Genomic DNA, 72,089 nt, shown 5'->3' on the forward strand with positions numbered 1-72,089 from the left:
ATGGTAGTTGGCACAAAAGGAAGGAATCACCTACCTGAAAGTAAATGGGTCAACAGAATGTGCCATAGGCTTCTCTGCAGGCCTCCCACAACTCTTTCTGCTTCCCACTTGAATTCTTAGTGCTTCTTTGCTGTTTGTAAACACAGCATTATCCAACAGGGCACGTTTGACCCGTGAACAGGGGCGAAAATGTTAGAAAATGCCGTCTCTCCGTGTCTGTCATTTGTTAGCGACAAGCTAGCATGCAAACTGTGATGAGAGGTGTACATTTTCCACAATCAGCCATCTATATAGTCAATGTTTTATATTTTATAAGCAAAAATGTCTATATGCTGATTGGTCTTAAGCAGCGTTGTCCAATCTTCAGCTTTTCGTTCCAATCTAGCAGGAGCCACACCCGATTCCAATTGTTGGATCCGCTGATCTTGACTTTCAATAGACTAAAGTGTGGCTTCTACTTGGTTAGAATGACAACCTGCAAAGACACTGGCCCAATCTGGAGAAGACTGGACAACCCTTATCTAATGCAAATAAAGACCGAGGTCAGTGCCACTTTGTGAGTTCTGAATCCGTCATGCCGACTCGACGTCACTCGATGAACAGGGAAGGAACTGGTAGATGAGAAGACTTCCCACTGTTGACGAATGGCGATTTCAAGTTGAGGGTGCGTTTGCTTTGCGTTTTCCCGCTTGGAGGTGGGGAATTACAAGTCGCAACCTCTTCTCAAGCGCATCATTACTCTTGTCTTCTTGATGAAGGAAAGAGCCAGGCTTCCACATTCAGTGGAAAAGCAGAGACTGCCCGTGATTTTGCAAGCAGCTGTTGTCTGCCTTGCTACAAAAGCTCAATGGAAGGGAAACCGCTCCCAGCCTTTTTCGGGCGTAGACCTCTTGCTGATAGGTGAACTTGGCGACCAGTACTTTATGGAAAATTTTCCAGTCACGCACAGAGTCTTATTGAGCAACGAAAGAGCCAGGCTTCCATTTTCTGTGGAAAACCAGAGACTCCCTTTCATTTTGTAAGCAAATGTTAACTGCTTTGCTACGAAAGCACAAAAGAAGGAAATCTGCTCTGTCCAAGGTGTCGCTTTGCGGCTGTTCCTGGAGGACCTGATCCTACAGTGATGAGTGTTAGGCAAACGTGATAACCACCACACTACAGAAACCATGACAGAGCGGCGCTTCGGCTCTTGCCTATGGTCTGCTGATGAGAAGAGCACATACTTAAACTTTTGTTCAGCAGAGTTGAATTGCCTAGCATGGCACTGGTGGTATAGAGGTGAGCATAGCTGCCTTCCAAGTAGTTGACCTGCGTTTGATTCCTGGCCAATGCACGGATTGTAACTCGGAGCTTCTGGAGCTACTTTATGGTAGTTGGCACAAAAGGAAGGAATCACCTACCTGAAAGTAAATGGGTCAACAGAATGTGCCATAGGCTTCTCTGCAGGCCTCCCACAACTCTTTCTGCTTCCCACTTGAATTCTTAGTGCTTCTTTGCTGTTTGTAAACACAGCATTATCCAACAGGGCACGTTTGACCTGTGAACAGGGGCGAAAATGTTAGAAAATGCCGTCTCTCCGTGTCTGTCTTTTGTTAGCGACAAGCTAGCATGCAAACTGTGATGAGAGGTGTACATTTTCCGCAATCAGCCATCTATTTAGTCAATGTTTTATATGTAATAAGCAAAAATGTCTATATGCTGATTGGTCTTAAGCAGCGTTGTCCAATCTTCAGCTTTTCGTTCCAATCTAGCAGGAGCCACACCCGATTCCAATTGTTGGATCCGCTGATCTTGACTTTCAATAGACTAAAGTGTGGCTTCTACTTGGTTAGAATGACAACCTGCAAAGACACTGGCCCAATCTGGAGAAGACTGGACAACCCTTATCTAATGCAAATAAAGACCGAGGTCAGTGCCACTTTGTGAGTTCTGAATCCGTCATGCCGACTCGACGTCACTCGATGAACAGGGAAGGAACTGGTAGATGAGAAGACTTCCCACTGTTGACGAATGGCGATTTCAAGTTGAGGGTGCGTTTGCTTTGCGTTTTCCCGCTTGGAGGTGGGGAATTACAAGTCGCAACCTCTTCTCAAGCGCATCATTACTCTTGTCTTCTTGATGAAGGAAAGAGCCAGGCTTCCACATTCAGTGGAAAAGCAGAGACTGCCCGTGATTTTGCAAGCAGCTGTTGTCTGCCTTGCTACAAAAGCTCAATGGAAGGGAAACCGCTCCCAGCCTTTTTCGGGCGTAGACCTCTTGCTGATAGGTGAACTTGGCGACCAGTACTTTATGGAAAATTTTCCAGTCACGCACAGAGTCTTATTGAGCAACGAAAGAGCCAGGCTTCCATTTTCTGTGGAAAACCAGAGACTTCCTTTCATTTTGTAAGCAAATGTTAACTGCTTTGCTACGAAAGCACAAAAGAAGGAAATCTGCTCTGTCCAAGGTGTCGCTTTGCGGCTGTTCCTGGAGGACCTGATCCTACAGTGATGAGTGTTAGGCAAACGTGATAACCACCACACTACAGAAACCATGACAGAGCGGCGCTTCGGCTCTTGCCTATGGTCTGCTGATGAGAAGAGCACATACTTAAACTTTTGTTCAGCAGAGTTGAATTGCCTAGCATGGCACTGGTGTATAGAGGTGAGCATAGCTGCCTTCCAAGTAGTTGACCTGCGTTTGATTCCTGGCCAATGCACGGATTGTAACTCGGAGCTTCTGGAGCTACTTTATGGTAGTTGGCACAAAAGGAAGGAATCACCTACCTGAAAGTAAATGGGTCAACAGAATGTGCCATAGGCTTCTCTGCAGGCCTCCCACAACTCTTTCTGCTTCCCACTTGAATTCTTAGTGCTTCTTTGCTGTTTGTAAAGACAGCATTATCCAACAGGGCACGTTTGACCCGTGAACAGGGGCGAAAATGTTAGAAAATGCCGTCTCTCCGTGTCTGTCTTTTGTTAGCGACAAGCTAGCATGCAAACTGTGATGAGAGGTGTACATTTTCCACAATCAGCCATCTATATAGTCAATGTTTTATATTTAATAAGCAAATATGTCTATATGCTGATTGGTCTTAAGCAGCGTTGTCCAATCTTCAGCTTTTCGTTCCAATCTAGCAGGAGGCACACCTGATTCCAATTGTTGGATCCGCTGATCTTGGCTTTCAATAGACTAAAGTGTGGCTTCTGCTTGGTTAGAATGACAACCTGCAACCACACTGGCCCATTCTGGAGAAGACTGGACAACCCTTATCTAAAGCAAATAAAGACCGAGGTCAGTGCCACTTTGTGAGTTCTGAATCCGTCATGCCGACTCGACGTCACTCGGTGAACAGGGAAGGAACTGGTAGATGAGAAGACTTCCCACTGTTGATGAATGGCGATTTCAAGTTGAGGGTGCGTTTGCATTGCGTTTTCCGGCTTGGAGGTGGGGAATTACAAGTCGCAACCTCGTGTCAAGCGCATCAGTACTCTTGTCTTCTTGATGAAGGAAAGAGCCAGGCTTCCACATTCAGTGGAAAAGCAGAGACTGCCCGTGATATTGCAAGCAGCTGTTATCTGCCTTGCTACAAAAGCTCAATGGAAGGGAAACCGCTCCCAGCCTTTTTCGGGCGTAGACCTCTTGCTGATAGGTGAACTTGGCGACCAGTACTTTATGGAAAATTTTCCAGTCACGCACAGAGTCTTATTGAGCAACGAAAGAGCCAGGCTTCCATTTTCTGTGGAAAACCAGAGACTCCCTTTCATTTTGTAAGCAAATGTTAACTGCTTTGCTACAAAAGCACAAAAGAAGGAAATCTGCTGTTGTGGATAAAAAATGTCATAAAATAAACATAAGGGAGAAGAAGGAAAAACGGGCACCTAGACACATAGAAGCGGGATTAGGCGGACATTGACAGATTGGAATTACGAGCAATTTAAGAGCAGTAATAGTAAAAAAAAAGTCAAAAAGAAGTGTACGAGCTGAGGAGTGCTAAAAACACACACACACACACTCGTGCAGTCAAGGGCGGGCAAGTAGACACAACATACATAAACACACACTCTCTCTTCCTCATACACACACATGAATAACTTTAATAATATCTTATAGTAATAGAGAAACTCTATAAAAAACAGAATAGTAGGATATGCAGGACAGTAGAACTGTAATGATATTAAGAAGTTGGAAGTACAGTAAACCGCTTTTCAAGTAGTATAAATATATATAAACTAAGAAATATAGTGCAAATATGAAAATAAATTATAAACGAGAAATACAGGAAAAAAAGGAAAATATAACTTACTCATGATTCAGATGGTGAAGATTCTCGTCTCGCAAGGAAAGCCTTAATTTTTAGAGAACCATGAAGAAAGCCAGTTATAAGGGTGGCTGCCCCCCCCCTCGAGATAACGATAAGACCAAGGTCCCTCCCGGTTGTTTAGTCGTCTTGCTTACGTCATTTTTTTAACCTAGGGAATTGAGAATCCTGGTTTTTGACAACCTAGGTAAATGAGAATCCTGGTTTTTGACAACCTAGGTAAATGAGAATCCTGGTTTTTGACAACCTAGGTAACTAGAAACTCTGGGTTTTTGTTTCCTGGGTTGTTGGAAATGCCTGGGTTCTGATTTTATGTGTAAATTAAAATCCCTGGTTTCAATTCTATGGGTACGTTAAATAGGCCTTTTCTGGAAACCTATGGGTTATCTAGTGTGTAAATACAGTATAAATACTGGAGCTTAAGCTCAGGATATGGGGATCACTTCTGAGAATTCTCATCGGTGTGGATCTCGTGTGGTGGAATGAAACAATAAAGCTGGACCCTTGCTTCTTCTCACTCACGGCTGGTGTATTTTTTCTATCTCCAACTGGTCTCAGAGGTAGATGTGAGTATTGGCTTCTAAGTTGAATTTTAAATGTTTTTGGGTAATAGGCTAAATTCGAACCAACATTTGGCACCCCAGATGGGACTGGGCTAAGATCTATATGTCTGGAATCTCTTCCGTGGGACTTCGCTCTCTAAGCAACAGACAGGCCGTATAGGAAAAGGCATTGCAGACGCCTGTTATGTCAAAGCTCTGTTTTAGTGGTCTGTTGTTACGATTGAGAAGCCCCGGGGTGGGAAGAAAGACTAAGTGGGTCTCCAAAAGAACCTGGAGTGAGTGAGAAGAGGTAAGAGAAGTGTAGATTGTAGAATGTACTTTTTATAATTGTAATAAAGAAATGGTATATGTGTTGTGTGAGTGAAATTCCTGCAATACCGCTGGAGGAAGGGAAAAAAGGTAGAAAAAAGAGTAGAGAAATAGAGAAGTACTCCAGGGCTGGATAGAAAGCAGGTGGAAAATGAGGCCTCAGACCCCAGATACCGGCTACTAGACTAGACTAGCAGTCTAGTGGCGGCTGCATTGGTGGGGACCCCTAATACCGCTGGAAAAGGATTAGATAAAAGATAGATAGATTAGATTCCAGGGCTGGATAGAGAGGGGAATAAATCCTGGGCCCAGGTCCGGGTCGTGCAATACAGCATGCCCGGTGTATGAATGGAATATGTACTAACAAATGTGTGTGCTTAAAATATATGTGCTTAGAATATGAGTGTGGTGTGAGAGCGTGTAAGTTTTGGAGACAGGGAAAAAGTATTTATTAGTGCTCTGAACAAGAGCTCCATACATTAGACGCTTGATAAGATTTAGGGAAAAAGAAAAAAGGGAAAAAAAGAAAAAAGGGAGAATAATAATAATAATTTTTTTTGAAAAAGTTGTATTTAATTTATGTGACTGTAAGCTTCATACATACGGAGCTGGTGTGAAGGCGTTTTATATTCTGAGACCACAATGGTGTGTATGTAATAACTAAATATGTGTAAGAGAGTGTGTGACACAATGTGTATATGAGTGTGCCGATGTTGTTGATAGAAAGGGGTGTATGTGTGTGTTCCTATCTGTTCTTATCTGCGCAAGCAGGCCTGTCTTCTGTGTGGAAAGGAAAAAAGGAAAAGAAGAAAAATGTGTGTGTGTGCGCACTTCAGATTGAGCTGACTAATATAGAACAGTGTGAGATTTTTGTTTTTAAATTTGTTTTAATGTTTTGAATCTGATATGGACTTTCTGTGAGTCGGGTGTGACTGTGTGTATTATAACTTTATTGGTATCAATAACTGCTGTTTTAAAAACTGGAGGAGCATGCAAGAATTGTAAACAAAAAAAAATTAAAAAAAAAACATTTCTTTTTTTCTTTTTTTTAAAAATATTTTAGGCATCTGTCAGACTGCCCATTGGGTGAATAAGAACTTCCAGACCAGTAATATATAACAAAATTGTTGAGAAATCAGGGAGTCAGTCCATTGGGACCTTTTCATTTATATTCCATAAATTATGAAGGTGTTGTTCAGTTAAATGACGAATAATAATACAATTTAATTTTTGTTTAATTACCCAAAATTGGGTAATGTTGAATAGGTAAATATTATGTCTAAGAATATTGTAAACATGTAAGAATTGTCTGTTGTGTGAGGCTGTGTGAATTACCTAAAGTTAAACTTAAAACTTATGAGTAATTGAATCATTTAACTTAATTAATTAATCATCATAAGTAAATTGAATGTATGTACTCTGAGTGTATGTGAGTCCCTAGGGAGGCTGGCTGGGCCAAGTACGGACGGAAGGGAAAAGCGGGCATAAATCGGTACGAGATAGGCTAAGCAGGCGGGAACAACGGACAAGGTAGGAGGAAAACATTTGGCTGTGAGGCATAACTTAGTGGATTTAGGGGGTGTGTGCGACCGACTCTAAGGGCTGAGAGGTGTGAGACACGACCAGAGTTATGGCTGAATGTAAGAAAAAGATGAGCCCGATAGAGAGGGTGATAAGCAAACACTGTACAGATGAGAAGGACATTAGACATTATTGTAAAAAATGGAGTGAGAAGACAAGTGGTGAGTGGAAATGGCCCGAGGAAGGTACTTTTGATGAACAGCTATGCCAGATAATGAAAGAGAGATTAGTTGTATGGAATGAACAGAAAAAAGGCTTGAGAGTGAGGGAGAAATGTGTGAAGACAGAGAAGATAGTGGACTGGTTTGTGGAGGCAGGGAAAGAAGAGAAGGAGAAGGATAGGCGGCAGAGAGAACGAGCAGAGGCGGTGATACGGAAGAAAGAAGAAAGGGAAGCAAGCCTAGGAAAAAAGATAAAAGAAGCCATTCAGGAGGAATTGGCCGAGGCCCCGCCCTCATATAATCCTCAGTACCGCCCTCCAGTGAGACCTGTCGGAAGTGCCCCACCCGCCGGGCTCTACATGATGCAAGACCTGGAAGACAGAGAAGATGAATGGAAGGAAACTAAGGTGGACATAAAGGGAACATTCACCGGATACCAAAGAATGAGGCATCGCATGCGGGAGGATGGAGAACGTATCAAAATGGAAGAAGGAGCTGCCGGATACGAGGATAGAACCCCGGTCGAGAGCGAAAGCCCACGGCTGGACCTCCCACAGGTAGGCAACAAGGAGAGGGACAGGGAACTACAGGAGTATATGAAAAACTGGACCCGCACTCCGGGGTGGCCGGAGCACAGGGAGATTCCCCCCAGCACTAGCACCCCGAGGCCAGGGTCACGGCCGATGGTGCACAAGCAAAAAGACAAGGAACTGGAGGAAATACAGGAGCAGGAGGGGCATGGGACCATGGGCAATCAAGAAAGTTGTCGGAGCGAGAGAGGGCACGAGGGTGGAAACGGAGCACGAGGGGCTCCACATACCAAAAGAGGAGGAAAAAGTGAGCCGAGAGACAATGTGGGGCGGATGGTCCGTATAGAGGGGGATGTGGTGCTCTCCCCATATGCTGTCGAGGAGGATAAGGAATTGGAGGGCAGGATTCGACGGCTAGAGGACGGGATATCATACGGAGTGGGTAAAATGGATGAATTGAAAAATCTCGCAGGTCAAGCGTTCCAAATGGCGACTGCTGTGAAGAATAAGTATGCGCACAAGCCGCGTTTGGGAGAGTCAAAATCACAAAGGTCGAGAAGAGCACTGAACCAGTCAGCAGGAAAACATGTGAAAAGCCTGAGTAAGGCCTCAAAAGTCCTAATATATCACCAGCAGAAGAAGAAGCAAGTAAGTTCAGACATGGAACTGGACGACCAAGTGGGGACTGAGAGCGAGGGGACTGAAACAGACAACGAAGGAAAAGTTGAACAAGAAGTCAATGAGGAGGAGGACTTGGACGATTTGAAGCTTAGAGGAGCTAGAACACTACGGAACAGGGAAAGCCTGACGCCCCCAGTGAGATTCGAACCTGGTGTCACAGCGTGCTTGGCACATGCCCGCTCCCAGTCGGAGCCCAGCCTTACTCAGATGCCCCTCATGGTTAAAGGAAAAGCCCTACATTATGCACCCTGGAGTTTCATGGACCTAACAGGCCTGATCCAACGATTACCCAACATGTGTGAAGGGGGGCAGAAATGGATTACACAGTTTGAGGAAAAAACATCAGGACAGCACCTGGCGATAGGCGATATCAAAGCCATTCTCTGCCAAACAGTGGGCAAGGGACGGGCTGAAGAAATTTTCGATGGGGCAGAACACAGGGATTTGATAGATGACCCCAAGGCTGATGCCATCCCGTTTGGCCTATACCGACAAGAAATATGGGATGCTGTGAGGAGTATGTATCCGGCTAAGATGGACCCTGGGAAGCTTGAAAATATAAAACTGAAAGACGAAGAAAACGTGATAACCTTCATACAAAAGTTTCAAGATAAATGGAGGGATGAAACGGGTGCCAAATGGGACGATTCAGTGGCAAGTGTGGGACTGTTCAAACTGCTATTGAAGAAGGCTCTCCCTGGCGAGGTACAGAAGAAGTTAGAGGAAGTGGTGGGGCTCAACGCAATGGAATGGGCTTCATTTCTGGCACATGTGACCCATCACGTGGAGCAACACAGGAAGCTGAAAAAAGAAGCTAAAGATGCTATTGAAACCCTAATGAGCCAACTCTATAAAGCACAGCTCGGCGAACTGACCAGGACTAAACAGGAAGAGAAGGAACGGAGGAGGGAGCACATTAAACAAGCGGCAGTGATGGTGCCCCATCCACAAGCGTCAGCCCCAGCACAGGCTGACCCTATGCTGTTGGCCAATGGATACCAGGCCCACCCACAACAGCAAGTCCCACACATAACTGCTATGCTGCACCCCGACCAGATGGATTACATATATCATATGAGGGCCCCCATGCACCCGGGAATGCCACCTGCCTGGAGGAGGGGACGAGGATACGGACGGGGTCGAGTTTTGCCAAGGCCAGATATGGCAACTGAAGGGTGTTGGGGATGCGGTGATCCTAGCCACTTCAGGAGAAATTGTCCACGTGTCCCACGACCAACTTGGGGAGACCGCGTGGATAGGGCTGAAAGAAGAGGTCTTGGACCGAGAGCACCGGAGAGCTATGGAATGCCACCTCGGTGTCAACCGCTACCCCCAGTACCCCAAGGTGGCCCCATGTATGGCCCCTATGGGGAGCCGGGACCCAGCCAGAGTTGAGGAGGCCGAGAGAAGCCCGGGGGGGAGCTCATGCAGTGCCTCACCACACTGCATCCAGAACAAGAGCCAACTGTTACAGTGACGATCGGAAACACCTTGCAAGCGCCTTTTATGATCGACACTGGAGCTACATATTCAAGTATAGGGAAAGAAGGTTCACAGCTCCCCCTCACCTGTAAGGCTATTCAAACTATGGGCTTCTCAGGAAAAATACAGACCTTACGATTCACCGAGCCTCAAGAACTATCTCTGGATGGTGTGACAATACAAGCACCCCTGTTATATTCGCCAGGAGCGCCTGTTAACCTACTGGGACGTGATGCTCTGTGTAAGTTGGGAGCTCAGATACAGTGCGAAGCGACTGGGATTTGGGTGACGTTCCCCAAATCAATATCCACACAATTCCTACTGTTGCACGAGCCACCTAGCACCGCCCGTAATGTGAGGATGGTATACTGGCTAGAGATGTCCGATCCAGCTAACTCGGAACTCTGGCACAGATACGCAGAATGGAAACCATGGTTACAGTACATGCGGCCCGAGTGCACCGAAGTGGAGGCCCCTTTATATTGCACTATTAAAAATGATGACGGTGGACGAGACCAGGAATATGCTCAGCTTTGGGAGGACATGGAACAGGGACAAGTAATGGACATTAAAACCATGGAAATAATAAGCGGCCCACAGGGAGTGGCGGCTATTATAAAGCTCCCAGATAGAATCGCTAACTGTTATCAGCTGGAAGGGACAGCGCCCCATGTCACACTCATGGTCACCAAAGGCCTGGAACGGGAAGAGGTAGAGCCAATGATAGGGCAGGCAAAAGAAGTACAAGAGTGGAAGCCAACTACCAATCCATCCTTGCACAAGTCGCCTGATGGAAAGTTTGTGCGAATCTCAGTAAAAGCAATTGATACCACCGTGGCCACTAGTGTCTGCATATGCACGAACACGGACCGGAGTGGTTTACAAATGGCAGTTAAGGCAGCAAAAGATCAGGACAATGAGGAAATACTGAAAACTATTCCAGAACAGCTATGGACAAAACATCCGGCCGACGTAGGGTTGGTTAAATCCGCCGACCTAGCTCAAATTAAGGTAAAAGAGAATGCAAGGTTGCCCTACCAGAAACAGTATCCGTTGTCAGTGCAAGCTAGAGAAGGCATACGGCCCACAATACACGGATTGGTAGAGGCTGGAGTTCTAATCTCCACGCGAAGTCAGTGCAATACCCCCATTTTTCCAGTTAGAAAACCTGACTCAGAGAAGTGGAGGCTAGTACATGATTTGCGTGCTATTAACCAAATTGTGATACCGGAAACACCAGTAGTGCCAGACCCACACACCCTATTGTCGAACATTCCAGAAGGGACCAAATGGTATACTGTCATAGATTTATGCTCAGCATTTTTTAGCGTGCCACTGCACCCAGACTCACAGCATTTGTTTGCTTTCACGTACGAAGGGCAGCAGTACACATACACTAGACTTCCGCAGGGATACTGTGAAAGCCCATCCATATTTAATCAGGTACTGGCTCAAGACCTCTCAGCCCTGGAGTGCCGTAGCACCATCTTGCAATATGTCGACGACCTTTTGATTTGTAGTGCGTCCAAAGAGCAATGCCAGCACGACTCTCTAAAGGTTCTAAGAATGTTGGCCGAAAATGGCCACAAAGTAAGTAAAGAAAAGTTGCAATTTTGTAGACAAAAGGTGGAATACCTAGGTCGTGTGTTAGAGGGAGAAAGCCGTACTATAGCACCAAAGCATGTAGAGGCCATACGCAAGGCCCCACAGCCAACCACCGTGCGACAGATGTTGGCATTTCTAGGAATGGCGGGGTTCAGTCGTCCATGGATATGTGAGTTCGCGCTAAGGGTCCAACCATTACGGGATATGATTAAGGCAGCAGACCAATCACAGCCAAATGCCCCCCTCGTCTGGACTCCTGAAGCTCTAGCTGCACTCGCAGATATTAAAATGGCCTTAATGACCGCTCCTGCATTGGCTAACCCAGATTATAGCAAACCTTTTCACCTCTATGTATCCGAAAGAAAGGGGTACGCATCGGCCGTCCTAACTCAGCAGCAACAAGGGATGGGGAAACAGGCCATCTCCTATTACAGCACGGCTCTTGATAACGTGGAAAAAGGGATGCCCCCCTGTTATCGGTCTTTGGCAGCGGCCGCATTTGCATATCAGAAAGCGTCCTCAATCACCATGGGGCACCCAGTTACATTATATACGACCCATGCACTGCATGCGCTCCTAACGAGTCAGACCTTTGTGATAACGAACTCCCGTCGAACAGGATATGACTCCATTCTGTCAGCCCCGGAGCTCACCATAGAACGGTGCACCACGGTGAATCCGGCCGATAAACTGGTAACCCCGATAGATGGTGTACCCCATGAGTGCGTAGCGGTATCAGAGATATTTTTGAAAGCGCGTTCAGATTTGGATAACTGCCCTATTGATAATGCTAAGCATACGTATTTTGTGGACGGTTCCTGTTATCGTACTGATACGGGCAATAAGGCTGGGTTGGCAGTAGTAGAAGCACGACGAAACCCGGCGACGTTTGAGGTAGTGATGAGTGTTCCGCTCCCCCAACCCTGCTCGGCCCAGCTAGCTGAACTACGGGCGTTGACAGCTGCATGTAATTTGGGCCGTAATGAGAGTTGCAATATATATACGGACTCAGCCTATGCTCATGGAGTCTGCCATGTGTTTGGACCAATCTGGGCTCAAAGGGGATTCCAGCGGGCAGATGGGACCGCCGTGACCCACGGGGAGGCGATTTCAGATTTACTATATGCTATGACATTGCCCGCAAAATTAGCTGTAGTGAAATGCAGGGCACATAGGACCGATGACTCCTTTATCACTAAAGGGAACTCACTGGCGGATGAGGCAGCTAAGAAAGCTGCCGTAGGGCCGGGGCAGATGATGGCCCTAACTCAGCCTGGGGAAAGTCCGATGCGGCATCCGCAGGTAGACAATGTGGCCCACTTGGTGGAGCTGCAGAACACCGCAGGTGTGGCTGAAGTATCGGCGTGGATAAAACGGGGGGCGAGAAAAGAGGCGGGTACTGGATTGTGGCGCAGCATAGAAGGATTGTGTATAGCCCCAGCCAGTTACCTCCCGCTCTTGATCAAAGAAGCCCATGGCTTGGATCATGCCCATAGAACCGAAACTATCCGAAAAATCCGTCAGGAATGGTGGTCCCCATTTCTGGCCAGTATGGTGGACTATGCGTTGAATAGATGTGAAGTGTGTATCAAGAACAATGTGCGAAAGAACTTCACTGCTCCTTTAGGACATATTCCCCCGCCGACAGGGCCATTCCGGCATATAATGATGGATTATGTAGACATGGGAGCAGACAACCGGAAAGAAGGAAAGCGCTACATTCTAGTAGTAGTAGACCGCTTCAGCAGGTGGGTGGAGGCAGCTGCAACTTCCAAGGAAGATGCAAGGACCGCGGCTAAATTTTTATGTCGCGAAGTCATTCCCCGGTTCGGTATTCCAGATTTTCTGAGTTCGGACAACGGTACCCACTTTGTGAATAACGTCATTGACAATGTGGCATCTGCCTTGGGGATAGATCATAAGCTAGGATGTGTGTATCATCCTCAATCCCAGGGCATGGTAGAACGAGTGAACGGTACCCTAGTTAATAAACTGGCAAAAATATGCGAGAGCTCTCGCCTGAACTGGGTACAGGCCTTACCACTGGCCTTGATGAAGATGCGTTCTCAGACCAATCATATGACGCACTTGACTCCTCATGAAATGCTTACTGGGCGCCCAATGCCTATGGCATTCACCCGAGGTCCATACACAGGGCCGTCTTTGGCACAATTGGAGGACGAAATGCAGGATTATGTGCGAACCCTCACCAAAATCCATAGACATTTGTATTCACAGGTTCGTGAGGCAGTCCATGGAGAGAGCGAGGTACGGGAGGACGTGCGCCTAGTGGCACCGGGGGACCAGGTATACATTCGTGTTTTCAAGAGAAAGAGCCCCCTTGCGGGACGTCGGGAAGGACCATTCACCGTGGTCGCTGCAACCCCCACGGCTGTGAAAGTAGAGGGGAGGAATTACTGGTATCACTTGAACCACTGCAGCAGCGCCGAACCAGGTAAGGGACCGCTACTGCAAGACACTACCGACGAACAACCATCGACCTCAAGACTAGACAGTACAAGGAAGCCCACTGGGGCAGTGGTGTTCACTGATAGTGACAGTGATTCGGGTGCATCCCTGAGCCCTGCCTACGGCACTCGAGCCCAGAATAAGCGGCGAGCTGTGGAAAAACTCGATAGACTGTCTCAGTCTGATGCCAGTAGCCTCACCGTTCTCACGCCCCAAATAGAAGTGACGGGTGTAGTTATCTGCCCACAGGAAGTTGTAACCCCAGCAACGGAGGATTTTCTGTCTACATTCGCCACTCTCTGTCAGGACCTTGACGACACCGCTTTGCCTCTGAGCTTAATCAACTCAGATACGCTACAGTCTCTAGCAGCACAGTTGAACTTACCCGAGCTTACTCCTGAACGTCAGTCTCCGCATGAATCCTTGCGCACTCCCCTACCCCCGGTTCCGGAGGGGACCGGTGGAACAAGCTCCACAGAATAGTAGCACGTATGTGGGTAAACTGATTTTTACAGCAGGGCTAATAGTACTCTTTTTCTTTTTCTACGACCCAATGTTTAAAAGAAATTCCCTGGATTCCTATCATACATTACGCCCACTAGCGACTGCTACTTCCCGCACAGCCCTCTATCCTCATATTAGGCGTGTTCGATCCTGGACGGCCCCTGGCTCCACTATAGGTTCCCGTAGCTCGATGTGCACGTTAGCTCTCCTTAGACTCGCCCATGAAGAGTCCCTGATTGGGAGAAGTCCCTATTTGGCCTCATTCACTTTCTCCCCAGCTCGGTCTGTGGAGATTCGCGTAGGACATCTTAGAATTACTGGTAGGGCACGGACGAGTAGGTGCTCCTTCGAGCTGCCCACGATTGGCCCCCTGTGGCTACCGTTCCTTTGCTTGGCTACGGCATGTTCTTACCATGATAGTACAGGGTCACCCTTCGCATCCCGGGCTCTCCACCCCCTCCTCATTGCCCCCGATGTCAACTCCGCTCGCACATAAATTAATGAAATTACAATATTATTCAATCTCTACCGCTAACACTTCGCTCACAGAGGAGCAGAGTAACATGTACATGGCATGGATGGTCCACACTGCTCGATCTGTGACGGATCGCTCGTGTCTCGTATGTCATGATCGTAGCCTCACCCCCCATTTTATGCTGCCTATGGGGAACCTCACAGAATGTCTCACCAACCCCTATTCTGTTGATTTTTTGTGTCCTACTGTGTGCCTCCTTGGGGCCCTTTCGGCTGATTTTGGCCCATCGTGGATGCACAATGCAAGCTCCTCATGCTTGTTTCACCCTGTAACCACCCAAGTGTCGACTTTTGTCCGCGTCCAACCGTCTCTGCCCTCGTTCTTTCCCATCTGCCTCTGCTCCTCTGTTGGCGTATATCCTGTGGGAAATATGTCTGCCCGACGTAATGTCTCCCTGTTCGCTAATGATTTGCAAATTGAAACCCCCTCTGTTTGTGATTCACCCCCATGCACCCCCAATGTGGTAATTCCCCTACCTGATCTTAGTGGTGGTACTGTTCCCCTTGCGGATGTGTTCTGGTTTTGCGGGGGCCAACGTGTACGCCAGACCTTGCCTGCGGAGTGGCAGGGATGCTGCGCCCCGGTTAGGTTGGATGGTAAGACCCGTGTTTTGTTGGTGGCTGACCGACCGTCATCCGGCCGGTCCCGTTCACGCCGCGACGTGGCCCAATGGACTCAGTATGTCCGTGACGCTGATGCAGCGAACTATTCTGACTGGGCTGCTGATGAGACCGTCCATCTTGACTTTGGGGGTACCCCCGTTGGCGTTCCTGCTCGCTACAGAGCCATGGAGGCCGTTGGCAGTGGTGTAGCGTCTATTTTGCTCCCGGCCGTGCAGATCAACCGCAACGTGGCATGGATTAATTACATGTGGTACAACGAGCAACGCTTCATTAACTACTCGTTGAGTGCTCTCGGACTGGTCCGTGATCAGCTCCATGCCACTTCCCTCATGGCTGCTCAGAACCGTTTTGTCCTGGACCAGATGCGGGCCCCGGAGGAAGGTGTCTGTACAATGATTGGTCCCGAGTGCTGTGCTGCAATCCCTTTGCACACTGGTTCTGAGGGAGCCCTCTCCAAGGTCCTGGGCCAACTACAAGCCCTACAGACGGAGCAAGCGGCTAACTCCGGCTTTGGGTCTAGTCTTCGCCTCCTGCCGTGGCTCTCCTGGTTTCTTTCTGGAGATTGGACTGCTACCCTGACCCGCTTGGGAGCGTCCCTGTTCGTCCTCCTTCTCCTTATGGCTCTGGTGGCCTGCTGTGTGATCCCCTGCGCACGGCGGATGGTGATGTCCCCAGCCTCCTTTTCTGGCCAGTATGTTGTTAAGGGTGAGGCGTTACCGCCTCAACGGGGGGTGGTGATTGAGACCATGCGACGGGGGTCAATGAGCAGCGACAGCAGCGACAGACAGGGGTCAATGAGCAGTGACAGCAGCAACACCAGCGTCTACGAGAACATGAGACGGGACATGAGCCAGGACTGATGGGAAAGGGGGCGCAAGGACCCGTTTGTACAAGGTAGTGGCAAGGTAATGGGCCTATCCGAGACAAACGGGACCTATTGGTGTTTTCTATATGTTCATTTGTGTTGCAGATCTACTGAACCCTGAGGGGTGAGAAGAAGATGTGATGATCCATACCCTGGGTGTAAGTGCTAGCCTAACCTCTCCCCAAAGGGTGGTTCTCTACAGTACGTAAAGTGCTTGAGCCGAAGACAACTGGAATACAGAGGGATACTGCCGATAGAGACTGTTATGCCGAGTGTTATAAAATGTGTATGTATGTATGACATGTAATGTGATGGGCAAAAAAGTGTGACGCAATCAGGCACAGAAAAGTATAATGGTGCTGCTGAGCACATGGTGCTGGCAGGGTGGGAATTTTTCCTCGTAAGAGGTTTTTTCGCCCACCCCTGACTGCGAAAGACTGGGGTTTGGTTTTTGAGGGGAAGCAAGAATCTGCAGGTCCCGACAAATACAAAACTGTGGGCTGACAGGCCTAGTTGAGAAAGATAGGGACGTGTAGATCAAGTAGTTAGTTACTGTAGTGTACTCATACGTATGGCAGTAGTAGTAGTAATAAATGATTAGGGGAACTCAGTTAATCTTATAATCGATGTAGGCAAACAAACGTATAATCAAGGTAGTTAAATTCGAAATGAGATATATATATACATAGTTAAAAGGAGAAGTAAGTTAAGGGTTAAGAGTTATGGCTAGGTACATCTACACATGTCCGGCGCAAAGTGGATGTAGGGGGGTCCTAAGGCCCATTCTCCAGCTGCCAATCTACTATGAGACCCCAGGGCGCACAACACTAGCACGTCTCCCACCAGGTCTACAAAACCTCCTCAGCTCCTGTTCGGATCAGTGTTGCGTAGAAGTGGTTAATGTAAGGGACCCATTGGATTACGGGGACGACGGGCGCAGGGATTATGGCCTTGTTAGAGTAATCCTCCGACAGCTAGCGGGGGACGGCCATGGGGTGCGGCAGAACCAGTTCCTCCACAGATACCCGCTTAATTAAGGTAGTGTATGAGGCTTCACAGCCTCAGAGGGGGAAATGTTGTGGATAAAAAATGTCATAAAATAAACATAAGGGAGAAGAAGGAAAAACGGGCACCTAGACACGTAGAAGCGGGATTAGGCGGACATTGACAGATTGGAATTACGAGCAATTTAAGAGCAGTAATAGTCAAAAAAAAAGTCAAAAAGAAGTGTACGAGCTGAGGAGTGCTAAAAACACACACACACACTCGTGCAGTCAAGGGCGGGCAAGTAGACACAACATACATAAACACACATGAATAACTTTAATAATATCTTATAGTAATAGAGAAACTCTATAAAAAAACAGAATAGTAGGATATGCAGGACAGTAGAACTGTAATGATATTAAGAAGTTGGAAGTACAGTAAACCGCTTTTCAAGTAGTATAAATATATATAAACTAAGAAATATAGTGCAAATATGAAAATAAATTATAAACGAGAAATACAGGGAAAAAAGGAAAATATAACTTACTCATGATTCAGATGGGGAAGATTCTCGTCTCGCAAGGAAAGCCTTAATTTTTAGAGAACCATGAAGAAAGCCAGTTATAAGGGTGGCTGGCCCCCCCCTCGAGATAACGATAAGACCAAGGTCCCTCCCGGTTGTTTAGTCGTCTTGCTTACGTCATTTTTTTAACCTAGGGAAATGAGAATCTTGGTTTTTGAAAACCTAGGGAATTGGGAATCCTGGTTTTTGAAAACCTAGGTAAATAGAAACACTGGGTTTTTGTTTCCTGGGTTGTTGGAAATGCCTGGGTTCTGATTTTATGTGTAAAGTAAAACCCCTGGTTTCAATTCTATGGGTAAGTGAAATAGGCCTTTTCTGGAAACCTATGGGTTATCTAGTGTGTAAATACAGTATAAATACTGGAGCTTAAGCTCAGGGTATTGGGGATCACTTTTGAGAATTCTCATCGGTGTGGATCTCGTGTGGTGGAATGGAACAATAAAGCTGGACCCTTGCTTCTTCTCACTCACGGCTGGTGTGTTTTTTCTATCTCCAACTGGGCTCAGAGGTAGATGTGAGTATTGGCTTCTAAGTTGAGTTTTAAATGTTGGGGTAATAGGCTAAATTCGAGCCAACACCACTTTTTGGCCCCGTACACGCCTGATTATTGCTGTTAATGCTAAATAACATAAGCTGAAATTTTAAATATTGATGTTAAAACACTGAAATGAGGGCCCCATCCCTATATTTTGTCTAGGATCCGACAAATCACTAAATCTGTCCTTGTGCTAGCCACTACACCACCACATAGGACACAAGTTTTATTTTATACATTTACAAAATATATACTTTATTTTAAAAAATTTGTATGATTTGCATTTTTATGCTATAATATTTGTGATTTTATGTGAAACTATTATAAACAGGTGTCACTCAAGTGAATTAAATGATGTAGATAATGACTGAATCCTACTCTATGGACCCTTAGTCTCTGTATAAGAGGATTTCACTGGAGATGAAGTAATAGATTTAAACTCTATGTAGAGCGCTCTCTCGTGGCTCCACCCACCACACACGTTCGAACCAATCATATTATCCTCCCTGGCGTCCATGGGCGTGGCTAACCGCGTCTGTCTGTTAAAGGTAGCAGGTTGTACATGGCGAGCGGGTTACTCACTGAGGACTGGTGATTGGTGTAATGGAAGCCGTCTCTGAACCGCATTTAATGACGGAGAATTACAGAATTGGAGAGAAAACGCAGCACTGAGCAACTTGTAGACTTAACACCCGACTGTAGGTGGCTAGGTGAACGCGTTTGGCCTTATTTATTCGCTAAGCTGCTAGCTTGTTAGCTCTGCGGCTGTTTTGGTATAAAGTACTAACTTGAGTTAACTCGGTGGGAGTTTATTTAGCGCCGGATAAACAGTGAACTAGTTAGTTTAGTAAATCTGACGCTTCTCGGGAACTTGTAGTTTATCCGCCTCGCTGTCTGGGTGACGCAGAGAGCAACTGTTTACCAAGTGACTTTATTTTCAGTGCTTTTTGAACTGTCTCTCAGCCCTAAGTAGTTCCGCGGTATTTGTGTGGAATTTGGATGAGCGTCTAGTTAATGGGTTGATGTCTCGCTGGCGCAGTGATTTGTTCTTTAGGAGTGTTTTTCTCTTGAACAGCTCTCTGTGTGGAGACTTGAGGTAGTTCTGTAGTCACAGGTGCACAAATCAGTCACACAGCTCCAGCTCCACCTGCGCCTCTCGCAGGGAAACGGTTTCTGTGCACTGGCTCCGTCCCAAATCACCTTGTATGGAATCTCTATCTCTAGCGCACTAGGTGCGGTAGACACTCCATTCGTTCGTGTGTAGTGTACCTAGATACGCAGTCGTGCAGGATTTGGGCACAGGCCACGCTAATGAAACATCATCCATTTCAAATCAAGTTGCTATTGTTAAACACTTCACTAAAACCTGTATGGAAACGTTACTGTTCAGTTGTTCTATAAGCGCAATTTCAACCAAATACAGTGGAGTGTAAAAGTTTGTACCCCCTTTTGGTTTCTTTTGGACGGAAGGGTGTTAAATGTCCTAAACACTACAAAATTTGACTGCAAGTAGAAGTTAATTTTATTATCAGACTCAGATATCCATGTTAATATTTTCAATACTGATCATTAGTGTTAAATGACTTGATGATTTTGTGGTCAGTAAACCGTTTTTGCGTTGATTTTGATGTATGTTTTGGATCACTGTCCTGCTGGAAGATCCAACCACGGCACATTTTAATCTTTCTGGCAGAGGCAGTCAGGTTTTTATTTAATATCCATGTATCCTAACAATATGTCCAGGTCCTCTGGCAGAAAAACATTCCCAAAACATTAAAGATCCACCACCATATTTAACCGTGGGCATGAGGTACTTTTCCGTATGGCTACCTATCTGTGTGCTTCAAAACCACCTCTGGTGTTTATTACCAAAAAGCTCTATTCTGGTTTCATCTGACCATAGAACCCGATCCCATTTGAAGTTCCAGTAGTGTCTGGCCAACTGAAGACACCTGAGTGTGTTTTTGGATGAGAGTAGAGGCTTTTTTCTTGAAACCCTTCCAACAACTTGTGGTGATGTAGGTGACTTCATATTGTAGTTTTGGAGACTTTCTGACCCCAAGACACAACTAACTCCTGCAATTCTCCAGCTGTGATCCTTGGAGATGTTTTGTCCACTCGAACCGTCCTCTTCAGTGTGTTGAGACGATATAGACACGCGTCCAATTCCAGGTTAATTCATAACATTTCCAGTTGACTGGAACTTCTTAATTATTGTCCTGATGGTGGAAATGAGCATTTTCGATGCTTGTGCTATTTTCTTATAGACACTTCCCATTTTGTGAAGCTCAACAACCTTTTGCTGCACATCACAGCTACAGTGGTGCTTGAAAGTTTGTGAACCCTTTAACGTTTTCTATATTTCTACATAAATAACAAGATTTTCAGACAAGTCCTAAAACTACTCAAAGAGAACCCATTTAAACAAACGTGACACATGTTATACTTGGTCATTTATTTATTGCAGAAAATAATCCAATATTACATATCTGGGAGTGGCAAAAATATGTGAACCTTTTGCCTTCAGTATCTGATCTGACCCCCTTGTGCAGCAATAACTGCAACTAATCATTTCCAGTAACTGTTTATTAGTCCTGCACATGGGCTTGGACATCAGTTTTGGCCATTCAAACCAATAACTTTATTGTTCTTTAACCATTATTTCTTTTGGGCCATTGTCTTATTGCATGCCCCACTTTCTCTTGAGATTCAGTTCAGTTCCTGGGTTCATTCTTGCCCTGCGTTTGGGGAACTCACCACTACACTAATTATAATCTTTCAGATAGCTTGGAGATTTAGTACGTGTAGACCTTCTCAACTCGGGGTTTTCCATCCCAAGGAAAGTTTCTGATGCAGCCACTTCAGAAGTTCCTCCCAGTTTTTGTTTGTGACTTTCCTCAGAGAATGAAGAACCTGAGTCTTTTGTAGAATGCGCTGGAATGGCAACATCTGGCCGTGAAGTGTCTTACAACACTGGTGCTACGGATGTTGCATTGTGCCCATCTCTCACCTGATCAATATGTCAGTGCACTACCTGCCCACTTCCCAATGCTACTGTGCACCATACAGGACCAGTCTTTTTCTGAACTGTTCCTGGAATAAAAGTAGGTCCAGAGCTGAAGTTCCTAGTATACACTGGGTCACCCACCATGAGATATCTTTCCTTTGCATGTTGGTCATGGTACCATTTTTCTCAATTATTTGTATCTCAATGAGACCCTGTGTAGACCAGTTTCCTTCCACACAGCCGATTAGCGGCTGATTTGCCAGTGGTCGACTGTGGCGTCGTTCGGTGACTGAACAGCACTCTGCCTAGCTTTTTCAATGGACTCTCCAGCACTCTTTTCATCAGGGTTTTGAATGTTTGAACGGCCCTTTCAGCCAGACCACTGGAAGATGCATGGTAGGGTGCTGTGCTTGTGTTTAATTCCGTTTCTTTCCATAAACTCTTGGAATTCAGCACTGGTAAAAAACAAAAAAACTGCTATGGTCTGACATCACTACTTCTGGTATCCTGTGTTGGCTAAAGGTTTGTCTTAAGCACTGAATGGTAACTGTGGATGTAGACTTGATTAACAGATAAGCCTCTATCCATTTTGAGAATGCTTCTACCACGATCAAGAACATTCTACCCATCCACGGTGCACTGTAATCAATGTGAATCCTTCTCCATGGCTGCTCTGGTATCTCTCACGCATGCAGTGGCGCGTTTGCCGGAGCGTTTCTGTTTTCCTGACAGACTGCACACGATTTGACCAATGCTTCCACCTCTGCATCCAAGTGTGGCAACCACATATAGCTACGCACCAGGCCTTTCATCCTGGTAATTCCCGGATGGGTTTCGTGTAGATGTCTTAGAAGAGCCGCGGAGGTGGAACCACTACGCGAGTCCCCCATAAAACTAAGCTTCCCTGTATGCAGAGTTCATCCTATTTCCTTACATATTAGGGATGTCATGATACCAAAAATCTAGTCGTTGGTAACGATACCACCAAAAGTACACATGCTCAGTACCATGGTGTGATTTTTTTTTTTTTTAAATAACTCAGAGAATTAAAAAAAAAAAAAAACTAAAATTAAAAACTCCTGGAGGGCATCCTCCTCTGGCTGATACTGGGAGAGAGAGAGAGGGAGAGAGAGGGGGGGGGGAAGAGAGAGAGAGAGAGAGAGAGAGAGAGAGAGAGAGAGAGAGAGAGAGATTTTGATTTTAGTTCAAACACTGTCTGACCATGACTAATAAGTGCTAAGGTGCACTCCTGAATGCACACACACCCCTTATACTCTGAATGCAGGCATTAGTTTAAATTCACTGATACGGTGTCAGGATAAAAAGATTTATTAAAAGCATAAACATGTGAATAATTATTAGTGACATTAGGCTACATTTAGCTGACAGGACACGGGCTGAATGGAGATGCATGGTGGTCCATTAGGAGGTAGTTTATAACACTGCAATGCGTTAGCGTTTAACAAATAACTGGATATCTCATATCTCAAATAACTGGATATTACATGGAGCATAATGTTAGCTGATTTCACGGCTACAATGCCAGCTGTCTCAAACATAATATAGGACCTGTCTTTCGACTGTAATCCTATGGCATTAATTTTGTGACATAAAAATATCTCTACTTCTCCCAAGGACTCGCACTTGCTCCTTCTTTGCCTCAGTCCACTCTTTTCTATCCTACTTAGTACCTCATCCAAGTTCTGCAGATGTTCATTAGCCCCTGAGACTAGAATGCAATCCAGATAAACTGTGACGCGTGTGATGTCTTGCAGAATCCCTTCTATTGTGTGCTGGAAGATCGCTGGACTTGAAGCAACTCCAAATGGTGGCCTGTTGTAAGTACATAATCCCTTGTGCATGTTGATTGTAACGTACTTATTGGAATTTTTGTACAGTATTATCTTCTGATGCGCATGGGTCATGTCCTGTTTGGAAATTCTTTCCTCCTGCCGACTGAGCAAATAAATCTTCTACCTTGGGAATTGGATACTGCTCCACACTAGAGCTGGATTTACTGCGAATTTATAATCCCTACAAGTTGGGGTAGAACCAATAGTTTTCTGACTGGAACAATGGGAGCTGCCCACTCTGCAAACTGCATTGGTTCAATGATCTTGTCTTCCACCAGCCTCTGGAGTTCTCTCACCAGTAGTGGACCCAACTCTTCTTTGAACACTTTGGATTGTCTCTCCAATACGTTAGCCAATTTATGACCTGGTACATTTGCTACTGTATTTACAAGCTGAGGCAACAAATGATTTCTAAACCCCCCCCCCAAATATTTGAATGTTTGAATTTTACCAAAATGACGCTCGTTTAACCGCATGTTTATTCCTTACATAATACATATTAAACGCAAAGCATGTAGGGGTTCTACATGCATATAGTATTTGCACAATCAATAACCTATTCGAGTAATACATTGTCGTATATAAACTTGATTTTGTGTTTGTGTCTGCAGTGTCCAAAGCCCAGGCTGACCCCCCACCCCTTCAACCTTTGCAGCAATGCTGGCAGCACTATTTCCCAAAGACAACCTCTGGATATGACGCTGAGCACGTGCAATCAACTTCTTCTTTGGTCGACCATGGCGAGGCCTGTTCTGAGTGGAACCTGTCCTGTTAAACCGCTGTATGGTCTTGGCCACCGTGCTGCAGCTCAGTGTCAGGGTCTTGGTAATCTTCTTAAAGCCTAGGCCATTTTTATGTAGAGCAAGAATTCTTTTTTTTCACATACTCAGAGAGTTCTTTGCCTTGAGGTGCCATGTCGAACTTCCAGTGACCAGTATGAGGGAGTGTGAGAGTGATGACACCAAATTTTACACACCTGCTCCCCATTCACACCTGAGAACTTGTAACACTAACAAGTCACATGACACCGGGGAGGAAAAATGGCTAATTGGGCCCGATTTGGACATTTTTACTTGGGGGTGTACTCACTTTTGTTGCCAGCGGTTTAGACATTGTGTGTTGAGTTATTTTGAGGGGACAGCAAATTTACACTGCTACACAAGCTGTACACTCACTACTTTACACTGTAGCAAAGTGTCATTTCTTCAGTGTTGTCACATGAAAAGATATCATCAAATATTTACAAAAATGTGAGGGGAGTTCTCACTTTATTGTGAAATACTGTACATCTTTTTATTTACTTTAATATTTATTCATAGTGTGTGTGTGTTTGTTTTTATATATATAAAATACATAGAGCGAGCGAGCAACGGTAGCGTGTCTGACTCCAGATCAGAAGGTTGCGTGTTCAAATCACGTCGGGGTCATTCAATGCACTGGAGTGAGATCTACCATTTGATCTTGAAAATCTCCCTTAATGTCCAGGGAAGGGAAACCAGGCAGGTTATCCCTTTAAAGGGCTCGTGCCTTGTCCTCTGAAAGAGCTCTTGCCCAGATGTCAGACACTAGTCGCAACAGTCACAGCCCACCACCTGTCTCCGAGTTCCAATGCGTCTTGATCGCCACGCCGATGAACAAGTATGCCTTGCACCATGATGCGCTGTAGGCTTCGAGCTGGGACCTCGTGGCGCAACGGAAGTGCATCTGACTCCAGATCAGGAGGTTCAAATCACGTCGGGGTCATTCAATGTGCTCTTTTTCACACAGACCCATGATTTTCTGCGCAGTCTAATAAGGATGCTGTTATATGGACTCCAATCTCTATGATGACCACCCATGTCTTTGTCAACTTCATGCTAAAAGGTAACAAAGCTTAGGTAGCAACACTCTCACCTAGTAACCATTAGTAACTTGACAACCTGCTGAATGTTTACCCTTAGTTTGCCCATTTTGCTTGCTGAACAAAACATGCTGGAAAGAAGCACCTTAGATGGTTTCACTGGACCTCTCAGAGGATCTGGAGGGTACTACAACACCCAAACAGGGACTTGAACCCTGGACCCTCAGATTAAAAGTCTGATGCTCTACCGACTGCGCTACCTGGGCTCGAGGAGATATATATATATTTCATTAGAAAAAGTGCAGTACATTTTCATGGTACAGTCAGTACTGTTTATTTTTGTAATAAAGTGAACTTAATTTTTCCACTGAGTGTTATATTTTCATTCAGTAGTAATCGGTTATTAGTAGGTGCTACCCGACTTATCGGTTATCGGCATCTGTAAGATCCACTGTCGATCAGCCTTTAAAATAGATTAATGTGTATGACATGATCTTCTTTAATTAATAAAGAAATGCGCTTGTTGACAACTTGCTGTGGTATAAGGGGAATAAAACACTTCAGAATGTGCAGTTCTACTTTAGGGTGATAACGGTCACTCCACTTCATTGGATTGTTGACTGTTTTCCTATAACCGTATGTTTATTCCTTACATAAATTAAACACAAAGCATGTAGGGGTTCTACATGCATGTAGTATTTGTACAATCAATAACCTATTAGAGTAATACATTGTGGTATATAAACTGAACTTTGTGTTTGATGTGTCTGCAGTGCCCAAAGCCCGTGGTGGTGGCAGTGCATGGCGGTTGTGTATAAGCAGGTCTGTTGGGACTGTTAAGTACCATCATCTCATACACTCACCACAACTCTGGGAAGTTCCATCCATATTGTTTGCTGTCACTTTTCCTGCAAAGCTTTAACCATCAGAGAGTTATCTTTTACTGGGGCTTTTAGCTGCAGGAGACTGAATTACTAAGTTTTTTTTTTTGTGGATCTGATTTCTTCTTTCGCAGGAGTGGATCTAATCACATCCTGTGATATTCGTCTGTGCACACAGGATGCCTGGTTTCAGGTGAAGGTATGAGGAACATTAACTTGCCATACATTGCTTGCTTACATGTTTACACCAAGATCTGTAAACAAGCTATTTTTGTCCATATGATCATATATAGAGATAGTAAGTGATGAGAAGATAAGAATGGGCTGATTGTTCTGACTCATACAAGCCCCTATGAAAGAGTTGACCACAAGGGGGCACACTCTGAACAATTATTTACATTTGCAGTTTGTTGAAGATTAAATAAACCACAGTGAGCATCAGATGTCTGGTTTTAATACAAAGTTTTATGATGAACTATTTTATGATATTACCATCTTGTCATTTATCAAAGAAGAACTACAAAACCTGAAATTTGTTCATTTTTAGACAGAAAAATTCTGCAGTGTAGCTCTTCTAGTGGGCTTTCCCACTGGATGTTTAGTCCAACACAGAGCAGTTTGCATGAAAAGTTGGTAATGTGACCGTCGTAATGTGGACTGGGAAGTGCACTGCGGTACCGAACCCGAGACTACCTGTAGAAGGTGGTCCGAGTTCGGTTACACTGGAACTGTGAATGTGAATTGTCCCATGAATGTGAACGTAACTTGTATCCGGGTCTGCACTTTTTCAGGAAGTAGAGTAACCTGTGCTGAAGGCCTGTTGTGGTGATGACGTGTCATGACATGTTTTGGCCCAAATCTGCAGTGACTTTGAAAAAGTGGAAGCTCCTCTGAATATTGTGGAGTTTCTTGATTTTGCGTTAATTTCTGTGATCACAAAAAGATGAAATTCTGGACTGACACATGGAAGATATGGAATGATAACAGAAGAATGTGACTTTGGGTTGTACCGTGTATTTTTTTCATGTAGCTTTATTATTTAGTATAAATGAAGGCAAGTGTGTGTTCTGTTCTTCATCTCTGCAGTCGTGTGTTCCCTGATAGTCAATGATTGCTGGAGCTCTGGAAATAGCAGGTGAGATTGCAGGCCGGAGTCGCGTCGCTGTCCAAGGAACCAAAATCAACCTCCTCTACTCCTGAGACCACAGTGTGACTGAGAGCCTAGACTACATGGTAAGAACCTGCTTAAGACATGAAAAGCATTTTTAGCCTCAAGGTAGACCCATGCACACACAGTATGGCCACAAACACAAAGTAGAGCGGTCGAAATCTGAGATTTCTCCTCTGCGTCTCCAGGCTACTTGGAACATGAACATGCTGCAGACACAGGATCTTATGAAGTCAGCGCAGGCAGCCCTGGAAAAGAAGAGTCCGAAAGACGTGCCCTTCTCCAAGCTTTAAAGGAGAAGATCCAGGGCTGTTGAAGCTGCGGTGGAACTGAGACATCATCATCCACATATCTTCAGTTCTTCTTGCTAAGTCTGTTTCTTTTTAGTCTTTTTATTTTTAGACTGGTCAAAAGACTGATTAGTGGAAGTGAAATGATAGATGAACTTTTAATTACTTGCTTTATTATTTGCAGGTGCCTTGTACAGTAAGACAGGGTAACTAATACTCAAAAGCTTGTTTTGTGTGTTAACATGTACAGTAGATGGACATATTTTTTCTGGTGCTGTGACTGCAGAATGTAGTGCAGTTAACACATTAAATTTCCTTGGATGCTCACTTTTAACTCGAGGAGGTCACAGTTTGCCCAGACATCTTTTTTTAAATCCGTCAATCCGTCACCCACACGTCATTCTGTGGGACGAAGAGGAGGAAGCTGGACAGATAAATTTATTTATTTATTTATCATTGCTGTGTTTCCTCAATCGAGTGCAGAAAGAAGAAAAACAACACAACTGATTTAAAATAAAAATATAGAAAACAATCTAATGTAAGGTTCTGATCCAGTTTGCTTTCAGCAGGGAGGCTGTCCTCTTTCCTGTTGCTCTTTCTCTTCTATTAGTCCATTTGTCCAGTCTGAATCGGTTTTGATTCGTTTCGAGACGATTCGGAGTCGAATAATTTTCTAGTGAGAGTCGCACACTTCCAAATGAACTAGACTGAGATGAGTATTTGATTCTCACTAGAAAGTGATTCGACTCTGAATAAACTCGAAATGAATCAGTCAAACTGATTCAGACTCTATAAAAGGACTATGAGATGTGATTAAGATATATATTCCAATGTTTTGCTTTACGATTCCATTGTGTGTGTGTGTGTGTGTGCGTGTGTGTGTGTGTGTATGTGTGTGCGTGCGCGCGCACGTGTGTTTTTCAGGAGAACGAGAAACTCGGACACAACAGTACATCCTGACCATTGGTACTGTGTACACATCAACATACACACACGTCTCCATGCTGGACATCTCAGGAGCTTTCACACAGTGCTAGGAATATCCCGGGACAGAGAAACGCACCTTCTAAGTGAGCGAGTTTAGCGTCAACCGGTGAAATTTGCTGTAGCGTGAACACTTTGCCTCTGTGAGCTTCACTCTCCGTAGGGTTCACTGTAATTAGACATAAAATGTACATAGTTTATTTTTCATGCATTTAGGATTTCATGTTTTTTTTTTTTTTTTTTTACTCTTCGAGGAAAAGAAATGATCTTTCGAGGCAGCTTCTTCATCACTACCTGCTCCGTTTGACTCAAAAATGTAACGACCGGTTTCAAAAAGTCACGATGTCTTCAGTTCATGAGATTTTACTGTTGAATTTAAACAGGAAATGTGAAATATTTTTTCCCTTTGTTTCCTCTACTGTCTTTTTGCTGTGATCTTGAACACAGTTGTAATTTTAAAAAAAAAAAAAAAAAAAAAAAAAGATAATTCTAGTTCTCTCACTTTCCTTGTCCTAATTGTCCTGTATCTGTTAAATCCGTTTCATCTCTGTTCTTTCTGTCTGTATGAACACTTGTAGAAATGACTTGTAGTCCATATTTTTAAATGATTCGTGATTTTGAATTTAAATAAAGATATTCTTTAATTCTGTATTTTGTCATTTAATTATCATTAGAAATCAGACGATCAGATTAAAGCCATGGCTTCTTTACCTGCCGAAGCTGTAAAACTTTCAATAAACCAGTCAATAGATCAGCTGGATAAATGTAGATTTTTATTTACTGATGAGATGTATTGATGGTGTTGAAAGATTATTTGAAGATTTTTATTGATATTGAACAATCATTCAGTTAAATATTGAAAAAACTTGATAAATAGTTGATTAAATAAATGTGGTGTAATGTACTGAGTCAAATATGAAAACTACAAATAAACAACATCTATTTATATCTGTGTATAATTAAAAACCTCTCTCAATACAAGAAATTCATATCCTAAATGTTGCAAGTGATTAACCTGATCATTTTATTCAGCTGTTTAATTATTACTTTCTAAATAATAAACAAATGAATGTTCTGGATTCATGAGGAATGTTTATATTTTGTGTCCAAACTCAAAAGTTTAAACAAAGTGTATATTTATGATAATAAAGCACAAAGAACGTGAAACCTCAACACGTCTACAATCATCGATGAATTAAATATTAATTAAAAAAATTAAATTAAACAAGAGTAAGATGAAGTATATTTTTAATTAAAATGTAATTAGGAGCACTTTTAAAGTGGATTTGATTTAAAATAATGATAAAGCTGTTTTTTTATGTATTTGTATATCTTATCCTCTATCGTGTTTAAGAAGAAGAGAATAATGAAGCTTTTTATGAAATAATATTTGGGTTTATTTTATTTTATTTTCTCCTCAAAGATTCAAATTTACGTCAACGGCCGTTACGTTGGTGACGTCACCACGAGCGCGAGAAGTCGAAGGTAGGAGCAGAAAGCGGTGTTAGTGTTAGTTCTGGCCCGTTTGGACCCAAACTAAAGTGAGTTTATTCGGTTCTGTGTAACCGAACCCGTTCTGTTTTTTGCTGTATTGTGTGTATGTGTGTAGTTAACAGTGTTAACACCTGTGTTTCAGGTGTATCAGTATGAAGCAGGCGGAGACGGCGCACTGATTCACTCTCGGAGCTCGGTTCACTAATGACCGAATCACCGAGGAACCGACCAAAGATAACTCACACCCGCACGGAGAAGAAGAACAAGAGGAGGAGAAGTGAGAAATAACATTTTAAAACTGTTTTTATTCACTCTGGTTCAGTATTAATGTTAATATTATACAAATATACTAGCGGTGCTAGCTTTTGAGGAGGCAGTCCAGTCCACGCATGCGCAGTGTAATTAATGAGCAAGCTATTCGAAATGTGATTAGCAAATAGGTCGATGTTATTTTTGATTCTATTTAAAACGATGAATTCACTCTGTCAATAACTGCCCAGTCTGAGAATACTGCATGATTTACTTTTATAAGTGGACGTGGCAGAACGACATTTAGCTTCACTGGCTAATTAGAGCTCTTTTACTAGTTTAATGGCTGAGTCATCCGGCTTCGCGCATGCGCAGTGTGGGTTAAGGCGCTATAGTTCTCTTCTTTTGAATTATTATTATTATTATTATTATTATTATTATTATTGAGACCATTTGGGGTGAATTTGGAGCATGTGGGGGTTCGAGTGACCCCAGAATGACCTATAAATATTCTTTTAATATCTCCAGAACTGAAGCAACACAAACGAAAATTTTTACGGCACCAGCACAAACTATTCTGCCGATGTTTTGTGTTGGTGGGGGGGCCAACTTCACGCAGGTTGTGTGTGTGTGTGTGTGTGTGTGTGTGTGTGTGTGCTCTTCAAATATCCAGATGTTCGATGGTCAAGTGTGTAGTGTACAGATAGAGTGCACAATTTAAGAAATAGGAACCAGTCAGAGAGAGGACATCGTAATAAGAACAGAAAGCACTGACCAAATAAGGAAATAGATTAAACTGGTACATGGCGTATGGGAGGCAGGAGATTGTGACAGTTATGTTGAATTATAACGTGTTGGATTATAGAAATAAATAAAGTGGTACTGATGTGTGTGTGTGTTTTAGGATGAGCTGGAGTGGGGCAAAGAGAACTGCATTCAGATCAAACGGATACAAGAGGTTATGACTCTCACTCACTCACTCACTCACTCGCACACATCTATACACACACTTCTCGACACAGATCCCTAACTATCATTTCTGGTGTGTGTGTGTTAGAGGTGGCCGAGTTGTTTGAGGATCTAAAGAATTGAGTGTCACAATTCAACATGCACATCAGCGAAACTTTTCCCTCTGACTACACCAGCACGCACGCACAGAAATTCATAGTGCAGGTAACACACACACACACACACACACACACACACACGCGAGTAGAGCAGGTGTAGTTTAACAGCATATGTGTATAAAGAGGCTTTTTTCTTCAGGTCAAAATATATACAGCAGGGGTGCCCAATATGTCGATCGCGATCGACTGGTCGATCGCAAAGGAAGTGCAGGTAGATCGCTAGTTGACGTAATTAGTTGACGTACAGGGCAGCCAGTCTGAGATCTCGTCTTTTCTCTCACCACACGTGTGCGATCAAGCGCGCCAGTGCTAAAGGCTAGCAAGCGAAATCGTGGGGAGAGGACATTTTTCAGTCTTTTAAAGAATTCATTGACAAAACCCAGCTCCAGTGTGCAAATTGATATCAGTCAATGGTTGAGCAGTGCAAATGGATTCATTGCCAAGTGCAGGGAAGACGATGCTTTCCCTGACTTCTTTAACTACCACTGTGTTGTGGATAAAAAAATGTCATAAAATAAACATAAGTGAGACCTAGCATCCAGCAAAAGGGAGAAGAAGAAAAAAAACGGGCACCTAGACACATAGAAGCGGGATTAGGCGGACATTGACGGATTGGAATTACACTTTAAAGATCTTTAAGAGCAGTAGTAGTCAAAAAAAGCCAAAAAGAGGTATACGAGCTGAGCTGAGGAGTGCTAATACACACACACACACGCTCGTACAGTCAAGGGCGGGCAAGTAGACACAACATACATACACACACATGAATAACTTTAATAAAATCTTATAGTAATAGAGAAACTCTATTAAAAACAGAATAGTAGGATATGCAGGACAGTAGAACTGTAATGATATTAAGAAGTTGGAAGTACAGTAAACCGCTTTTCAAGTAGTATAAATATATATAAAATAAGAAATATAGTGCAAATATGAAAATAAATTATAAACTAGAAATACAGGAAAATGTAAACTTACTCATGACTCAAATGGTGAGGGTTCTTGGCTCGCAAGGAAGGCCTTAATTTTAAGAAAGAACCATGAGGAGCCAGTTATAAGGGTGGCTGGGTCAAACTGCCCCCCCCCCCCCCCCCCCTCAGAGATAACGATAAGACCAAGGTCCCTCCCGGTTGTTTAGTCGTCTTGTCTACGTCATTTTATTTAACTAGGTAATTGAGAATCCTGGTTTCTGACCACCTAAGGTAAATGAGAATCCTGGTTTCTGATTCTCTATGTAATTCAAAACGCTGGGTTTTTATTTTCTGGGTTATTAGAAATGCCTGGGTTCTGATTCTATGTGTAAGTGAAATAGGCCTTTTCTGGAAACATATGGGTTATCTAGTGTGTAAATACAGTATAAATACTGGAGCTTAAGCTCAGGGTATTGGGATCACTTCTGAGAATTCTCATCGGTGTGGATCTCGTGTGGTGGAATGGAACAATAAAGCTGGACCCTTGCTTCTTCTCACTCACGGCTGGTGTATTTTTTCCATCTCCAACTGGTCTCAGAGGTAGATGTGAGTATTTATTGGCTTTTAAGTTGAGTTTTAAATGTTTTTGGGTAATAGGCTAAATTTGAGCCAACAACTGCATAATACACCAACAAGCCTTATGCACAAGAATGCTAAACGTGAAAGAGATCATGGATGTGGCAACAAAGATCGCCTGTTCTATACGTGCTAGTTCACTTCAAAGACGGCTGTTCCGTGCGCATCTGGAGAAGGCAGACTACGACCAATCAGCTCCTGCTACACACTGACGTGAGACGGCTTAGTAGGGGTAAATTCCTGCAGAGATTTCGAGAGCTCTGTCCGGAGATAAGCGAGTTTCTTTTTGCTGTTAAACATGCAGAATACACCCAAGTCAATGATGATCAGTGGTTGCTGGACTTTTTTAACCGAGCATTTTTAACCGATCTGACCAACTTAATTTGGAGCTGCAAGGAAAAGACAAAAATTAAAGGCAGTTAATGCCTTTAAACAGAAAATGCAACTTCTGTTTTCAAAGCTGCAGCACCATGTTTTTGGGAACTTCCAAAACCTCGTGTCAGATCTGGAGACGCAGCGGGAGGCTTGTGCGCAGTTTAACATTGCACGCTACACGGAGCAGATTGACAGCTGTCGGTCAGAGTTTGACAGACGCTTTCAAGACTTTGCTTTATTGGAGGCATTCGCCACATTCATGTGCTACCCGTTTAGGGACAATGTTGAGGTTGATTCACTCGCATCGAAAATTGCAGCGCTGTTTCACCTGAACTCGTCTGAAGTGGAGGATGAGATTTTTTGAAACTACAGACTGACATTCAGCTGAAGTCCAGGGCTCATGGACAGTTCTGGAACTTACTCACAGGGGAAAAGTACCCAAACATGAGGAAATGTGCCACCTCCTTGACTGCATTATTTGGCTCTACTTATTTATGTGAGTCAGCCTTTTCCCTCATGAAGATCATTAAGTCCAAATACCGTTCCACAATGACTGATCATCATTTGGAGGCCTGCTTGAGGCTGGCTACCAGCAGCTACTGTCCGGACTATGCAACCCTGGCTGATTCTATTCAGTGCACATCGTCAGAGTAAAATTTTAGCATTTTTAGTGTAGGTAGATCTCTTTGACTGGTCATGTTAAAAGTAGCTCACAAGTCAAAAAAGTGTGGGCACCCCTGATGTACAGTAAATATAAATATTAGTCATAATTCGCAGCCTTAGAAGCACAAGCATCCAAAGTAAAATTGCAAATGCAGAGTTTAAAATTGTCACCATGACGACAAAGTCCAAGAAGTGTAACTTACTCCTGCAGAAAATAAATAATAATAATTATTAAGTATCAGTGATGTTTCCGTTGTTCAGGTGGCGATTGCAGGCGCATTTTATCCGAACTGCTTCCTCCAGGGAACTGTGGACGAGGAGCTCGCCTCCAAGGAACTCTATGGAAACGACCCCAGGACCACCATAGTGGTATTCAGTCAGCTTCCATTTAACTAGGGGATTAATAATATTAATATTATTATTATTATTATTATTATTAATAATATTTCTCTCTCTCCCTCCCTCTCTCTCTCTCAGGTGTGTAATCTCCCTCCATTTGCATTCCTCTACTATAAACAGCTCCAGTCTCTCTTCAGACACTGTGGTTAAATCAAATCCATCTCCTTTGACAGCTCCAGGTGTGTGTGACACCACTGTGTGTGTGTGTGTGTGTGTGTGTGTGTGTGTGTGTGTGTGTTTAATTGTGATTTTCTATAAACATGTATTGTGGGTCTGTGTGTATCAGGGCCTATGTAGAGTTCTACCGCTCGTCAATGAGAGGTTCTGGCGTTCTCCCAGAGGTCTCTCTGTCTCTCCTTCTCACGCAGCAGAGACTTCCTCTCCATCTCAACGTTTAACCCGCTGGAGAGGTGGAGACTTGGGCAGGGGGGTAGTGTATCTCACACCTCAGATATACACGGTACACACACACACACACACTGCAGCGAGCATCATCAGATGAGTCATGGTTACATTTTAAGTGAGAGTAGTCATGTGACCACATCCCCTAGACAGTGTGATGTTTAGATGATGTTCTGTACATTAGTGCTGTTCTGTTACAGGTCTCTCTCTCTGTGTCTCTCTCACTCACTGTGTGTGTGTGTCTCTCTCAGGGTGAATGTGGATTTTCAGAATCAGTCAGTGAGCCCTGTCAGGGTTCTGAGCAGCTCCATTGAGTTGGAGAACCTTCCGTCTAACCCTGTCTTTATCGTCAATATCACCGAGGTGTCTGTTCCGCCTCTTTCACTTTCAGTGCACAAATAAAAAAGAAGCAGTGGCTCCTGTGTGTGTGTGTGTGTGTGTGTGTGTGTGTGTGTGTGTGTGTGTGTGTGTGTGTGTGTTTGTGTGTGTGCACACTAACAGGAGGTCCAGGTGCAGCCTTTGGATATTGATGAAGATTTACTGCCCCTGCAAGACCTTCCTCAACTGCGTAGTCTGGAGCAAAGGATGCAACAGAGCCCAGATTACAAGCAAAATCTGGTGAGTTTTTTTCCTTTTTGTTAACAACTACTTGCACAATTACACAGCTACTGAGAGCATTTCTGTTTTCTCAAGGTGACACACTCGTACTCAAAGCACAACACTGAACACCACTTTGATATGAGGGAACAGTTATGACCTACTCTTTAGTAGAGATGGAAAACACACAGGGCAGGGTAACTGCAGGAGTAGTGAGAAGCACTGACACAGTTGACGAGGCAATACATGCTTATTCATTATTTGTTTTTATACTAGTGTATATTATTTTTTAAATCGGTTTCAGGTAAACTGGTTGGCGCTTATTGACGGGGTGTATGTGCGTGACTGCACCTGGCGCATATTGAAGAGGGTGATTGCCTTCCTTGGCAAAGAACCTCAATTGGAGGGGAGTCAATGGAAAGACTTCACTGTCCGCTCTCCAACTCGGAGAGGTCATGATTGGTAAGTATATCTGTTTACATACAGAATTAGCTGTCTCTCTAAGATGATATGTAAGGGGTAATCCACGGCTAGATGTGCATTAAACGATTTTAATGCATGATGTGGAGGAAATGAACCACTCGTTCAAATCGTTTAATGCACACCTAGCCATGGATTACCCCGCCTATACCATGGTCTTTCCACAATTAATAACGTTAAAGCTGTCATTGGTTTAGAAGTGCAAACTTTGATTAGAAGTTTAAAATAAACTTTGGGAGGTCCCACTTCGGCTCTAATTGGCTATTTATATTTCTCTGGTTTACTTTATTTAAATGGTTAGTAGTCATATGGATCCCAGCATAGCTGGGACAGGCACGCCTTTAAGATTTATTAGTTGGAACGTCAGAGGTATGGGTAATCCTGTCAAGACATCTAAGGATTTTATACATTTGAAACATTTAAACTTCAATATAGTATTTTTACAGGAGACGCACCTACGTCTTAAAGTATTAAAGATCATCAAAGGTTACTCTGCCCTTGGGTGAGTCAAGTCTTCCACTCGAACTTTAATTCGAAAGCAAGAGGGGTCGCTATTTTAATTGACAAAAGGTCACAGTTTTCCTCCACTAACGTTGTTGCTGATGTGAACGGTAGATATATTATAGTTGCTGGTACTCTGATGCAAAGACAGGTGTTGTTGGTAAATGTACACGCTCCAAACTTTGATGATGTGGAATTTGCTAATAGATTGTTGAGCAATCTCCCTTTTTAAATACTCACCTGTAGATTTTCGGTGGAGATTTAAACTGTGTAATTCACCAAAACTTGGATCGGTCTAATCCCCGTACTCTGAATCAATCTGCTATGTCTAAAACATTTTCCGATTTTATGAGTCAGAACGGTCTCGTTGATCCCTGGAGATCCCGTAACTCTGCTCTTAAAAAGTTTTCTTTCTTCTCCCAGGTGCTATCCTATTGAAATCCTATTCGAGGATTGATTATTTTTTATAGACAGCACTCTTGATTCTTGTGTAGTTTCTTCTGACTATTTGGGTATTGTAATTTCTGACCATGCGATCATGAATTAGATATTCATCTTTCTATTTATAAACGTAGCCCACCGCCTTGGAGATTTAATTCTCTTCTTTTAGCAGACAGTGAATTCTGTGAGTTCATTTCTACTTCTATGGATGACTTTCTTTTCTTCAGTCAGAATGACTCCACCTCTTATTCATTGTTATGGGAGACACTTAAATCCTATATCAGAGGGCAGATTATTTCTTACTCCACTCTCTGTAATTAAAAGCGCACTGCTAGGGTTAATGAACTTATATCTGCGATCAGTAGTCTCGATCAAAGATGTGCGTTGAACCCCTCTCCAGAACTTCTTAAACAGCGAATCGACTTACAGGCAGAATTCAATCTTATTTCGACTAAAGAGGCGGAACGCTTGTTGTTACGTACTCCTGGTTCATATTATGAACATGGTGACGAGCCGAGTCGTTTACTGGCACGTCAGCTACGGCGACAGGCCGCTTCCCGTCTCATACCTAGTGTTAAAAACACTCATAATATCGTCACTACAGAGCCCATGGAAATTAATGCTACTTTTAAATGGTTTTACTCTTCACCTTATAAATCTGAATTTCCTGCAGACGATACTAAAGTGAATGCATTTCTTCAAGACCTTTGTAACCCTGTTAGTGATTCGAATACTGCCATGCAACTGGACTCCCCACTCTCTTCAAGAAATTTGAATTCAGTTAAAACTATGCAATCTAACAAAGCTCCTGGCCCGGACGGGTTTCCAGTTGAATTGTTTAAAATGTTTATTGGAAAATTAGCTCCATTGCTTTTATCTGTGTTCAACGAATCCTTGGAATGTGTCTTTGCCTCTGACTCTGACACAAGCCACAAGCCACGATAGTTCTGCTTCTTAAGGAGGGTAAGGATCCAACCTCCTGTGGTTCTTATAGGCCGCTGTCTCTGCTTAATGCAGATGTAAAGGTGTTGGTGAAAGTAATGGCATCTCGTTTAGAGGACATTATCCCTTATATTATATGTGAAGAGCAGAAGGGTTTTATAAAGGGACGTCAGATGTTTTTCAATACCCGTACGCTCTTTAATATAATTTATTCAAAGCATTCGGCAGTGCTTCCTGAGATTGTGATTTCATTAGATGCTGAAAAAAGCATTTGATAGGGTTGAGTGGGAGTATTTGTTTGCAGTCTTGAGGAAGTTCGGATTTGGGGATGAGTTTGTTTCTTGGATTAGCCTCCTTTACTCAACCCCTAATGCCAGGGTTCAGACAAACGATCTCGTCAAGGTTGTCCTTTATCCCCTCTGCTTTTTGCTGTCGCTATCGAACCTCTGTCTCTCGCATTAAGATCTTCTCCCTTGTTTAAAGGAATAGTTCTATACGGTGTAGAATACAAATTGTCGCTATATGCTGATGATTTGTTATTGTATGTAACCGATCCTGTTGCCTCTATGCCTGCTGTCTTGGGTGTTCTGGAATCCTTCGGTGTTGTCTCTGGTTATAAATTAAACTTGGATAAAAGCGACTGTTTTCCTGTCAATACTGCAGCATTTTCTCTCCAACAGTCAGATTTACCGTTTCGATTTAGTCAGTAAGGGTTTAAATACCTAGGTATCAACGTGACACGTTCTCTATCTAATCTTTCATCAGCTAACTTCACTCCCCTTATCTCAAAGGTTAAATCTAACATTCAGATTTGGGTAACTTACCCCTTTCTCTAATTGTCAGGATCAATGTCGTCAAAATGAATATATTATCGAAGTTTCTTTTCTTGTTCCAGCAAGTGCCTCTTTCTCTGCCAGAATCATTCTTCGATTCATTGGATAAGATAATTAGTACTTTTATTTGGGGAGGGAAGCCACCAAGGGTTAGTAAATTATTGCAGAAATGTAGACTTAGTGGAGGACTTTCATTACCCAATTTTCAATTCTATTACTGGGCTGCGCACATCCATAAACTCTGCTACTGGGTTAAATCTCCTGAATCTTCTTGGTCTAAATTGGAACTATTGTCGTGTAGGGAATCCTCTTTACCTGCTTTACTTTACTCCTCTTTACCTACAAAACTCTCCCTATATACTGATAATCTAGTTGTCCTCAACACTTATGACTTGGTATCAGTTTAGACGGCGCTTTAAATTTGTAGGTGCATCCTCTTTGTGTCCTTTAGTCAACAACCATCTATTTCCTCCATCGTGTTTGGACTCCACATTCTCAGTGTGGGATGACAAGGGTATTGAACAAGTTAGAAATCTGTATCACGAAGGTGTGTTCGATAGCTTTGCCAATCTGGCATCCACTTATGACCTCCCTGTGACGCATTTTTTTTCGGTATTTTCAAATTCGGAATTTCGTTTCTAGATGTTTTCCTGATTTCCCCTCTGCGCCTCCTGAACAGGTTGGGAAAGCTTGTTTTCAAACAATCCACATCAGAGAGGAATGATTTCTAGGATTTATGATTTCATTCTGGCGTTAGGTAGTGAGTCGTGTAACAAAGTTAGGAATGCGTGGGAAACGGAGTTAGGAGTACAGATAAGTGAGGGGTGTTGGGAACGTGCTATAGGGAGGGTACAGTCTACCACTTCCTGTGCTCGTCTTGGACTTATACAGTTCAAAGTTTTACACAGAGTCCATCTGTCCAAGTCGAGACTTTCTGTGATGTATCCGGACGTAGAGGACAGGTGTGATAAATGCCATGGCTCTCCCTGTCATCTTGGCCATAGGTTTTTCTTCTGCCCAGATCTCCATGGTTTTTGGACTGTTTTTTTTACCATCATGTCCACTATTCTCAGGGTAGATTTAAATCCTTGTCCATTGATTGCTGTATTTGGGATTCCTGATGCCTCAGTTCCATTGAGCTTGATACAAAAGGATGTTTTTGCTTTCACATCCCTTATAGCAAGACGTTCCCTACTGTTGCAGTGGAAGTCTGCTGAATACCCATCTATCTCCCAGCGGCTAAAGGGCGTGATGTTTTTTCTGAAACTTGAGAAAATAACATATAGGATGAATGGTTGTACGGACAAGTTTTTTTATAAAGGGCATCCCTTTATTGTATACTTTATGGAGTTAGACACTTCCCACTTAAATTTTTGTGCCTGTTGCTGGATTTTACAATATCTTTATAACCAGTGACAGTTATTGGGTATCCATGATGAGGCGGGGGGCGGGTTTTCTGCATTTTTAATTTTGTTTTCCTTTGTTAGTGAAAAAAGAAGAAAAACCTGTGAATGTTTACTGCTGTGTGTTGCTCAATTTGTTTTCCTTGGGAAAGGGAGGGGAGGAGAGAAGAGAAAAGGTGATGTTCAGCTGACATGTAGACGTGTTCAGGAGAAATGTTCAATAAAAATGAAACTGGAAAGAAAAAAGTAGTTTAAAATAAACTTTAATTTCTATAAGTTAGGTGGTTAGATCTGGAATTTTGTCTGAAGTAAATCAGACACACAGATAAAGTAGTGTGATAAGATTTAGGAATGATCACGGTGATCAAACTGGCTGGAATTACCTGTGCAATAAACAGTTACAGTGAGGGGAAAAAAGTATTTGATCCCCTGCTGATTTTGTACGTTTGCCCACTGACAAAGAAATGATCCGTCTATAACTTTAATGGTAGATTTATTTGAACAGTGAGAGACAGAATAACGACAAAAAAATCCAGAAAAACGCACGTCAAAAATGTTATAAATTAATTTGCATTTTAATGAGGTAAAAGTATTTGAGCCCCTCTCAATCAGAAAGATTTCTGGCTCCCAGGTGTCTTTTATTTTTTAATTTTTGACGTGCGTTTTTCTGGATTTTTTTTGTTATTCTGTCTCTCACTGTTCAAATACAACTACCATTAAAATTATAGACTGATCATTTCTTTGTCAGTGGGCAAATGTACAAAATCAGCAGGGGAACAAATACTTTTTTCCCTCACTGTATAATGCACACTTTCCAGCCAATCAGAATCCAGTATTCACACTGACTGTGGTATAAGTGTAATTAATGCTTAAGATTCATAATGACTGTACGATATGTGTTGCTTTATTCCAAAGCTGCAGTTCATAGAAACCTCTTCACGGCTAAAGCTGCAGAGATGGAGGTCGAGGGGTCCATGAAGAGGCGGCTCCAGCTGGCATCAGATCGAGAGTGTGGGCGCAAGAGCAGACTTTTGATAAAGGAGGATATTTACAGTGTTTTAACTGCTGTGTTTTTTGCGCTATTTATTAATTTGTTAAAATGTTCATATTATAGTCTATTTTTAATTGTTTATAAAAGTCCTTGCTGTTTTTAAGTGGCTGAATTAGTGTGTGTGCACGCGTGTGTGCGTGTGTGTTGGTAGCTGGGTGGGTATATAGTTCTGGTCGGAAGTTGACATACCCCTTGCAGGAGAAAGAGACCCTGTGTAATCTGTTTAAACGACTTTTACGCATGTTTTGCAGAGAGATCATTTTCACCTTGCTGTTTGGGTCTCTGTCCCACACTGTTACAGTGCAGAATTGAGAGCACGAGGGAGATCGATTTTCTATCAGAAACAGTAACTATATAAAATGGACGTCAACACGCAGCACTCTGTGAGGTCATTTCTCGCTCTCAACAGAGTAGTTGTGATTGTTCAGTGTTTACGACAGGGCCAAAACATTCAAGGCCATGGTGTATTTTGACTGTTCCTGTAGCATAATCTCACCAAACTGTGTGTACACGAGTCCACAGACACTGAGTCTATTCACAGTTCCATGCTGTGTAGATGTTCTGCTCATCCTCACTGTACCGTAAAGGTCAGAACCTCACATCTGTAACCTTGTAGCTTTCCTTAATCAACACGACTGCGACCAAGCTTGTGTATCACTACTATTTTTAGATCTCCGCCTCTCAAAAGTATTGGCGCCCTGCGCGGCCGCCTCTCAAATCTTTTGCCGCCCTACGCGGCCGGCTCTCAAATCTGTTGGCGCCCTATGCGTCCGGCTGTCAAATCTATTGGCGCCCTATGCGTCCGGCTCTCAAAACTATTGGCGCCCTTCACGGGCAGTTCTCAAAAGTATTGGCACCCGATCTGAATTTTGCCACGGCAAGCACTACTCACATTTTCTTCAGGAAATGTACCTTAAAATAATAAAAAGTCTCTCACTAGGCTGTGTGTCGAGATAAACGTGAAAACATCTTGAGCTTGTGTTCACCACAGACCTTATTTCCGGCATTTAACCCAAAACCCCATTGACGGAAGTGCTAATACGCTGACTCGTTTCTGGGTTTCACGACTCATTCCTGCAGCACTCTGTAAGACGGGCTGTTGTTATCAAACCATCGAAGTAAGATAAGCGGCTTTGGTAATGATTCTTTAAATGAACCGATTCAGAATCCTCTTCTTGAATCGTTTGAGTCGTTCTCACTCGGTCAGGGTTGCACGTGTGGGTTGCTTTTCCTGCACGTGTAATCAGCACGTGTTCACAGACCGTAAATCCCGACCCCATGGTAGACACTCGACAGAAATTTCATACTAAAGTATTTTATATTTTCTGGGTCTAAACAGAGCAGAAGTATTGCTAACGTGTTGTACAGATTCTATTGGACTGGTGAACTGTGTGGATTTGTATATTTAACCCAGTTTAATATGGCCTGCTTTGTTCAGTCAGAGACAAGTAAATCTGTTCTAATGTTCATTTATTTTCCATAGATAAAACAAATGTTTGCTTACACATGAATACGTACTTTATGCCTTCAGAATGGTGGAGATTTGTCTCTTAACTATTTTAAATTTGGTTCTCTTCAACAGGTTGTGTTCGAGTTGTGCAGGCTTGTGTCACCTGACTTAAAGAAGGCATTGTTTGAAGGGCTTGATCAGCACCTCCCACGGCTCCTGCAGTTGTACAACACCGAGAGGCAGTGAAATACCCGAAATCCAACATGTGATGACCCGCATTGATCAAGAGGTAAGTCTAATGAACTTTAGTTTGTTCTGCTCCAGAAATGAGCCGATATCCAGCAGAACAGCACTGATAGTTGTGTAATAGACGTGCACAGTAGAGCTGTCGTGATTAATTAATAATCTTATAATGTGATTACTTGATGAACGTAGACAAAATTCTATAAATGTGAAATGTTTTGTTGAAGTTCAGATGAATCTCTGATGTACAGAATCTTCAACAGAGTTCTGCAGAAAGATTTTGAATGCCTGTCATTCACCAGAACAAATTTGCAGTTGAACAGTCTGTCTAAAAGAAAAAATCTAAACACACAATATAAAATTCCTGCAGTGTGAATAAAGCCTTTGTGTTGCTTTTAGCAAACATGTCTAGTACTCTCGGTTCAATGTACACAATTTACCCCATTTAAATGCATTTTGGAAATTGTTCCACATGGCCTTAAAGTGTGAATATTCACTGTATGCCAAATAAGTAATCGAAGAATGGAATGGATTTTTTTCTTCTCTAATGGACCATTAATCACAATTATAAAAGATGATGCATCAGGTACAAAGTATCAGCCCCCCCCCCCCCCCCCCCCCCCCAAAAAAAAAAAAAAAAAATAGGTGCATGACTTCTGCTGCACCATTTAAACTGTGTGTGTGTGTGTTTACAAATCACTTTGAGGTAAAAATATTTTAAGGCAGCCACTTTCACCTTCCTACAACAATTGGTGACTGGTCTGAGGTGAAGCTTCTTGTCATGTTACTGTGGTCATGGATCACATTGTGGGGATCTCTGTAATGTAACTGTTTCTGTAATTATCCTTACTTGCCTTTGCTCTTTTGTGCTTCTGTGTCTTCTGTTGGTGCTTTATACTGCTTTTTAGGGCCCGAGCACTGCTGCTGCGAAGCCCTATTGGATCTGCTCCTTTTTTTAATTATTATTAATTTTTTCATGCATTCGTGTCGTTTTTAAGTGCCTAAACGTACCTGAAAACTCACGAAACTTGGCAAACGCGCCAGCACTGGTGAAAATTTAAGTTACGTAGGGCATGGTCGAGGAGCTCCATAGCACCCCCGAATGCAGGCGATGGTCAGGGTGAAGTTGCTCCGATGTGCACGTGATGTACCATAGTCATTGCTCTCAAAGTTCATCAAAGTTCACATGGTTGTATCTGACGCCACCCAACAGGAAGTTGGTCATGTTGGATGAAATGTTGGATTTTAAAAGTTTCCCATGGTGTTTTGAGAGACTTAACATGGCTGAAAATCCATGAAACTTTGCAGATGCATTTGTCTTACGACATTAATTGATGTGATGTTGCATTTTATCATAGTTGTGCCTCATAGGCTCCATAGCGCCCCCTATGTTTTAAATGCACATTTGACATCATTGGAATGCTCAAACTATTATTTCACACACTTGTTAAAGTATGGCAAAATTATGTTTATTTGGTCATTTAACTTAGGTGTGGCAAAACTAAACTCAGCAGGAAGTCAGCATTTTGATTTTTCTCTTAATTTTTTCCTCCGTTTTTTGCCATTTCCAGGCCTTGTACTTTAACGTACTCCTCCTAGAGCTTTCATCAGTTCAGCATCACATTCGTCAGTCTCATCTGCAGGCATTGACGATGCTAAAATGCGAAGCTTTTGAATTTTTGCTGCTCGCCGTGGGCGTGGCGCTCTCACAAATTTAGAAGTTTCACCATGAAAAAGGAAGTTGTTATAACTCAAACATAGAATGTCCAATCTAGGGATGTCACGATACCAAAAATCTAGTAGTCGGTACCAGCAAAAATACACGATACTCGATACCACTTTGTGTATAAATAAATAATACTTTTAACTCCTTTATTTAAACACTTGGGCATTATAAAAAACAATAGTGGCAACAGTCACATAATATAAAAAAAGCAATTACAAAATAGATATATAATAAATATGTAGGCATAAAATGTTTTTTCTTCGAGATGTTCTGAAATGAGGTCTGGTTTCGGTGTATAGTTTGGGGATCTCTGTATACAAGAAGTAATTTCTGCCTGGTATCTGGGGTTGAACCGCTGAAGCAGAGAGAGAGAGGGGGAAGGTGGAGCAATTTCATTTTAGCCCAGAACCTTTTAGCTTGCCTTTGCTAGGAGGTTCAGACTTGGCTTTCAACAAGATAAAGAGCCAAGCATACTTCCAAATGAACACCAAAATGCTTTAAGAAACTCAAAATCAGTGTTTTACAATGAGCTTCAAATGTCCTCCGTGGTGGCATGGACCAGGACCCTCGGTCTGCAGCATTACAGGAAGATTTCAGGTTAGACATTACGGGAAGAGTCTCGGTGCTGTTATTGTCTCTGGGGCAGACATCCGTTAACATTGTGACCCCTTCCCTGGAGAGAACAGCATTACAATTCTGAAAACAGTTTTTTAAAATAATAATTCACTACTTAAAGCATGTACCTGAGCTCCTGCTACGCAGTAACTAAAACTGTCTTCAACTCACGTGTTACTTCATTCTTTAGTTCCTTCTCTTAAGTGCAGAGCCTCAGTCAGATTGTGTGATTGATAAAGAAAAGCACATAAATGACAAAATACCAGTTTGAGTGCCTAGTGGTCTAATCAGGAAATGCTCTTTGGAAGCTCAATATATGCACTTATCCGTTTGCATTTTGATTTGGCTGTTAGTGCTGGGGATGTCCTTAAGGTGATGTGCTGCTTTTGGCAGATTTAGTCATTCTCTTTAGTCACATGAGCACTAATGGTTTTTCAAAATTTTTATGTAGTTTATTTTGGATACAGGCAGAGGAAGCTCAGCGAAAGCTTAAGAGACAGAATGGAGAGGACCCAGGTAAGCTATTTCTTCAGTGATTTTAGTCATATCTGAAAATGATTGGTCAGTTGAATGCAGATTGCTGAAGTGTGAGTGTCTGTGTGTGTCGTAGCCCTGCCTCCATTCTGCCCACTGTTTGCCAGCTTGGGAAACATTCTGCAGTGTGACGTGCTGCTTGGCATGCTGGGAGCTGTGCTGCAGTGGGCTATGGAGCCCAGTGGAGGACACTGGTCTGAGTCCATGCTGCAGTGGGTAAATGTTTGGATGTTTTGTTAAAATGACATGATAGTGTAGTAAATTCAACAAAATTCCCCTTGCTATGCTGTGTTCATGAGCATCACTTTTTAATGACTGAGTAGTGTTCACAATTCTGTATGTGTGTGTTGCTACAGGTGCTGCACTTGATAGGCATGGCTCTGCTGGAGGAGCAGCAACAGCTAGAGAACATTGGGGATGACGATGAAGTTACTTTCAACTTCACCCTCAAAATCTCCCGTAAGTTTTGTACATCATCTCACACAATAGAAAGTCTCAAACCTGTATCACAGGTCCCGGTGAACCCCCCGGCAACACTCCAAGCATCCTGGCTCTGTTAGAGACCTTGCAGTGCACGCCTCACTTGGAAGTGCACAAAGACATGATTCGCTGGATCCTTAAAGTGAAATTACATCTTGATTATGTTTTCAATTTGCCTTACTCTCTCTATGCGTGCACCTAATATGTCCACCAGGTGGCAGCCTAGCATGTTTTGCAATTCGCTCACTGAAGGTAGGTGCAACATACAAAAGATGAGCGTTTTTACCATGACGTTTAAAGCAGTGCATCATCAAGACCTGTTTGAAATCCAAGCAGTGCAACACCACTCAAGGTGGCGTGGCCGGTAGGCAAAGCAGCACCTCTCACCACGGTGAAGCACAAATGCTTCACTGTCCCAAAGCGGTTTTGCTGCTGATCATCTGTAGGTGGCCCTAGGGGTGTTTTGATGTGGCTTATTGTGCGTGTTACTTAAAAGCTGTATGTCAACATGAATATTTAAATGACATGTAAGGATTGCTTACTACACAAACTGAATTTCAATGCACTGTGATGTGTGCATTTTATTTTCCATATAGTGAAAACTGTCAGGACACCTGCACCAGGCTGAACATGTACATATGAAGGCCATGGTGTAGGCCAAGGCTGATGATGTATTGTAGTATGTACTTTGAAGAGAAACAGGCAAATTAAATGTTAGTAAAATTGTAATGCATCTTCAGTATTCAATGGTATGGTGTGTGTGTATATACTTTTTAGTGCACAAGTGTGTTCTATTGAACATCTGCTTAGTTTTGCAGACTTTGATTGTGTGTGCATGTAGTTCTAACTGCACTGCTGTATCGTTTTCTTGTAGAAGTATTTTCCTAAATTATGTGTCTTTTTCTACACAGATGGTGGTTAGCATTAAAACGATGCGTGAGTACACAGCTGCTGCACCTCCCTGTGAAGGAACAGGGCACTGTCATAAGGAGGTCAGACTTTGAGCAACTTTCTATTCCACTGACATATTAACCATTACCCTTTAAAGTGTTGAAGAGCTTAAATCTACGTGTGTGTGTGTGTGTGTGTGTGTGTGTGTGTGTGTGTGTGTTGCAGACTGTGTGGGACAAAGACAAAGCAGAGAGAAAAAGGAAAGCTGAACTGTGCTGGAAAAAGACCATGGCTCAAACATTAGAGAGCCAGAGTCATTTTATCAATAAGTACATAGATCTGCTCACGCAGGATTCAGAGGATCTGGACGCCTCAGCCTCTACATCAGCAGAGCATGGGTACCTAAGCATGCTCGTAGTGACGCAGTGTTCTTAATAAGTCAACTTGTATTGTATTCTCAATATCCAATCAGTACATTTATGTCAGTAAATGCATGCATCAACACTTCCTTGACTTTGCTGAGCAGTTGTCTGTTCTTTGTCCTAAAAGTTCTTGCATATAATGGTGGTCTTCACATAACATAAGTAAATTCCCATCCTTGAACTCTTTATCTTGCATATTCATTTAGAGCATTTTCTGTTGGGGTAAATGAGTAGAGAGGATCCTAGGCCATTTTTAGCAATTTCCTGGTGAGTAAAAAAAGATGAATCCATTTATTCAACATTGATTATTTTAACAAATTCAGAGGGACCTTAACATAAAATTAAGGTTATAGTGTACTCGTAACCATCCGTCTCTGCTTGGTACAGCCCCAGTTCATGTGACAGTGCTCTGGTGTGTGTGGGACCTCGTCGTTGGCGTGCCAGAGGAGGCAGATGGAGATGCGTATCCTGTGTCACGAAGCGCAGGAGATCCTACCTGATGGCACCACCATGGTGCTCGCTGCCTTTGTCCAACACTCTACGGTCATGTCCAAGATCCGCAAAAGACCCCCTCACAATCCAGGTAAGGTTATGGTTTACAGTGTGCAAGTCAAGTAATTGGATAGGTTTGAGTAGCCAGTGTGCTTATTTCTGGAGGATACATGTGTGTTACAGAGAGCTATAATCCCCTCTTCATGCACCCTGACCTGTCCTTTGGTACCCATACCGGCAGCTGTGGCCACATCATGCACTCTCTCTGCTGGCAGAGGTGAGGAATTGGGCAGAATGTTACTTCTAGACAGCCTTCTACTTAATCCCAAATAAAAAGTTTTGCTGCTTTCAAATGTTTGTGGATATAGGCAATAGATCAGCAGCTAACAGTAAATAGTTTGTCTAGAAAATATGACCTTTATATGAGCAATTACAAATAAATTAGCTAGTATTAATCAATCAGTCGGGATGTTTTGTGACTGAAAAGTCAAAAATCTAATTTGTGATGTACAGGAAAGTCTTCATGGATGTGTGGTGATCGATAAGATGTAGATCCAAATTGGATGTGTTTAGCTTAAATATGCGATCTGCAGATATATATATATATATATATATATATATATATATATATATATATATATATATATATATATATATATTTATATTTGTCCCAATACAATGAGCTGATCATCGACACAAAGCATGAAACAAAGCTTGCTATGTGCACTTGACTATTTTTCACTGTCTTAGATCAAGCCAGTGTTACTTTCAAAGTCTGTAAACTTATTGTGCCTCATGGGGAAGCAAAGAACGTTAACCTGATCTGACCTTAGGAGTAAGTGCAGTTCAATTCAATTTTATTTGTATAGCGCTTTTTACAATAGACATTGTCTCAAAGCAGCTTTACAGAAATATCAACATGGTATACAGATATTAAAGGTGTGAATTTATCCCAACTGAGCAAGCCACTGAGTGGCGACGGTGGCAAGGAAAAACTCCCTAAGATGTTTTAAGAGGAAGAATCCTTGAGAGGAACCCGACTCAGAAGGGAACCCATCCTCATCTGGGTAACAACAGATAGTGTGAAAAAGTTCATTATGGATTTATATGAAGTCTGTATGGCGTTAGGAGCAGCCATAGAGTATCAAAAGCTAAAGAAATCAGGTGATTGAACTTGTTATATATACATCAGAATATATCCACTGGACATTATTAAAGTATAATGAGGTGGGGGTCAGAGTGCAGGCTGCTGTGTTAATGCACCCCTGAGCTGAGAGGTGTGTATCATTGAGCTTATGTGTGTTTGTGTCTGGTTTATTTGCAGGTCTTTGAATATCAATGATGCAAACAGGGAGGAGAAATATAACAGGTATTTACATACCAGTCAGTATGTGTGTGTGTGTGTGTGTGTGTGTGTGTGTGTGTGTGTGTGTGTGTGTGTGTGTGTGTGTATGTGTGTATATGTGTATATGTGTGTGTGTGTGTGTGTGTGTGTCTCTGCACCACTTAACTCCTGTCTCCCATTTTTACTGCATTTGTAAAACTGGAGACACTGCAGGGGGAAACCACTCAAACCCTGTAGTGTGTGAATCTCCCAGAGCTTACACATTCAAACTGAAACTACACAAGCACTACAAACGTGTGTGTGTGATTGTATTTGTGTAACAAATACAGTAACAGTAAACCGTTTTTGTGTTGATCTTGATGTATGTTTTGGATCACTGTCCTGCTGGAAGATCCAACCACGGCCAATTTGAAGCTTTCTGTCAGAGGCAGTCAGGTTTTCATTTAATATCTGTTGATTTTTGATAGTCCATTACGCCATGTATCCTTTCTCTGTCACTTTGGGGTGGTAGTTACATCCATCGACTTGGATAAGCAAGTTACAAGCCATCGATAAGGGAAACCAGAGATCAAGATACATCTCAGGTTTTATTTATCTATTTTCATTTATTTATTTATTTATTTTTTTAAGAACTCACTTTTTACATTCCTTCTAATAAGTCACCTAAATGCATTCTTAAGTTCATTCTGCTTAAGGCACTCCACAAAAGCTTAGTGGAGTAGTACTCCAGCTACCCAGGAGTAGTTGATTAAAAATAGTCGAGAGTATTTGTTTATAAAACTAATTGTTGAAGCCCTAAAAAGAGCAGTTTTCCTGTGGACCTCAGGGGAAGCAGTAAGGAGCTCTGTTCATTTGAGAACTTTAAGAAAAGTAACCTGGGTGAAGCTCTTGATGAATCTGGGAGATGTTGAGTATGTGCAAAAAATTTAAATATAACATTTAAAAAGTTTAAGATTTCACAGCATATTTGTGTGTGTGTTATTTCAGTATTAATGTTCTTGTTATTATTTAAAAACTTTAAAAAAAAAAAACAAAAAAACAAACACGTGCCAGGTGTCACGTATCAGGAAGCTCTGGACTCCACTTCCCATCAGCCACTGCACTGCACTACATGTCACATGACCACCTGCACCTGATTCACGTTTTGGTTAATGAGCACTCGTGTGTATATATAGCCATTGTCTGCACTGATTCACAGTCTTTCGTTGTCTTAGACTTTCGTGTTCCCGTGTTTTGTTTCATGCCACAGTATTTTGCCTAGTTGTCTTAGTTTTGTTCTTTGATTGTTTAAATAAATGTTATATACTGCAATTGCTTCTGGCTCAACCTTGAATCGTGACAGAACGAAAGACCAACAATCAGAAGCAGCAGATCGCCAAGATAGATATCTGGGGCGTCAGGATGCCACCAATGTTAGTGGAGTACTTTGCCACGTTGCGCCAACAGTCGGAAGATTACCAAGCTGCGCTACGAAAGCAGCAGGATGCCAGGAATTACCTGGGCTTCAACTTACCGCCTATGTTCATGCAGGACTACGCCATGCTACGCCAACAGGAGGAGGAGTCCAGGTACAAGGGGGGGTTTGTGTTCAGTACAGAGACCCAGCCCTGGACCGACAGGGTGACCTCAGAGCTCGAACCTGAGCTCCACGAGGTGGGCTCACCTGCCGAGCTCCAGCAAAGGGTCAGCGGGGAGGCACTAGCACCAGGCTTTGGTGTCCGAGTCCCAGTCAAGTCTCAAGTCCCTAAGGTCCCAGCCAAGCCTCGCGTCCCTGAGGTCCAAATCAAGCCTCGCGTCCCTGAGTTCACGTTCAGGCCTACTGACCCAAATGACCAAATGCCGCTCACGCACCGCCAAGCTCCGCTCACGCCACAGTCCGCCGACACGCACCGCCAAGCTCCGCTCACGCCACAGTCCGCCGACACGCACCGCCAAGCTCCGCTCACGCCACAGTCCGCCGACACGCACCGCCAAGCTCCGCTCACGCCACAGTCCGCCGACACGCACCGCCAAGCTCCGCTCACGCCACAGTCCGCCGACACGCACCGCCAAGCTCCGCTCACGCCACAGTCCGCCGACACGCACCGCCAAGCTCCGCTCACGCCACAGTCCGCCGACACGCACCGCCAAGCTCCGCTCACGCCACAGTCCGCCGACACGCACCGCCAAGCTCCGCCCACGCCACAGTCCGCCGACACGCACCGCCAAGCTCCGCCCACACCACAGTCCGCCGACACGCACCGCCAAGCTCTGCCTATGCCCAAGGTTCACATAGTGACCTCAGAGCCTCAGCCTCCCCGTCCAGCTGAGGTCGTCGCTCAGCCTCCCCGTCCAGCTGAGGTCGTCGCTCAGCCTCCCCGTCCAGCTGAGGTCGTCGCTCAGCCTCCCCGTCCAGCTGAGGTCGTCGCTCAGCCTCCCCGTCCAGCTGAGGTCGTCGCTCAGCCTCCCCGTCCAGCTGAGGTCGTCGCTCAGCCTCCCCGTCCAGCTGAGGTCGTCGCTCAGCCTCCCCGTCCAGCTGAGGTCGTCGCTCAGCCTCCCCGTCCAGCTGAGGTCGTCGCTCAGCCTCCCCGTCCAGCTGAGGTCGTCGCTCAGCCTCCCCGTCCAGCTGAGGTCGTCGCTCAGCCTCCCCGTCCAGCTGAGGTCGTCGCTCAACCCGCCTGCTCCATGGCAACTAGAGTTCCCCCCCTTCTGCTTCGAGGAGACCCACACTCCTCTCCCTGGCCGCACGGGGGACTTCTCTCGGCCTTCCAGTTCAGCTGGGGACGTCGTGCTGCTTTCATGCTCTGCCGAGGAAATATCTCAGCCTCCCTGTGCCATTGAAGAAGCCGCCCGGCCTCCTGATTTTGCGGGGGACATTTTCTCCAGGGGGCCAGGACCACCAGATGGAGGACGTATAATTTTGGGCGCTCCGGGAGTAGCGCCCTTGGGGGAGGGTTCTGTGACGTATCAGGAAGCTCTGGACTCCACTTCCCATCAGCCACTGCACTGCACTACATGTCACATGACCACCTGCACCTGATTCACGTTTTGGTTAATGAGCACTCGTGTGTGTGTGTATATATAGCCATTGTCTGCACTGATTCACTGTCTTGTGTTGTATTAGACTGCCATGTTACATGTTTTGTTTCATGCCACAGTATTTTGCCTAGTTGTCGTAGTGTCTATGTTTTGTTGTTTGTTCATATAATAAATGTTATATATCTGCGATTGCTTCCGAACCCATCCTTGATTTGTGACACCAGGGTGTACAAACGTTTTTTTTTTTTTCTTCCTGGTCGCGTATTTAAAATTCTTACTTGAACCGGTACATCTATACGATATAATTTCGTCATGTGTGTGCTTGTGTGTGTATTTGCACATGTATGTGCACGTGTATGTTTTCCTACTATAGGTGTTTAAGAACTCTTTGATCCACCAGAGGACGGGTGATAAGAACCCATGTCGGTACTTCTCTAAGCAGGAGCTGAAGGAGCTTTTCACACTGGAGGACACGTACTCGTCCTCCATTCGGCTGCAGCTGCAGTCGCTCCACTCGTCTGCGTGCCGCTCCGACCCTGAGCTGCAGTGCCACATCTCCTCTCTGAAGGGCATGAATGTGTTTGGCGTGTCCTGTCATGACTTGCTGTTCTCTAATGAGGATACTTTGCAGGACGAGGACAAATATGGTCACAATTTGGCCCATATCTGTTCAGCGGTGCTATATCTAGGCCATATGTGACTGATAATACCCACATGTGGCCCAAACGTACTTGCTATTTGGGATGTCTGGTTGGGGTGTGAAAATTTTAGATGCTAGATTGACAGTTATATTATTAAATAACAATATGAACAGCAAGATTATTAATTGGAGTAGCAGAAGTAATGAAAATAGCAAATGTTAATATTCATAAATACAGGTAATGGGATTTAGTGTTAATAGTGCAAGAGTAAGTGTAAATATGAATCTGAAACAGATGTGGCTGTTCATCTCAGTGCTTTAATTGAAGAAAAAGTCAAAAAAATTTAGCCATGTTGTATAACATACATAAAGGGCAAGCAGGCGGAGCTTGTGTCCCCAAACATGATCAGTGCTTGCTTTGATGTACAAAACTCCTCATATGGCATAGAGCATGCACCATACAGCATTCCTCAAATCTAGGCCTAATTCTAAACCACTTTAGCTGGAAGACCCACCCACACACTGTGTGTGTCAGTGACTGTGTCTGTATGGTTGGATGATGATGCAGGTGTGTGTGTGTGTGTGTGTGTGTGTGTGTGTGTGTCAGTGACTCAGGTGTCTGTACAGTAAGCTGATGAGCAGTTGTATCTCACTGTCTCCAGTGTTAATGTCAATGGCCTTCAGAAAAAAGTCCAGTGCTTCCTGTTTCCTCCCTTCAGACAAACACTGTTTCCCAGAATGCACCAGTGAATCAAACGATTCCTCTTGATGTTTGACATCATTTGGACTCTGCACTTCAGTGGCTGCACACTGATGCACAACTTCACTAGAGGCCAGTTGAACGTTAGTGAAGCTCTTTACCATCACCTTCCTCTTCCTCCTCGCACTCAACTATGTGTTCACTAGACTCTGGCTTGTCCTCTGGCTCCTCCCACTCCTCTAATTTTTCCTCTTTCGTCTCTGGTTCCTCCTCTTCCTCCTCCATATCCTGCAGCTGTGACTGTACTCATGAGCGTCGTGATGCGATTGATGTGTTCATGCTGCATCTGCGGTTGGTGCCATTATTCAGCATGGATTTGGGTGTGGAAGATCTGAGGCCCATGAAGCTGCGAGCTAATGGACTGCTAGCCAAAACAGGTTTCTCCACCTCTTCTTCTTCTTCATGCCCCTCTTCCTCACCATCATAGATGACTCGCAGTTTTTTCTTCTTGGTGGGGCAGAGCAAGGACTCGTCTGCTGCAGTGAAATATACTGATTTCTGCCTACCACTATCATTGTTGGGTGTGGGGTCAGATTCATCTATAGCTCCAGTGGCAGAGGTTTAGATGCATCAGCATCAAACTCGATGCAGGCTTTTGAATCAAAGTCCCCCTCTGATAATGCTTTTGGTAAGTTTGACTCAATTCCCAACAGAACTACAGATGAATCTGATTGCATGAAAGGAGAAATGTGCAAGGTCTGATTTGAGTGAGTGTGTATGATCGGATTTCTCCTCTATGATTAAACGCTCCTCATCATTTATGCTCTTAAACACTTGTCCAAAATAACTGTCCTGTCACCTGTGTAGATAAATCCATCACATGCTCATCCTTCATCTCCATCCCTCCCATGCTCATCATCTCCAGCTCGTCTGATCCTGATTGGGTGAGATCCACCACGGCAGGTGGGCTGAGGTTATGGCAGGGTGGCGTGGTTTTGGCGAGTTTCAGTTTCTGACACTGTGGTCTCAATATCTTTAGAACAAGGAACTGAACTCTCCATACCTCCTGAACCACACCCTGATCACAAGCACTTGGTGCTAATGGGCTAGGGGTTAGGCTTTTGGAGTTAAGGGGTTAGGGGTAGAGAATATGAGTTAGGCAGTAGGAAATTACCTCTGTTACACTGTTGGTAGACTTGAAATGTGGAGTTTGTGGAATATCAGTAAGACTGTAATTCCCAGAATGCACTGCATGAGATGAGAGTGAGGAGGGTACAGGATTCTCTGCAGTGCCAGTGTACACCTCAGAGCTCTGGACTCGAAACTTGAAACATTCTGAAACCCTGCAAGACAGAATTGTATCCATAGCACATTATCAGTCTTACCCTGTGTGTGTGTGTGTGTGTGTGTGTGTGTGTCTCTGTCTGTCTGTCTGTCTGTCTGTCTGTCTGTCTGTGTAGTCACTTCTTCCATAAGGCATGTGTTGAGCCATGGCTTATGGATCACAGGACCTGCCCGGTGTATGTGTGACATCCTCAAATCCCTCAGAGTAGAGGTGAGGTGTGTGCGTAAATGGATTCATGAGAGTTTCTCATCTCTCTAGTGACGGATGTTGAGGAGCAGCACATGTAGACGGTCACTTCTGCTTTGCATTCGTTTCCCAGCAGCACTGAGTACTTTCACACACACTGTGACTCAGTCTCCAGCATACACCCCAACTCCGAGTCTCTCACACAGCGATGCTGCCTTTTCTGGATATGAATCTCTGCATGCAACAGAGCAGCTGGGTCCTGCTGACCACACACATGAAGGTGAGAAGTGCACACACACACACACACACTGTATTTCAGCCTGCCTTGCTGAATTCCAGAAGCTGCTGCTAATAAGCTAGTTTGTTCACTGTGTGTGTGTGTGTGTGTGTGTGTGTGTGTGTGTGTGTGTGTGTGTGGGGTGGGGGGGTGGGGTATTATTTTGGAAGCACACACCTGTATTTGGACTAAACATACTAGCATGACCACAAAAAGATTCAAAATTGTGGCTCAACTGACGAGAGGATATAAGGTCTGTGAGAACGCTGATATTCTTGTCCTGGGTTCGATGGAAACATGGTGTCAGGACATGCGCTGGTCTGTCAATACAGTTCCCTCTGAAGCCCAGGATTTGTTTTTACTATACACTGAAGACATTTGGGTTTGAGATATGTCGGTCATTTTTAGGACATTCCAAACATGTTCCAATATTTTCGATCATTTGAAAAATGGGTAGGTTTAAACACAAGGTGCCATATTTTAAGTTGTTTGCCCAGAATTTAATTTCCTAATATTTACATCTAAATTTGTTAATCAACTCCTATTCATCATTTGATCTCAAGCCCAAATGTTTCCCGTATATAGCAAACCAAAAATAATTGCCCTTGCTGTTCTAATACTTTTCTCCATCTAATGGGAATAGCTCAGCAGCGGTGTTCTTCACAGTGGCTGACAGTTTTTGGTCTTGGTCTTGTCACTGAGTTGACCTGTGGAGATCCAGGGCAGGTTTCATGGTGATTTTCTCTGGCAGGTGGGGCATCTTCAAGTTACTTGGTTACAGTTATATTTCTATAGCACTTTTTTAGACACTCAAAGTGCTTTACACTGGGAGGAGACCATTAGTGTGTATCCTCCACCTGGATGATGGGACAGCAGTCATAGTGCTCCAGAACTCCCACCACAAACAAGCTATTAGTGGAGAGGAGAGAGTGATGTAGCCAATTCAGAGATGGGGATTATTAGGGGGTGATCGAGAAGGCCAATGAGGGAATTTGGGCAGGACACTGGGGTTATACCCCTACTCTTTTTTTATTTTATTTTATTTTTATTTATGTTTTATATTTTTAATGACCACAGAGAGTCAGGACCTCAGTTTAATGTCTCATCCAAAAGACAGTGCTGTTTATACAGTAGTGTCCCCGTCACTATATTGGGGCATTAGACCCCACACAGACCACAGGGTGAGCCCCCCCTGCTGGTCTCACTATTACCACTTCCATCAGCAAGCTTAGTTTTCCACAGGAGGTCTCCCAGTACTGGCCAGGCTCAACCCTGCTTATCTTCAGTGGGACGCCAGGCAAGAGCTGTAGGGAGAGATGGCTCTGGTTATGTATTTCTGCATTCAGTGATGGACTGGGAACCTGTTTTCTCGTAGCTGCCCTAACTGTTTAGGAGGGCATGCTCCTCAGTGCAGAGGTACGCTTCCATATGGAGGCTCTATTCAATGGCTGTACCCTGTGCTGTGATTGGCTTGCAGGTTTGGAGGCAGTGTGTTTGAAGTGCCACTGCACTACGATAAGCCCGCCTTTGAGAGTGAAACTCGCAGCTAGGAGACCAGCAAAACACACTGTGACTGTAAACACACACACACACACACACACACGCGTACATGTTCACATACACTATACATACATTTACAGTCACAGGTTTGGATTTAAAAATGCATTTTATTTCATTTCTGTGTGTGAGTTAATGAATGACCTCATGCTGTGGATAATGGGAGGAAAATCTCTCTTCTCTTTTATCTCTGGGGTGTGTGTACTGGAGAAACACATAGTTCACCAGCTCCCTCTGCTGGACATGTGTTGCATTACCTCTCTCTTTCTCGCACACACAGTCAGTATATACTGAATTTGCCATGTGACAGGTGTTCCTGGTTCAGTATGGGTGGAGCTTATGTGAATTTTTTTTCAACTTAATCATGTGACATCCGTTAGCTTTTCTTTCCACTTGTTCAGCTTGATCATCTATTTAATGCTGTATAGCGACTGCTGGGTAGGTAATGTTAATGTTCGCTATGTTAACTAGTGCTGTGGGTAGGTGACGGGCTAGCACAGCTGATATCACTAAACTATTATACTGTTTAATTATAGGCAGGCTTTTATGCTCACAAATACTAAAGAAATAAAAACAGAAGCTAGTGGTAATGTTATACAGTTCAGATTATACTTAAGCTCCGCCCTCACTGACTCAGACACGCCTGTCAATTGGCACAAAAAGCTTGCTATTTAAAAATAAATAAATAAAAAAAATTCTTAAAATTATTCTAATTTTACTAACTATTTTACAAAATATCAAAATGTGTCCTTTTATGTGTGTGTGCTTCACAATGTGGCCTTATTGGTATCTTCTGTACTCTATGAACTACTGATCTGAACTGTTAAATAAGAGGTGTAATTTTAATCGAATTATAGTGATATGAAAATGCAAACTGTAAATAAAGTCTCTTTTTATCATGAATGTGTGTGTCCACTTGGTCCCTTGGCATGAGCGGGGATATTTATCTAGAGTATCAGTTACTATATGAAGTCTGTAGTAACAGCATTTCTCTGAAGATGATTTAGTGGAGCTTGTGTTTAGAGTGTAACTTGTACTTTAGTTTTCTTCATTTTCCCAAAATTTAACACCAGATACTTCACAGTACACGAATACCACATGGAGATACAAACTTTATAGTTGACGTGAGGGTAACACTGTTTACACAAGGGCAACAGGCTTGACACTGAGGTAACACTGTTTACACAAGGGTAACAGGCTTGACACTGAGGTAACACTGGTTACACAAGGGTAACAGGCTTGACACTGAGGTAACAGGGTTTACGACCTTTAAGTGTAGAGATCTGATTAATTTTATGTACATATGCGTGTTCATGGATAAAAAAAACGTACTGTCGTGTCTGCTCAACTTTTTTTTTGATGAGGGATATGCAAATTGAATTTAAATTCACTAGTCTTACTTAAATTTCCTATATTAACTTGTAGATTTTAATTATAAATATATTTTCTAATTATTATAGTCTCTATTGTATCACTGGAACAATGGCCCATATACACTCAGCTAATCATGTGACAGCAGCACTGTACATGAAATCAGGCAGCTACAGGTCAATAGCTTTATTAATGTTCACATCAAACATGTATTATTGTGTATGGGGAGGACCGGGTGGGTGTGAGACCCAGTTTCTGTCCCAATTTCTGTCCCAGTCTGGCCCGGCTCCTTCAGGAACTACTTTATCTGATGTGTATATCAGCTGCTTATTTCTTCTTGGCCTTTACACACAGTAAAGGTTTACTGTGCTGCAGTTCTACATGTCTTTATTCTTTTGACCATTAAGGGGTCTCCAATATAAACCCTTGAGAAATTAAACATTTTCAACACATCTGTAATAAAGCTGCAACTTTTGGGGTTTTGAGGGTTTTTTATTTATTTTTTGAGAGTTTTTTCAGGTTTGGAGGGTTTGAGTCATTTTTGGACTGTTTTGGCAGGTTTTGGGGGTTTTGAGTTTTTTTAGCATTTCGGAGGGTTTCAGAGGTTTTCTGAGTTTTTTTTTAGGGTTTTGGAGGGCATTGGAGTGTGATGATCATGGTGACAATGTTGACGATGTTGATGACGACGATGATGATGATCATGATGACGCTGATGGTGACGATGATGATGACAATAGATGATGACCATGATGATGACGTGATTATTATGATGATGACGATGAAGATAATGATGACGGCGACGATGATGATAACGATGGTGATGATGATGATGACAATGACGATGATATGACGGCGATGATGATGATGATGATGATTACGATGATGGTGATGACGAAGATGACGATGATGGTGATTATGATTACGATGATCAGAACGATTATGATGATGGTGACGACGATGATGACGGTGACTATGATGATGACGGCAGTGAGGGTGACAATGATGGCAATGATGACAATGACAACGATGATGACAATTATGAGGATGGTGATGGTGATAATGGTGGTGATGATGGTGATGATGATCTGAAGTCTTTATTTTCTCCTACAGCGTGTATGAAGCAGTGCTGCACGGAGCAGATGACGGAATGTCTGGACTGGATTATGGCTGAATGTAAGAATTTGTATTCAAAATTTCTGCAGAGTACGGCGATCTCCTTCATACAGAAGTCAGATGGTTGAGTAGGAGTAAGGTACTTCACTGTTTTATTTCCTTGGTGAGTGAAATTACGGCTTTAATGGAACTGGGGGGGGGGGGGACGACACTAACCTGTTGTCTGATGGCTGCTTGATCTTGCATTCTTGGCTGATGTGACAGAGAAACTGAATCAGCTCAATCTTCAGTTACAAGGTAAAGACAAAACCATATGTGATATGATCAGTGCTGTGAAGGTATTTAAAGCAAAACTGTCATTTTACCTTCAGCAATTGAAAAACAAAAGATTGCAACACTTCCCCTCATTGGTAAAGATAGAAAGAAAGCCATGCAAATGCAACCAAAGTTTTGGATGTACTTGAGTATTGTGACCTCCTGTCCAGGCTTGGGCAGGAATCTGAGGAAAGGTTCAGTGATTTTGAAAATCTTGAGATATGTGTGGCATTTGTTGCCAAGTCTTTCATGGAGATAGACATGGATCACATTTCAAAGCAGATGGCCGAACTGTTCAATGTCAATGCTGTAGAGATGGAGTTGGAGGTTATTAATCTCCAAAATCATATCCAGCTGAAATCTCAGCAACATTCACAACATTTCTGGAGACTTGTAGACCCAGAAAACTACAAGAACATTCACCAAGCTGCCCTCAAAGCATCTGCTTTATTTGGATCTACAGACCTTTGTGAAGCAGCGTGTTCTGATATGAATGTGATCGAATCTAAATTCAGAACAAGACTGACAGATGATCATTTAAATAATTGCATAAGAGTGAACCTAAGTGCATACACACCAGCATATACCTCCCTTGTGGAATCAATGCAGTGTCAGTCAGCTCATTAACTGTAAATAAGTGTGAATGCACTTCATGTCATATTGGATATTCTGTGTTTACAAACAGCAAAGAAGCACTAAGAATTCAAGTGGGAAGCCTGCGGCACATTAGGTTGATCCATTTATTTTCAGGCAGGTGATTCTTTCCTTTTGTGCCAACTACCACAAAGCACCTCCAGAAGCTCCAAGTTACAATCCGTACGTTGGCCGGGAATCGAACCTGGGCCAAATGCTTGGAAGGCAGCTATGCTCACCTCTATACCACCAATGCCACACTGGGCAATTCAACGCTGCTGAACAAAAGTTTAACTATGTGCTCTTCTCATCAGCAGACCATAGGCAACAGCTAAAGGGTGTTTCTGTCGTGGTTTCTGTAGTGTAGCGATTATCACGTTTGCTTCACACACAAAACGTCCCTGGTTTGAGACTGGGCAGAAACAAGCTAGCAATTTTGAACTTTGCTTTAATAACTGACCGGTTGTCATCACTGTAGGATCAGGTCCTCTAGGAACAGCCGGAAAGCGAGACCTTGGACAGAGCAGATTTCCTTCTTTTGTGCTTCTGTAGCAAAGCAGTTAACATTTGCTTACAAAATGAAAGGGAGTCTCTGGTTTTCTACAGAAAGTGGAAGCCTGGCTCTTTCGTTGCTCAATAAGACTCTGTGCGTGACTGGAAAATTTTCCGTAAAGTACTGGTCACCAAGTTCACCTATCAGCGAGAGGTCTACGCCCGAAAAAGGCTGGGAGCGGTTTCCCTTCCATTGAGCTTTTGGTGCAAGGCAGATAACAGCTGCTTGCAAAATCACAGGCAGTTTCTGCTTTTCCACTGAATATGGGAGCCTGGCTCTTTCCTTCATCAAGAAGACAAGAGTAATGATGCGCTTGATTCGAGGGGTAGGGGTAGACATGGCCAGGGAAGAAGAGAAACAATACAGAGCAGCAAGTAGTTACACAGACTCCTGAATGTTCTCCATAACCATACATTTCATGTAAACACCAACCAGAAAAACTGAAAATATATGTACACACTGTATTTCACAATAATTAACAATGGTCAAGTCCATCAATAACGCAAATGTCCAAGTCTGTTAAGTTCAGTACCCCAACTAAACTTTCTAAATCTTACGGTTCGGTCCCCATTTGGGCGCCACTCTGTAGCGTGGTACCTTATGGGGTTTGGACGCTAGACAGTTCAAATTAAGTCACTTATAACTTATAATTTGGACATCACTCAGAATAAGGCTACTCAATTCTTACAAAATAAGTTTATTATTATTTATGCAATAAACAAGAAAATACAGATCGTTTCAGTCATAGAAACCGAAATAATGAAAACCAAAAAGTTCCCCTACGTGGGATTAATAAACGCACCCATAAGGAAACAAGGCTCTATTCATAAAAGAAAATTTTCACACACAAAAGGCAGAAAAAAAAACATTTAACCCCAAAATAATTCTTAACCAAAACAAAAAAGTTGTTCACTTTAAAGCTGCACTTCAATGACGGTGATTTAGGCGTACGGGAGTTCGTGAACCCGAAAGCATGGGAAAGAGCAGTCAGATTCCGCTTAACACTCGGAGTTCTTTACAGACAGTAACATCCAACGATTTAAACATACTGGTTCTCCACAAAAGTATTAAAGAAAGGATCTCAAACCCGTGATGTGCCTCCGAACCCTCAAAACTCCGCTCGCTAGTTTATTCACCTTGGCAGAATATTCCCGAAGTGTTCGCCAGCCTCCTGAATCAATATCCACAAGGTTATAATCCACAGTAAGAGCATTAGCATGGTCCTTGTCAAACACACACCATCAGCTCCGCCATTCTCACCTGGCGCTCATTTCCGCGTCCCGCTTTCTCTCATCTAGTCACCTGTTCTTTTTATTGCTTCCTAAGACCACACCCTTCTCTTCATCTCTTTTTTTACTTCCGTTAATTAAAACACCACGGAATGGAACGGACTCCGCTTCTGCGTCACTAAATGGTAAAATGGTAAATGGTGCAGTTATAGCCAAAGCACTTTACAGTGTGTCTCATTCACCCATTCACACACCAATGATAGTAGAGCTGCCATACAAGGCGCTAACTTGCCATCGGGAGCAACTTGGGGTTCATTGTCTTGCCCAAGGACACTTTGGCATGTGGAGTCATGCTGGCTGGGAACCGCCAACCCTATGATTAGTGGACAACCCGCTCTACCACCTGATCCACAGCCGCCCCTGTCACTGTGCAGCTATCTGTTACAAATGAATGGGAAAATATCCTTGGCATCCCTGCAATTCAAGGATGTTGTAATTGGTAAGTTGTGATGTCAAAAGTATCTGTACCAAGTTGATACTAAAATTTTAAAAAGAATGATACGATAAGTTTTTTTTTTTTTTTTTTCAGTATCGGCTGTACCAAGTATTCTTCTGCTTTCTGATTGACTTTCTTTTGTAGGTATTAATTAACCGTGATTTCCACTCAGCCATCTTACTGGAATTTGTGTAGGTTAGGAATAAGACTGAGGATGGAGTTGTACAGTTTTGTAGTGTGTATCGTTTGTAAATATTGTTAACTTCTTTACCATAGCCATGCTGAGGGAGGTGTTGACTAAATTAGAGATGGTGCTGGACCAACAAACCAATGAGATTGCTTCAACTACAGGTGTTCCAGGTGCAGCCTTTGGATATTGATGAAGATTTACTGCCCTGCAAGATCTTCCTCAACTGCATAGTCTGGAGCGAAGGATGCAACAGAGCCCAGATTACAAGCAAAAACTGTGAGAATTTTTTTTCCTTTTTTTGTTAACAATTGCTTGCACAATTACACAGCTACTGAGAGTGTTTGTTTTCTCAAGGTGACACACTTTGATATGAGGGAACAGTTATGACCTAATCTTTGGTAGAGGAGCAAAACATGGAAAACACACAGGGCAGGGTAACTGCAGGAGTAGTGAGAAGCACTGACACAGTTGACAAGGCAATACATTCTTATTAATTATTTATATTTATATTATATTATTGTTTTAAAAATCATCGGTTTCGGGTAAACTGGTTGGCGCTTATTGACGGGGTGTATGTGCGTGACTGCACCTGGCGCATCCTGAAGAGGGTGATTGCTAACTCCCTGGAAAAGAATCTCAATTGTAGGGGAGTCGATGGAAAGACTTCACTGGCCGCTCTCCAACTCGGAGAGGTCGTGATTGGTAAGTATATCTGTTTACATACAGAATTAGCTGTCTCTCTCAGATGATATGTAAGGGGTAATCCACAGCTAGATGTGCATTAAACGATTTTAGTGCATGATGTGGAGGAGAAGAACCACTCGTTCAAATCGTCACCTAGCCATGGATTACCCCGCTTATACCATGGTCTTTCCACAATTAATAAAGTTAAAGCTGTCATTGATATTAGAAGTTTAAAATGACAGTTAATTTCTATTAGTTAGGTCGTTAGATCTGGAATTTTGCCCGATATAAATCAGACACAGAGATAAAGTAGTGTGATGAGATTACATTTATTTGAATGAATTGACAGATATCTATCAGAGACAGAGAGATTAATCATGTATGAATTACCTGCATCATGTGCCTCTCAGCAGTCAGTCAGTGCGTTTACATGGACCACAATAATCCACTGTTAACCCGATTAAGACGATACTTTGATTAAGAAACTACCATGTAAACAGCAATTTTTAATTACCTTAATCTGATTAAAGTCATTACTGGAAGTAAGCACTAATCGAATTAAGACATGTAGTACTCCTGTTTTAGTCGCATTATCAACGTGTATTACAGACATGTAAACACCTGAATCACATTATTAACGTTGTGTGAGTTTTCACCGCATTTTGCGACAGGACACGTACACACACGGCAGTGCTCAACATTTTACGGCGAACAAGAGAGCATGGCTGCGTCCCAAACCGCATACTCGCCTACTATAGGCCTGTAGTGGGGAAAATACATCTATCTCGGCTACTATATAGACGCTAAGTGCACGGTTTGTGATGCAGCTCACGGCTTCAAGCAGTTGTCTATTTGCACGTACAGATAAATAACGGACACGGACAAATAAATAACTGCGCTTAAAGCGTTCATAAAAAAATTAAATAAAAACACCCAAAACTGTATACTATACCATAACGAAGACGAACTGTATGTTGATATGTGAAATTCTGGAGGGACGTCGGACGGCGTGGGGCGACACATGTAAACACCTTATTCACGTTATTATCTTACTCAGAGTAAGGTCAATAATTAGATCACTGCTGTCCATGTAAACATAGTCAGTGTTGCGCAGCAGTAGTGTAGTAAAACTGAGAGTTGAATTACTTCACAAACAGTGATGGTAACACCTCATTGCTGAGAAATATAATGTAACTTTTTACCAGCAAAGTTATTTTTTTTGTTGCAGACAAAGTTGCAGACAGCGCCGGCAAGAAGTGTCTGTGTGTACGAATGTGTGTTCACGAATGTCTCTGTATGCTCGAGTGTCTGTGCGTGTGTGTGTGTTTGTGTGTGCATGTAGGCTGCACGTTGATTTAGAAATGCTCACAGTGATCAAACTGACTGGAACTACCTGTGCAATAAACGGTTATAATGCACACCTTCCAGCCAATCAGAATCCAATATTCACACTGACCATGGTATAAACGTAATTAATGCTTAGGATTCATAATAAGCTTACGATATGCATTGCTTTCTTCCAATGTTCATAGAAACCTCTTCACGGCTAAAGCTGCAGAGATGGAGGTCGAGGGGACCATGAAGAGGTGGCTCCAGCTGGCATCAGATCGAGAGTGCGGGCGCAAGAGAAGACTTTTGAAAACTTTTGCAAAAAGAAGGTATTTAGAGTGTTTTAACTGTGGACTCTTTGTTAATTTGTTAAAATGTTCATATTATAGTCTATTTTTGATTGTTTATAAAAGTCCTTGCTGTTTTTAAATGGTTGAATTTGTGTGTGTGTGTGTGTGTGTGTGTGTGTGTGTGTGTGTGTGTGTGTGTGTGTGTGTGTGTGTGTGTGTTGGTAGCTGGGTGGGTATACAGTTGCGGTCGGAAGTTTACATACCACTTGCAGTATCTACAAAATCTTAATACTCTTTACAAAATAAGATTGATCATAAAAATCCTAAGTTTCTAATTTAGTAACGCCATGAATAAGCTATTTCACATAACAGATGTTTACATATAGTCCACAAGATAATAGCTGAATTAATCAAAATTACCCCATTCAAAAGTTTACACACGTTTGATTCTTAATACTGTGTGTCGTTACCTGAATGATCCAGGACTCTTTTTATGTGTTATGATAGTTGTTCATGAGTCCCTTGTTTGTCCTGAGCAGTTAAACTGTCCACTGTTCTTCAGAAAAATCCTCCAGGTCCTTCTCATACTTTGCTTTTCCTGCATATTTTAGCCCTTTCCAGTAGAGGTTATATGATGTTCCGATCCATCTTTTCACACTGAGGACAACCGAGGGACTCGTACACGACTATTCCAAAAGGTGCAAACATTCACTGATGCTCAAGAAGGTAACAGCATGCATTAAGAGCCTGGCTGTAAACGTTGTAAACAGGATGATCATGTAAATTTTTTTGTCTTCTGGGATACTTCTTCTATGCTGTATTAACCATCTTTCTGTAATAAACCTTTTTCACCTCAGAGGACGAGTCTGCAAGTGTTGTCTAATTTCACAACTAATCACAACTCAGTTTTTACATTTTTTTATTTTATTTCTAAGAAAATAATTAAAATTCAATAACCTTTTGACTGTATGAGGTACCCGTAAATGAGAAAAAACATAGTACTACTTTCATAAAATGTCATGTGCAGCTTGATGGTAATTATAGTAATGTATAGTAATTCTGAGTCTTGAACAGTAAACTCTCAAGTGTCATTGTCATGTCACAGCAAACCAGCGACTCCGTTTCCCAGAATGCACCTCAGACTACAAACACAAACTACAACTCCGAACCAACACACCGACATTGTTAACCTTCTCCAGAATACTAATCAGACAAACCTGTTACCAGTGAACCCACTACATTAGAGAAGGAAATACTGGATGTGAAGTGCAGTAGTGCTAGTGTGTGTGAATAGACTGTCAGTTTAGATACTGACCCTGAACACTACTAACATGCAGTGCTTTCTTGGGGTGGTGCTGAAGTTGGAGTTGAACCGGTAAGAAAGATATTAGAGAGAGGCTTCTTTACACTCCTGAGGATGTTCAATTAGAACCTGCACCAAACTCACCTGATTCAAGTCATCAGCTAATTAAGCGGCCTGCACGAGCTGAGGTGGGTGCTTTAGAGCAGATAAAACACTAAATGTGTTAGATAAGAGTTCAGAGCCTGTGTTCTAGACACATGATTTAGAGTGGAGACTTAGACTTAGACCTTAGGCTTTGGAGTAATTCTGATTATAGGTTTCAGTGAGGAAGTGACTGAAGTTAAGGAGAGGAACTGTAAATAAAGTTATAGTCTTTCTGAGTAAACAGAATAAGGCTATATTATTGTTACCGGGGGGAAAGAAACTCATAGCAGCGCTGATGAAATACATATACATGACAAAAACTGCTAGGAAAAAGAACTCAGAACATTTGCTTAACCTAATACGTTTTTTTTTCCATCTGCACAAAATTATTTTAGCAGTTGCTTTTGCAATAAAAAGACTTAAAGTCGAGGGTCCCTGTAAGTATCTATGGAGAGAGAGAGAGAGAGAGAAAGAGGAGTAGTGAACCATTGACATCATGTACAGCGTTAGCATGAAGGTGTGAGTGACAGTTTTTAGAAATCACTTCCTAATCCTATGCTAAGATGAATACTACTAGGCTACTACACTAGTAATAATAATAACAATAAGGAGAAGAAGAAGAAAGATAGATTAAAGGGTGAGGAGTAAAATCAGTATAAAGTGGGGCTGTTTTGTCTTCAGCAATAATATCTAGTGCTAATAAGTAATTTGTCAACAACATTGTATATATCTAGTGCCTGGTAATCAACCTCCTCACCTGGTGAGAGGACAGTCCACTCATTCTGACATTTCACACAGTATGAATAATAATGATAACAAAAGGAAGTAAAGCTAAATGAATGTTTTAACTGAGAGTAATACTTTGTACCCATATTTCCAATTGTATAGTAGATTGCACACAGTTTTTGCTTGTTACGTTTAGACCCGAGGGGATTGCAAACTTCAAAAGCACCATCGTCATTGCACCATCGCAAATGCTGAGGATCATCAGCCATAGTCCGTTGTAATACAGTGTCTTTATGCTTTTGGTAAATATGACATCTAAAGGACTCATACTTTGAAAAGGTCCTCTGACAGTCATTAAGACCACAAGTTATTGAAAAATTTGCCTCGTGCATGAATGAGACCAATGTGCTGGATTAATTTGACAATCGTTCTCCCAGAGCATTTAGGACAACAGAATAGACGAGGCATTTTTGGCAGATATTACTGTAAGAGGTTGATTACTCTGGTAACTGGAGTAGGTAGAGGCTTGTCACCATCCACAGTAAGTTTCAAAACATATTGCTGAAGAAAAATCAGAGTGTTCTTCAAATGAGATGGATATGTTGAATTGAAGACAAAATAAGCACAAAATGAAGCAAGAGCCCTTTCATCCACACCACTAGCCCAGCAGATCTCTATCCCATCGACTTTGATGACTGCAGTGACTCTTCTTGTAAACACAGTTTTGCAGTCAGTGACTTCTGGTACTTGCAGCGGTAACAGCAGACTTTCTATGACAGCGACCTGCCTTCGAGCCTCAGCTTCATTAACTGTTTTTTAAAGGATTGGGTTTTTTTCACTGTAGAAGTTCACTACAACTGTAGAAGTTGTAGAATAAATTCCCCATGAACAACACTGACTGGAGCACATGCCAATTAAGTTGATGGACTATTAGCAAGTTATTGTCATGCATTCATATAAATCCAACAATTATGTTTTTCACTATTTAGCTGTCTTTTTACTTTAAGGATCTAATAAATTGCATATATGAAATGATTTTATTTACAAGTATCATGTTTGTGATTTTAGGTTATTCGTCAAATAGTACAGCTTCTGACCATTAAATCAAAACAGACCTGTGATTTGATGACATAATGCTTATTTATTTAGAAACAGAAGTACCTAAATACAAACATGCTAAATACTTTATATTTTTATATATAAATAACCAGGTGAAAAAGAAGACAACCTTCCAATTGTGAAACTGGTTATTAAAGCCCTTAATTAAGTGTACTGTCCATGCAGTGTGCACAGATGTCCTTCTCATCTAGGGATAAAATGTTCCGCTGGCCCTTTAAGAAGCAGGAATGTGAGTTCCCGTTCTGCCCAGGAGTATCGCGAGAGTTCACCTGCGAGCAGCGCGATTTACAACGCGATGCAGGTGTTTCTTATGAAGTGTGAGAACCGGGAAGTTCTTGTGTATGAAGCAAGACTTTAAGTTTAAAGTCACAGTGGAGCCACTGAGCAGTGAGATTAAGCGTACTCGTCAGGCTTACAGCTGAAGACCAAACATCTGTGGTGAAGTTCATCGCGGAGTGGTTATGAAGAAGCTCGTGAATATGATCTGTCATACGGTTGTATAACTCCGGTAAGCAGACGAATGTGAAATAACGCCGACTCGGTAAAGTGTAGCGAGACTCAAGGTGTTTTACCAGTCGCTGAGGTTGTGACAAGTGCATCCAATCTGGTGTGTACATCAACCATAGAATGACCTTTCCTGAGATCAACAGCCCGTGTAGGACTGATGAGTCTTTTATCAACATGTCTGATGAAGACCATCATACTGAAACATCTCTTTTAAAAGCTGCAGGAATCGGCATGGTATCATGCTTTCCACATGATTACATGCACCTTGTATGTCTTGGTGTTATGTGAAAACTGCTGGACTTATGGCTTGCTTCAGGGCCTTTATGTTGTCATTTGTCTGCTCGCCAAAGTGTTATAATCTCAGACACACTTGTTAGCTTGAGACGTTATATTCCTGAGGACTTTGCTAGGAAACCCAGGCAATTCTCAGAAAGACTGAGGTGGAAAGCAACAAAATTGCGACAGTTTCTGTTATACACAAGTCCAGTGGTTCTTCTTGATGTGTTGTCATAACCAATGTACAGCAATTTTAATTATCTGTTGCTATCTTTATACTCTCCAATCCACTCTTTGTATAATTCTTAATGACTTTGCTCACAGTTTGCTAGTGTCATTTGTAAAGCATTTTAGTGAGTTGTATGGTCCTGAATTTGTTATCTACAATGTACATGGGCTAACCCATCTTTCTGAGGATGTCAAAAAACATGGAAGCCTTGACTTCTTGTCTGGGTTTCTGTTTGAAAACTTCCTGGGATAAATAAAAATTTTTTTTTGAGAACTCCACACCATCTCCTATAACAGGTTATACGGAGACTTTCAGAAATGGACTGTTTCATGGTAATTGCTGAACATTTGGATATGAAAATTGTCTTGAAAAACAACATGAAAATGGCCCAATTCCACCGGATTTTAATAAAGTTGATCAGTTCCAGGAGGTTGTTCTAGGTAGCACTAGAGTTCATCTATCATGTATGGGAGAAAACTGTAGGAATTGGAGGCTGCTTTGGTGTAGTAATGAATATTCTTCAATGTCAGGAGAAAGTAAAGTGCTTAAAACACTTATCTAAATGAAAAGCTTACAGCACCTAGTAGTCCCATTCAGTCTCCCAACCAAGAACTAACCAGGCCCAACTTTGCTTTGCTTCTGAGATCAGGCTTTGTCAGAGTGGTATGGCTGTAAGCAACAGATGCCACCAAATGGGGCCTATTTAAATAGTATAAGCAAACATCTGACTGACTGACTGACTGATTGACTGATTGATTTATTGATTGATTTTCCTTCATTTCTACACAATCAGTCTGACTGTGGAGTCCATGCACTTCTTCAAATAAGACAGGGTGCTCACTCACACCTGATTGTCATCCCGTTGATTGAAAACACCTGACCCTAATTTCCCCTTCAGACTAACTGCTCATGCAGACGCCAACAGTGTCTGCACCATGCACGCTTCCTTTACAGAATGCGCTTAAGCAAGGTCTTTACAAGAAAAATAGGGTCCAAACCCACATGGGCTGTGCACAGCGGATAGGCAGCTCATCACCTTAACCTCTTGCTGACATAGCTCACGCGTATGAAATTACATCCCGGTGTGCGGAGCAAAAAAGAGGTTTCGGTGCAGGTTCTTTGCCCCTGTCGTCTGGACTGCGGAATGCGTTCTGCGTTGACGGACCTCCAGAGACGCAAGAGCCTTACAGCAGCTGTGGCCAAAAAGCATTGAAACACAGCTCACGGTCGCGAAACACGTAGCCACAGTGCTAGCTCTTCACATTTCTCCACCCTCTCTAGTGCCAGCTCAGGGACCTGTACAAAGCTTCCCGGTTGTAGGCCTTGTAGGTGTGAGACAGACTGCAACAAAGCCAGACATTGCTGGAAAGAGGAGGCAAAGTGAGAAGCTTGCGATGAGGATGGGATTCGAACCCACGCGTGCAGAGCACAACGGATTAGCAGTCCATCGCCTTAACCTCTCGGCCACCTCGTCCGAGGCCCGCCCCGTTTAACGAAAACTATGCAAATGAGGGTTTCGTGTTCGCCGACTAGATGACTGCTTCTCAAATAGATTTGATTCAAGTCTTGGGGTATGAGCTGTGCCGTCATATAAACTGAAGGGTGACGATGCGGCGAGACGGCCCAAAGGTCTCACAGAACGGGACAACTCCATAGTCGAGCCGTCGCAATGCAATCCAATCCTTGGGCGGCTAGGTACCGACTACCTATGGACTGCCCGTCCCAGCGAGTTAAATTTCTTTGGAAAATGTAACTTTTACCCGTGACCCTGAGTAGGATTACGCGGTATAGAAGATGGATGGATGGAAATGTAACTTTTATCCTTACCTGGATATACACAACGACTGTGGAAAAGGGGGGCATGAATTGCGACGTTCGTGAGGCAGCATGCTACGTGGTGTATAGCATGAAAGCGTGGGAGAAAAACCTGCGCAAAGCCTTTGGAGACGAGACATCACCCACCATAAGCTAACGACCGTGGCGAGATTTGAACCCACGCCCCCGAAGAGACTGGAGCCTAGATCCAGCGCCTTGGACCACTCGGCCACGCTACCCGCAGGCTGGCGTGGTGGTAAACCCGTTCGTGGTAAGAAGGTGACCGGGTCATTCCGCCGGACAACAAGAAATCTGGCATGGGCGCGACAAATGGGCTGTTGTGAGACTCAAGTGCCTTTCGCTTAACCGGCTCTGGCGGAGACATCTAACCATTTCCAGCTGAAGACAGAGCTAAGGCCTGGTCTTTTGGACGCGATTCGTCTAGGCTTAAGACCCCATGCTCCACGGTCCCATCGGTAGTGTTTGCGGAAGAGCTCTTCTGCCATGACCTTACATCCCACTTACGGTGGTGCTTGAAAGTTTGTGAACCCTTTAGAGCTTTCTATACATCTTCCTTACCGGGACCTAAAACATCGTAAGATTTTCACACAAGTATCAAAAGTAGATAAAGAGAACCTAATTACAGAAACCAGACAAAAACATTACAGATGGTCAGTCATTTATTGATGAAAATGATCCAGTATTGCATACCTGTGAGTGGCAAAAGTATGTGAACCTTTGCTTTCAGTATCTGGCGTGACCTCGGTGTGCAGCAACCACTGCGAACAAACGTTTCCGGTAACTGTTGAACAGTCCTGCACGTCAGCTTGGAGGAATTTTAGCCCATCCCTCATTACAGTACAGTTTCATCTCTAGGATGTGGGTGGGTTTCCTCACATGAGCTGCTTGCTTCAGGTCCTTCCGCAGCATTTCTACTGGATCAAGGTCAGGACCTTGACTTGGCCATTCCAAAACATTGACTTTATTCTTCTTTGACCATCCTTTGGTA

The 72,089-nt window shown here is 43.1% G+C and overlaps 3 long non-coding RNA genes and 1 other non-coding gene across 9 annotated transcripts; 3 read left to right on the plus strand and 1 right to left on the minus strand.

The window, feature by feature from the left end:
* Positions 1–18,661: 18,661 nt before the first annotated feature.
* Positions 18,662–28,987, plus strand: LOC128629754 (uncharacterized). Of its 6 annotated transcripts, none has more exons than XR_008394133.1 (5): positions 18,662–19,015; positions 23,096–23,158; positions 23,785–23,998; positions 25,787–27,127; positions 27,251–28,987. It is a non-coding gene; the product is annotated as an uncharacterized LOC128629754 (long non-coding RNA). The 6 variants fall into 6 exon arrangements; XR_008394134.1 differs by having other exon boundaries at positions 18,662–19,011; XR_008394135.1 differs by lacking the exon at positions 18,662–19,015 and having other exon boundaries at positions 22,849–23,158; positions 25,787–26,093; positions 26,981–27,127.
* A 793-nt stretch (positions 28,988–29,780) lies between these two features.
* On the plus strand, positions 29,781–45,851 carry LOC128629750 (uncharacterized). The gene is made up of 13 exons (XR_008394111.1): positions 29,781–29,877; positions 29,973–30,107; positions 30,984–31,037; positions 31,137–31,252; positions 34,050–34,157; positions 34,266–34,366; positions 34,474–34,647; positions 34,841–35,207; positions 35,491–35,648; positions 40,702–42,576; positions 45,323–45,387; positions 45,482–45,617; positions 45,762–45,851. It is a non-coding gene; the product is annotated as an uncharacterized LOC128629750 (long non-coding RNA).
* Positions 45,852–54,833: 8,982 nt separating this feature from the next.
* On the plus strand, positions 54,834–59,334 carry LOC128629769 (uncharacterized). The gene is made up of 3 exons (XR_008394155.1): positions 54,834–54,948; positions 55,061–55,204; positions 59,240–59,334. It is a non-coding gene; the product is annotated as an uncharacterized LOC128629769 (long non-coding RNA).
* An 11,323-nt stretch (positions 59,335–70,657) lies between these two features.
* Positions 70,658–70,739, minus strand: trnas-gcu (transfer RNA serine (anticodon GCU)). The gene has a single exon. It is a non-coding gene; the product is annotated as a tRNA-Ser (tRNA).
* Between the last annotated feature and the right edge of the window lie 1,350 nt (positions 70,740–72,089).

The sequence above is a fragment of the Ictalurus punctatus genome, unplaced genomic scaffold (assembly GCF_001660625.3).
Source record: "Ictalurus punctatus breed USDA103 unplaced genomic scaffold, Coco_2.0 Super-Scaffold_100, whole genome shotgun sequence".
Taxonomy (NCBI): Eukaryota; Metazoa; Chordata; class Actinopteri; order Siluriformes; family Ictaluridae; genus Ictalurus; species Ictalurus punctatus.